At 41.5% G+C, this 60,948-nt stretch overlaps 2 protein-coding genes across 2 annotated transcripts; both read left to right on the plus strand.

Annotated features, from left to right (window-relative positions):
• The first annotated feature begins 40,488 nt into the window (after positions 1 to 40,488).
• LOC123578370 (putative protein ZNF720) lies at positions 40,489 to 46,429 on the plus strand. Its single transcript, XM_045441304.1, has 3 exons — positions 40,489 to 40,543; positions 45,626 to 45,752; positions 46,249 to 46,429. Exons 1-3 carry the CDS (start codon positions 40,529 to 40,531, stop codon positions 46,356 to 46,358), a joined length of 252 nt encoding a protein of 83 aa, XP_045297260.1. The 5' UTR covers positions 40,489 to 40,528; the 3' UTR covers positions 46,359 to 46,429.
• A 4,683-nt stretch (positions 46,430 to 51,112) lies between these two features.
• LOC123578024 (putative protein ZNF720) lies at positions 51,113 to 57,251 on the plus strand. Its single transcript, XM_045440520.1, has 3 exons — positions 51,113 to 51,316; positions 56,346 to 56,472; positions 56,967 to 57,251. Exons 1-3 carry the CDS (start codon positions 51,302 to 51,304, stop codon positions 57,074 to 57,076), a joined length of 252 nt encoding a protein of 83 aa, XP_045296476.1. The 5' UTR covers positions 51,113 to 51,301; the 3' UTR covers positions 57,077 to 57,251.
• Positions 57,252 to 60,948: the final 3,697 nt, after the last annotated feature.

Below are 60,948 nucleotides of genomic sequence, written 5' to 3' on the forward strand. Positions count from 1 at the left end.
AAAACCACAATGAGGTAACACCTGACAACTGTCAGAATGGCTAACATTAACTCAGGCAACAACAGATGTTAGCGAGGATGTGGAGAAAGAGGATCTCTTTTGCATTGTTGGTGGGAATGCAAGCTGGTGCAGCCACTCTGGAAAACAATATGGAGGTTTCTCAAAAAAACTAAAAATAGAACTACCCGACGACCCAGCAATTGCACTACGAGGCATTTATCCACAGGATACAGGTGTGTTGTTTCAAAGGGACACATGCACCCCCATGTTTATAGCAGCACTATCAACAAGAGCCAAAGTATGGAAAGAGCCCAAATGTCCTTCGATGGATGAATGGATAAAGAAGGTGTGGTATACACACACACACACACACACACACACACACACACACACAGACACATATACATATGCAATGAAGTATTACTCAGCAATCAAAAAGAATGAAATCTTGTCATTTGCAACTATGTGGATGGAACTGGAGGGTATTATGCCAAGTGAAATTAGTCAGAGAAAGACAAAAATCACATGACTTCACTCATATGAGGACTTTAAGAGGCAAAACAGAGGAACACAAGGGAAGGGAAACAAAAATAATATAAAAACAGGGAGGAAGACAAAACAGAAGAGACTCATAAATGTGGAGAACAAACTGAGGGTTGCTGGAGGGGTCGTGGGAGGTGGGATGGGCTAAATGGGTAAGGGGCATTAAGGAATCTACTCCTGAAATTATTGTTGCACTGTATGCTAACTATTTTGGATGTAAATTTTAAAAAAATAAGAAATAAAATTTAAAAAAAGGAATGAAATGCTTTCTCCTGAAAGAATGCAGAGTTACTCAAAATAATTGTCAATGTGTATCTATCTCTTTTTTTAACTTTACCCCAAGCAGGCTCCATGCAGGTAGCATGGAGCCCAAGACATGGCTTAAACTCAGGAACCATGAGAGCATGACTGGAGCCAAAACCAAGAGACACTTAACTGCCCAAGCCACCCAGGTGCCCTCGAATGTGTTTCTTTCAATATGAGATATTTTATTTGCCTAACATTTACCTGGGCATGGGTTTTTAAAGACAGTTTCACAATGGTACTTAACATGTTTGACTTCAAGACACTGACACTCCTGACGGTCAATGAAGAATCTCTAAGTAGCATCAAGCATAGAAAATAAAACCTGCCACAATAGGTCCTGCCTTAATGCAACCCCAAGAGGAGAGAAGATCCTTTAACATTGCAAGAATAAGACCCACAAAATATCTAGAATTATGACCACAACTATAACTACTTGAAACCTGTGTTAACTGAAGTGAAGGCTTTTTACTCCAGAGAGTCCTTTACAGGGACAGGAAATATCGACCTTCATCAAGGATACTGCTTCACAAGGACAGGTCTATGCTCTACCTGATGGCCCAGACTCAGCCTAAGGTTTCTGGTACCTGGGTCCCAATAGAAGCATCAGGTCAGTCTTATAGGGACAAACTCTACATCAACAAGGACCCTTTGGAATATTTGGGGATGTCCTATGTAGGCTGGGGTTAGACTGGCACCAGAATCTGAATCTGCTTCCATCTCAGAGAAAGAAGAGTTAGTCATCCAGTTTCCTCTCCTCCCTCTACAGAAGAAATCTCCTTCGTGGTAACCAGGTGGGACTCATTCCAAGTTCATTCTACTCTTTAATGAACACTGAGTAAGTGTAGAGATGCAAACAGATAGAAATGATTATTTCCAAGGCATCTACTCATTAGAAAAACAGAAGAGGAATCATGATCCCTACCATGGAGTCTAGTTTTAGACTAGTCTAGTTTTAGACTAGTTTTAGACTAGTTTTAGTCTAGTTTTAGACTAGAACAAAAGGGTACATTGTTTAATTTAGGATGTGGAGTCAATAAGAGGAAGAGGTGGGAACACAGGGGTCTTTGCTGAAATTGGGCCAGTTCCCATTCTGTGTTGTGGTGTGAGTTCTGGTGTCACTTCTGATGGGTCATCTGTGGACCAAAAAGGTTTTATTAACAGTAGTAGTAACATTTATTTTCATTCTTCTTAAGAATACAAGTTTTCCAGTGAAGAAATGGGCAGAAAAGGGGCGCTTGGGTGGCTTAGTCGGTTGAGCATCCAACTTCGGCTCAGGTCATGATCTCACAGTTTGTGAGTTGGTGCTCTGTGCTGACAGCTCAGGGCCTGGAGCCTGCTTCGGATTCTGTGTCTCCCTCTCTCTCTGCTCCTCCCCTGCTCACACTCTGTCTCTCTCTCAAAAATAAATAAAGATGAAAACAAATTAAAAAGAAATGGGCAGAAGACATGAACAGTCGCTTGTCTAAAGAAGACATCCAGATGGCCAACAGGCACACGAAAAGATGCTCAACGTCACTCCTCATCAGGGAAACACAAATCAAAACCACACTGAGATAACACCTCATGCCGGTCAGAGTTGCTAAAATGAACAAATCAGGAGACTATAGATGCTGGCGAGGATGTGGAGAAATGGGAACCTTCTTGCACTGTTGGTGGGAATGCAAACTGGTGCAGCCACTCTGGAAAACAGTGTGGAGATTCCTCAAAAAATTAAAAATAGATCTACCCTATGACCCAGCAATAGCACTGCTAGAAATTTACCCAAGGGATACAGGAGTGCTGATGCATAGAGGCACTGGTCCCCCAATGTTTATAGCAGCACTCTCAACAATAGCCAAATTATGGAAAGAGCCTAAATGTCCCTCAACTGATGAATGGATAAAGAAGATGTGGTTTATATATACAATGAAATACTACTTGGCAATGAGAAAGAATGAAATATGGCCATTCGTAGCAATGTGGATGGAACTGGAGAGTAGTATGCTAAGTGAAATAAGTCAGGTAGAGAAAGACTGGTACCATATGTTTTCACTCATATGTGCATCTTGAGAAACTTAACAGAAGACCAGGGGGGGAGTGAAAGGGGGAAAAAAAGTTAGAGAGGGAAGAAGGCAAACCATAAGAGAGTCTTAAGGACTGAGAACAAACTGAGGGTTGATGGGTGCTGGGGGAGAGGGGAAAGTGGGTGATGGGCATTGAGGAGGGCACCTGTTGGGATGAGCACTGGGTCTTATATGGAAACTAATTTGACAATAAATTATATATAAAAAAATAAAATAAAATACAGGTCTCTTTGGGGTGCTGGGCTGGCTCAGTCAGAAGACCATTCAACTCTTGGTCTTGGAATTGTGAGTTTGAGCCCCACGTTGGGGGTAGAGATTACAAAAAAATAAATAAGCTAAAAAAAAGAATACAAGTTTTCTAATATAATTGTCCCAGAAAACTCTAAGTATTTATGGTAAGTTGCTTTTTATTTTATTTTATGAAATAGAAAGGAAAGAGACTAAATAGATTAAAATATTAGAACTCTGGGAGTTAAATTTATCTGGACAAGTTTAAGACTGCCAGAGCTGGAAGTACCCCAGTGGGAGATCAGAGCCTGCAGCTAGCTTCCTCCCTCCCCTAAACCAGATCCACCCACTTCTGAGACTGTGCCCAGGTCTACCTGGCTCTGGGACCCCCTCCCTTCCCAAGACAGAGGGATGAGATTCTGGGTGGTTGTCCTTTCATCTCTCCAGGGCTGGTGCTCACAATTCCAAAAATCCAGAAGCAGATAAATGGGAGAATAGAACTACATATTTTAGTGCCTTCATTTCTGCTTTTCCTACTAAATCCTGTTTTTTATAAGCTTTTACCCAGAATCTTATTTTCATTCATGCAGATTCAGTAGTTGCTCAAGTAAAAAAATATACAAATATATGTATATTTTTTATATGATTGTAAAAATCTAGCTAATTAATGTGCCCCCCACATCATACAGTTAGGATTTTTGATTTTTAAATTTTTGTTGAGAACATTGAAGTTATATAGTTTCTAAGCAAATTTCAAGTATAATAGACATAAAATCCTCAGTAGTCACCATGGTGCAATTTAGATCTCCAGAATTTCATGCACACCTGAAATTTTGTACCATTTGGCCAACATCTCCCACTGTACCCTCACTCAGCTCCTGGCAGTCACAATTCTACTCTGCTTTAGGAGTTCAGTGTTATTATATTCCAGATACCATTGAAATAATACAGTGTTTGCAATTTTGTGTGGTTTATTCCACTTAGTATAACATCCTCAAGGGTCACCTGCATTGTCCCATATGAAAGGATCTCCTTCTTTTTTTAAGGCTGAATATTGTATGTATATACAAACAGAGATGATAACTAGCTAGATAGATATAGATATCTATATTTAGATAGATATATAGATGTATTATATATTACATATGTTATATATTATTCATGATACATGATATATTCTATGATATTTATTTATTTTTTAACTTTATTTTTAATTTTTTAAAATTTACATCCAAATTAGTTAGCATATAGTGCAACAATAATTTCAGGAGTAGATTCCTTAATGCCTCTTACCCATTTAGCCTATCCCCCCTCCCAGAACCCCTCCAGCAACCCTCAGTTTGTTCTCCACATTTATGAGTCTCTTATGTTTTGCCCCCCTCCCCGTTTTTATATTATTTTTGTTTCCCTTCCCTTATGTTCGTCTGTTTTGTCTCTTAAAGTCTTCATATGAGTGAAGTCATATGATTTTTGTCTTTCTCTGACTAATTTCACTTAGCATAGTACCCTCCAGTTCCATCCACATAGTTGCAAATGGCAAGATTTTATTCTTTTTGGTTGCCGAGTAATACTCCACTGTATATATATGCCACATCTTCTTTATCCATTCATCCATCGATGGACATTTGGGCTCTTTCCATACTTTGACTATTGTTGATAGGGTTGCTATAAACATGGGGATGCATGAAGCCCTTCGAAGCAGCACACCTGTATCCCGTGGATAAATGCCTAGTAGTGCAACTGCTGGGTCGTCGGGTAGTTCTATTTTTAGTTTTTTGAGGAACCTCCATACTGTTTTCCAGAGTGGCTGCACCAGCTTGCATTCCCACCAACAATGCAAAAGAGACCCTTTCTCCACATCCTTGCCAACATCTGTTGTTGCCTGAGTTGTTAATGTTATAGGATATTTATTTTTATATCATAAATAATATACCACATGTTCCATACACTCCTCCTGTAAAGGAGGGAAACTACAAGGAGACAATACTTCCTATCTTCTCAAATGATTAAACTTGAGGAAAAAACAAAAGTAGAAACTCAAAAAATGGAGGAATTAAACTGATCATATATTGCTGATCAGAGTGTACCAAGTACAGGAAAACTGGCATTTACTTATAAACACAAACATTTTTCTATCCTGTTAAAAAATGCACACACAATAATGAAAACTCTTTGAACTTCAAATCTAACCTTCTTTTCTGCATTTTTCAATTCATCCATATTTCACTCTTATGGCATGCAAATGTTCTTTTTCAATCAACAGGGAAACAGAAGGTGACAAATGGCTCAGGCCAAGTATCTACATCTTCATGGTTATTGTAGGACAACTAGTGGCCACTTGCAGGATATTATGAGGATTAAATCACATCATGTATGTGAAGTTCCCTATATGGTGCATCACAACTTCCTTGTAAACAGGAAATTAGTGTTTAATCCATATGGCAGTAATTGATTTATACATGTTGTTTTCCAAATAGAGACTGGCTCAGACATTAGTGCATTCAAGAGGCTTCTTTCACTAAACTTTGAAGTGCTATGAAAGCATGTTGTTCTGCAGGATGGTGATAGTGGTCTTTGCTGGGAAAAAACAGTAAACTCACAACAGTGGAAAGTAAGTGATGAACTCTTGCCTGGGAACTCAGTAGGAGTTGTTTGTGTTAAGTCAGATGGTGGCTGTGGGCTCAGGTGTGCTGTGCCTGTATTCTCTCAGGTAGTGCCACTAAACATGGGTCTCAGGGAGCAGCATCAGCACTAACACGGAACTGGTGAAAGATGTCAATTCATGGACCCCATTCCAAAGCTGCAGAATCACCATTTCTTCTATGGGACCTGGAACACCACATGATTTGTATTCACATTAAAACTTGAAAGTACAGGGGCGCCTGGGTGGCGCAGTCGGTTAAGCGTCCGACTTCAGCCAGGTCACGATCTCGCGGTCCGTGAGTTCGAGCCCCGCGTCGGGCTCTGGGCTGATGGCTCAGAGCCTGGAGCCTGTTTCCGATTCTGTGTCTCCCTCTCTCTCTGCCCCTCCCCCGTTCATGCTCTGTCTCTCTCTGTCCCAAAAAAAAAAATAAATAAACGTTGGAAAAAAAAAACAAAAATTTAAAAAAATAAAAAAAAAAAAACTTGAAAGTACAGAAATACTTATCAGCATGAGTTTACAATAAACATCCCATGGAGAGTTTTAAGAACCAGCATCAGCTGTGCCCTCTGCCGGTCTCTCTATTGGCCAGGGTGAGAGCATCGGTGCTGCTTTAACTATGGGTTCCAGGTGATTCTCAGGTGAGGCCAGGGTGAAGCACAAGAATTCACAAACATACTTGGGAGGCCTGTGTCTGCCGTTCAGTAGAAGAGGTGATGATAATCTGTTCAGCATCACTTGGAAGGGGCAGGTCATTGCAGCCCACATTCCCTGAGCTGTGGCAGGATGTGTGGCTGTCTGTGACAGAGGAGGATATCTGAAACCAGGAAGGAGAAACTCACAGGTAAGTGTCGATGCTGGAGCTCAGTTTTTCTGAATCTTTCCTGTGACAAAGTCAAGGAGAGGGCGGTGTTTTCTACATTTCAAGATTCTTCTGCCTCTGAGGTGATGAAACCCGGTGAAGAGGCTGTGTGCTAAGGCCTTTAAAGGTGTACAGATGTGATTTCTCCACATAACATCACCCCAGAAAGCTCTTGAGAGCAGAAAGGAGAGGAAGAAATGGCTGCTTCTCAAATAAATTTTGTCTGGGCTTAGCTCAGGGACTGTATCCTCATTACTTACTGAAATGCCATGTATTTAGTCCTGCAAACATTTACTTCTCTACATCTCATGGATCTGCCTAATAAATTTGTTTTGGACTAGTATTTATCCCTTTCATGATAGTCAAATTCAGCTCTTTAGGACATTCCTTGTTACATCCCAGGGCCTTCTCTCCATTCTCTACAACCAGGCTTTCTATACAGCATGAGGAATTCCTGCCATGAATTCATGACCTGCAGATTATTTAAAATAAACCTTTGATGACAGATCAGTATGGGGATGTGTTGCTACCCAAGTTTCTCATGGGAGATACATCAGGTTTGAGGACTCCAGTAGATGAGACTATATATTTATGTCCTGTCTGGGTGTGACACGAGTCTATGTAAACTGATTAAGAACATGAAAAACCAGGGGGCTCAGGGGGCTCTGTCGGTTAAGCAATGCAATCTTGATGTCAGCTCAGGTCAATATCTCATGGTTTGAGTGAGCCCTGTGTCAGGCTGCTCACTGTCAGAAGAGCCTGTCTGGCATTTCTCTCCCTTTCTCCCCTGCCCCCATTCACTCTTGCTCAAAATAAATAAACTTAAAAAAAAAAAAAAAACATGAAAAGCAAGTCAACTAGCTTTGGGGCCCAAATAAGTCAATGTTCTGAAAAAGAGCTTTGCTGTCTAGATTGTTTCAAAGATTTACTACTTACAAAGCATTAAAGACTAGAGGACATGGGAGGAATCTGTGACTTGAAATTTGCAAAAATTTTCCACATTTTCATGATTCGTATCCTAGTATGATTTTGTTGCTGTTGTTTTTTTCTTCCTTTGCAAACTCTATCACATCAACGATGAGTCCGTGTACACGCATGAAGACCCTGATATCAATTTGTCTCATTACAGCTGATGTTAACATTGTTCACATGGATCGGGGTCTCTCTGACAGATTCCCCCAGAAAATGAAATCTCTCTCTTTTGTTTACTAGAGATCCTGGTCTTTGCAAATAAAGGTTTTAAATTGGTCCTCAATCTATTAAGTTTCAATTTTATTTTGCATAGTAAGTTTATTTGCATAGTTATTTGCATAGTTTATTTTGCATTCAATTTTTATTTGCATAGCAGATGTTTTCTTGATTATTAGCTTTTGCTGAAAAAAAATAACAAATATCTTATAACTACTATATGTTCATAGGTCTTAAAATTCTGTAATGCAACTTCGCACAAATGACAAATGATATCATTTCAAGGAAATAATTAGGCATTTGTTGGTGTAAGGAATGAAATATTCATGATGTTGTATCTTAAACTTTCCCCTTTTCTGAAGTTCTCTGTTACCCTCACTGTGAATTAGTGATAATTCTAGAAACTAAATGGCATAGGATATTGTTGTCACCATCTTAAAATCTGATATACATTCCTTATTCTTTGGTTAAATCTTATTTTTTTAAGTTTATTTATTTAATTTTAGAGAGAGTGTGTGTATGTGGGGGTGGGTGTGGAGAGAGAGAGACTGGGAGGGAGAGAAGGCCATGCAAGCGCCATGCAATCAGTGCAGAGCCCGATGTGGGGTTTGAACTCAGGAACAGTGAGATCATGACCTGAGCTGAAATCAGACGCTTAACCAACTGAGATACCCAGGTGCCCCAATATTTATTATTCTTGATTCAGTACTACTTGGAAGTGGAGTTAGGGAACTGAGTATTGAAAAGCCTTCCTAAGTGTTCTAAAGAGGCCATCAGGAAACAGCATTGGGAGAATTAGTTTTCTATTAGCTTCTGAAATGTGCTCTCTTCTCTCTAGAACACAGTGCTGGATTTGAAATTGTAGGTTCTCCAGCAAGGGTCACGTATCTTTTTTTCCTATCTATAGATCTTGCTGTCTCTAGAGTTGATCCGGGTATGATCTTTGGAAAAGGGAAGAGACCTTGTGCAAAAAAGGACAGGAGAGAGTAACCACACACCCAAGTAAGTGGGAATGAATGAAGCAGATGACACAAGTGAGGGTCAAAGGTCAAAGGAGAAAACTCAATCTTAAAATGTGGTCTGGGAAGCTCTGCTTGAAGGGAATGATTCTGAAAGCCTAGGTGTATTTTTCTAGTGGTCATGGATGGACATTCCTGTCATGCCCTTCCCATGCTGCTTCATCCCCTGAGGCTTACCTTCTGTGCCAGTGTCTACCATGGCATTCACCAAAGAAATCCAAAATCATCCCCATGTCCCCTGAGGCTCTATGGGATCTGACTTGATTTTGGGGACATGTGAGTATCTGTACCCATAGGGAGAATCTAAGTGGAGGCCCCAATGTAATTTACTTTTGTCCCAGTTATGGGTGCCCTTATCTCCTGGAGACATACACAAAGTGTGGCGCAACATCAGGAATGTGAGGCAAACTGACCATCCTCTATGAAAACTTATACAGTACGGCCTTCCTCATACAGCCTTCAACATTGCCTGGCCCTCTGTATTCTTAAATGTACTGGGAGCCTCAGCAATTACATTGACCTCATAGTGGAATAATCAGGCCACTAATTTAAGACCTAATTGATGGTGGGCCCCATCAAGAACTAAGTGCCAGAATCTTTGGGGATGGGACCCTAGAGAAGGTAGTTCAAAAACTTATACAGGGGATCCCAATATGGGGTCAAAGCTAAGAATGGCATTTTGAGCATTACTTGTCAAAATTTCATGTATACACAAATCCCTTGAGGTTCCCATTAAAAACAGATTCTGGGGCCCACACTCAGATATCATGTCTGCCTAGGTCTAGATGAAGATCATTAATTTGTTCTTATAACAAACATTGAGGTTGCTGTCCCCAGACTTCATCTCCAGTTGCCCAAAGCTAGAGAGTGCAGAAGAGCACACCTGAGTCCCATCTATCCAGCCATCCTATCTCAACACAAACCCAGTTGTTCCCAGTGAAGACTACTACTCTCAACAAGATGACATTGTGTGCACATCCCCTGCAAGTTGGGAAAGGAAAAGCTAAGGCAGCGGTGGTTGAGCACAGCTCTTTGGTGTACATGTGTACTCATCCATGAAAGGGATGTTTCTTGAGTATCTTATGTATGCTGCAAGTGTATGAGGATGCACCGTGTTCAAGACGTTGGGCTGGGAAACTTACGTATATTGTGTGAATGAATCTTTGTAAAACCCTGGGGATTGTGTACACTATGTTCATTTTTCTAGGAAGGTTGGATCCAGGGTGAGCCTTCTTGGGAGTAGAGATTGTTTGTATTCTCTCTCAACATCAGTACTCTCGAAGGCCATGTTGGATGTGGAGGCACAAATATAGAGAGCAGATCGGAGACAGAAAGGGTGGAGTAGAACCTCTGAGGGAAATCTGATGCATCTATCATTTGCATTTGCGTATTTGATCCATTTTAATGTGCTGAAAATCAATGGACATTCCAGGAATGGAAGGTGGGATGCTATGTGTCCTCTTGGAAGCACTGTTGGTACCAGAAAGGTGAAACGGACTCCCCAAGTTCTAGGTCCTTTGCTTTCCCTTATCTGAGTCTGAGCCTCAGAAAAGTGTGGATATCAATGGGCTATCCAGGAGGTGGAGCTGCTAGGAACTCTGTTCTCTGAGCTGTCCTGAGAAGGGAGGATCAGGGACTGGCACCGGGGCCAGAGAGGTCAATTTTGTGGTGGAACAGGTCCTTTTCGAGAGAACCTGAAGGGACAATTGTCTATCAGGCTCCCCAAGCACCATGTAGACAAGGACTATTCCAGATGCAAATCCTGGGACAGCTGAGCTCTTTGCCCAGAATGGTAGCCCCAAAGTATGAAACAGGAATCTGAGGATGTCAGAAGGTCCCCTGCAGTGGTAGCACTGATGGACACCTAAGCGTTTCTATTACACAGGATGCTCCTGGATGGCCAGTCCCTGCTCCCCATCTGCTCGGGCTCCCTTCATTGTGGGAGGTGCCCAGCTTGACAGGTTCATGGGGATTCTCTTTGCGTGCTTGTGTGAAGTTTTGATGATACTGAAGGCAGACACGGGAAAAGGATCGAAAACTCTGGGTGTGCTAACACTGGTCCGAGGGATGACTGTCCTGTCTGTAGACTCTAGCCCCAGCTGGCCTCCACGGTGAACTCCGGTGTATGGGCAGTTGAGCTAAGGTTCAAGGCTAGTGCTCGGTAACTCCGGGCTGGTAAAGGGAGGAGCACATGACTGTAGGTTTAGCTCCTGAGTGGGGCGGTGTGTTCCGGAAATCCTCTGTGCGCATGTGCAGCATTTGGTGGGAAACTCTATCTGCGCAAGTGCTGTGGGGAGCCATTGCCGAGAGTGGAGTCTGTGCAAGTGAGAGCAGAGTCACGCTGGTGTCTAATGTGCATGTGCAAAAGTGGGCCGAAAGGGGCAGGGAAAGATGTCCTATTGAGTCTTATGCTCACGTTGCGAGTGGGCAAGTTGTCCAGGCCAGGGAGAAAGGTGCTCAAAATGAAAGGTGGTACTGTGTGGTGTTAAAAGATGAACTGATATATGTTCATATTTTCAAGACTTAATCTGACCGGTTAATTGATCTATTCAAATGGTTAGGCACGTTCCATTAGTAGCAGATAGTGGTAAGGTTTTTACAGAGACGATGTGGAAGCAAAGGAAGGACAGCTTGATTGGATAAAACCTTTGGTATTTGCTCGTTTTCTGGAATGTCTGCCCAATGAAAAGCTGCTCAAAAATTTATGCCACAAGGTGCCCAGAGGAGTTTAATGATAACCTGCCTGAAAGGACAACTAACTTATTTGGAGATTAAAATGCCAGATAACAAGGTAATTTAACAACATATGAGTGATAAAATATACAATGTACAGTAGCAAGAGGTTAGAAAACACATTATGGTAGAATGTTTATTAGCCTGTACAAGTTGGTTTTGATAAATTATTGGCTACTGGTTACAGTAAAGGACCAAGCTTTCTTTGCAACAATATTTTCCCACACACATAAAAGTCTGGAAATAATAGGTCCTTCTCAAATTGTCATTTAGTGTTCTTTTTGTCCCCAATCCTCAAATCACAGTAATAGGTTTTTGAATATCAACCAACCATTTAGGGAACTCTTAAGATACAGATGTTGATCAACTTTACTCAAGCTATAATTGAGGTATGTGGTGAAACACCATCACCATTTATGGGGGGAAAAAGGTGTTGGGTTGAAAAGTGGTAAGTACTACATGAGTTACAGAAACACCCTATTCATATCCTTCCAAACACAAATTTTGGGAAAGCCTTACTGTCATTCTTCCCGACACCACGTAGCTAAAAACACTGCAGAAAGTGACCCATTAGTTTATAAGCATTTTTGCTGCATCTTAATACTGCCCTTAGCTTAAAGTCTATTTGTCTAAAGTAAGCATAGCTACTGTGTTTTCTTTTATTTCCATTTGCATGGAATGTCTTTTTCCTTACCTGCACTTTGAGTCTGACTGTGTTCCCAAAGCTGAAGCGAGTCTCTTGAAGGTACTGTAGAGTTGTATCTTGTATTTCTTTCCATTCAGCCAATATATATCTTTTGATTGGAGAATTTAATCCCTTTATATTTATTTGATTTATTTGATTTTTTTAATTCAAGTTAACATACAGTGTGGTATTGATTTCAGGAATAGAATCCAGTGATTCATCTCTTACATATAACACCCAGTGCTCATCCCAAAAAGTGCCCTCCCTGATGCCCATCACTCATTTAACCCATCCCCCCACCTGCCTCCCTTCCAGAAACCCTCACTCTGTTCTATGTGTTAAAGAATCTCTTGTAGTTTGCCTCCCTTCTGTTTTTATCTCCTTTTACCTTCCCTTCCCCTATTTTGATCTGTTGGGTTTCTCAAATTCCAAATGAGGGAAATCATACGATCTCTCTTACTCTGACTGACTTCTTTCACTTAGCGTAATCCTCTCTAGCTCCATCCATATTGTTGCATATAGCAAGATTTCATTCTTTTTGATCACTGAGTAGTATTGCAGTGTGTGTGTGTGTGTGTGTGTGTGTGTGTGTGTACACCATGGCTTCTTGATTCATGAGTTGATGGACATTTGGGCTTTTTCCATAAGTTGGCTATTGTTAATAGCACTGCTAGAAACATTGGGGTACATGTGCCCCTATGAATCAGCACTTCTGTATCTCTTGGATACATTCCTAGTAGTGCTATTGCTGGGCTGCAGGTAATTCCATTTTTCATTTTTTGAGTAACATCCATAGTGTTTTCCACTGTGTTAATTGTAGCCATTTCCACTTTGTTAATTGTAGCCATTCTGACAAGTGTGAGGTGGCATCTCATTGTGAATTTGATTTGTATTTCCCTGATGATGAGGGATGTTGAGACTTTTTTCATGTGTCTGTTACCCATCTGGATGTCTTCCTTGGCAAAATGTCTATTCATGTCTTCTGTCCATTTCTTCAGTGGGTAATTTGTTTGGTGTTCAGTTTGGTAAATTCTTCACAGATTTTGGATACTAACCCTTATTCCAAATATCATTTGCAAATATCTTCTCCTATTCCCTTGGTTGCCTTTTGGTTTTGTTGATTGTTTCCTTTACTGTGCAGAAGCTTTTTATCTTGATGAGGTCCCAATAAATCATTTTTGTTTTTATTTGTTTTGTTTTTCTCCCTTGCCTCTGGAGAAATCTTCAGTAAGAAGTGGCTGTAGCCTAGGTCAGAGAAGTTGCTGCCTATTTTCTCCTGTAAGATTTTGAGTTTCCTATCTCACATTTAGGTCTTTGTATAGTGGTATACTTTGATCCTTTCCTCTTTCACATATCTAGAACACGAGTTTGATATGTGGTTACCATGAGGCTTATGACCTCATGACCTACTTATGACCCTGCATTTTAAGTTGTTAGTTCTTTAATTCTCCATACTAACACACTTTCAGGCCTCCAGTAATTCTTAAAAAGACGTGAATGTACAATTCCATGCCATTTTAGGGAAGACTTACCTAGTATTTTATATCTATGAAGATTTCTTCATTTCTACCACATTAATTCATATTATCTACTTCTCTTTTTTTAATTTTTAAAGGATGTCATGACTTTTATTTTTAATTTTTTAATGTTCTTATTTATTTTTGAGGGAGAGAAAGAAACAGAGTGTGAGTGGGGGAGAGGCAGAGAAAGAGAGGAAGACACAGAAACAGAGCAGGCTCTAGGCTCCAAGCTGTCAGCACAGAGCCCAACGCAGGACTCAAACTCCCTAACCATGAGATCATGACCTGAGTCAAAGTCAGACACTTAACCGACTGAGCCACCTAGGCACCCCAAGAATCCTTAGTTTTTTATTTTTGTTGTTACTGGTTTGTTTTGGTCATCACTTGTATTGCTTCCTTCTGCTAATCTGATCTAGTAGACACTCTATTTTTGAATTTTTATACTACCAATGCTTGAATCAATTTGTTTGTTCCACCATTTTTTCTTTTGTTTCAGTGTTTCTTTTTGAGAGAGCGAGAGGTGGAGAGAAAGAGCAGTGGAGGGGCAGAGGGAGAGAGGGAGACAGAGAATCCCAGGAAGGCTCTGTACTGACAGCACAGAGACTGAGTCAGGGCTCGAACTCATGAAGGATGAGATCATAACCTGAGCTGAAATCAACAGTTGGACAGTAAACTGACTGAGCCACCTGGGTGCCCTAACTTTATGTTCTTGACATTAAGCCACAAGGAACTGGGGGGAAAAAGGAATACAGGTGAAACTTAGTAGAGGTAGTAAATTACAAGGAATAATCAGAAATAAATAAAATACAGACCAAATAATAAAATAACATTGAAAATGGTGCTCTGTTTTTTGTTTTTTGTTTTTTTTTTTAATCATAATAGACGCTGAGTTAACTACATGAATAAAAACAGGAGAGAAGACTCAAAATCCAAATGAGTTGGTTTTTGGAAGAGAAAATGGTTGGAAGAGAAAATGATAAAACAATACCCCAAGTAGTATATAGTGTGATAACAGATTATTATGAACAATTATAAGGTAAGAAATCCCATAAAGTAGGGGAAAAGGTAATTCCTAAAAATGCATAAGTTACCTAATTGAAATAAGAATCTTGAACCCAAGAAATAGGAAATCTTAGACCACAAGAATGAAAGTTGAATTTGGAATAAAAAACCTCCCACACATGAAAGCCCAAGACCACATGCCTTCATTGGTCAATGCTAAGAAACCTTTTATTTTTTTATTTTTTAAATTTGTTTTTATTTTGTTAACATTTATTTTTGAGAGAAACAGAGAAAGAATGCGAGAGGGTTAGGGGTAGAGAGAGAGGGAGACACAGAATCCGAAGCAGACTCCAGGCTCTGAGCTCTGGGAAGGGACTGGGCTCAAACTCACATGCTGTGAGATCATGACCTGAGCTGAAGTCGGTTGTTCAACCGAATGAGCCACCCAGACGCCCCAATGCTAAGAAACCTTTTTTAAAAATGACAAATGACAGTGTTCATCACAATCTTGCAAATGGTGGAATAGAGGGAAAGCATTGAAAATCATTCTATGTGGCCAGAATTACTCTGATAGCAAAGGATGATAAGCACAATACAGGAACAAAAATGTCTAGTTCGTCCAATGTAAAAGTGTCGGTACTCTTTCTTTTGACCTCCATTTGCATGAAACATGTCTCTCCACCCACTCACTTTCAGTCTGCTGATATCTTCAGGTCTAAATTGAGTCTCTTGTAGGCAACATGTAGACAGGTCTGGGTTTTTAATCCATCCAGACAGCCTATGTGTTTTGACAGGAGTTCAGAGTACCTTTTCATTCAAAGGAGTTATTGATACATTGGCATTTACTGCCATTATATTACTTGTTTTGTCTGTTTCTGAAGATTTTTTCTGATCCTCTCAAGTCTTTGTCACTTTTGGTATGTTCTTCACACTCAAAGATTCCCATTGAATGTTTCTCATGGGGCTGTTTAAGTGGTGAGTTTCCTTTAGTTTTTGCTTCTCTGGGAACCTCTTTATCTCTCCTATTCTGAAGAATAGCCTTGCTGGATAGAGTTCTTGGCTGCAGATTTTCCCCCTTCAGTACATGGAATATATCATGCCATGCCCTTCTTGCTTCCCAAGTTTCTGTTGAGAAATCTCAACAGGTTTTATGGGCCTTCCTTTGCAAGTGAGGACTGCTTTTCTTTTGTCGCATTTAAGATTTTTTGTTTATCACCATAGTTTGCAAATTTAATTCAAACATGTCTCATTGTGGACCTGCTTTTGCTTATTTTGCTTATTTCAGTATCAAGCCTACTGATGTTTGACTGCAGACATTTTGATTTTTGTTCAACTTTACACATTTAAGTAGTTTCATTTTGAGTCACCAGGATAACTGTAGTAATACCATTTCATTTTTACAATGAGAATCTGTCAAAATTTTCTGGAATGACTAAAGTAAAAAAAGATAACACCAGATATTCATGAAAATGTTAAGGAATTAGAATTTGCCTATGTTGCTGAGAGGAATGTAAAAAGTACATTTACTTTGTAAAACCGTGTGTAAATTACCTTTGAAAATACAAATTTCTGGGGTGCCTGGACAGTTCAGTCAGTTGGGTGCCTGACTTTGGCTCAGGTGATGATCTCAGTTTATTGGTTAAAGACCCACATTGTGGGCTCTGTGTCTGATAGCTCAAAGCCTGGAGCCTGCTTCAGATTCTGTGTCACCCTCTCTCTGTGCCCTCCCTTGCTTGTACTCTGTCTCTCTCTCTCTCTCTCTCTCTCTCTCTCAAAAACGTTAAAAAACAAAAAAAGAAAAGAAACATTTCTCTACTCAAGGGGAACATTTTGTCACCCACAAATGTGTCTCTTTGTCCATCGCTCAACTCTTATTCATCACCACCATATTCATACTGGAGATAATCTTTACCAATGTAGAGAATGTGGCCAGGGGCACCTGGGTGGCTCAGTCGGTTGAGCATCCGACTTTGGCTCAGGTCATGATCTCGCGGTTCGTGGCTTCAAGCCCCGCGCCGGGCTCTGTGCTGACAGCTCGGAGCCTGGAGCCTGTTTCGGATTCTGTGTCTCCCTCTTTCTCTGACCTTCCCCTGTTCATGCTCTCTCTCTGTCTCAAAAATAAATAAATGTTAAAAAAAAATTTAAAAAAAAAGAAAACAACCCCATTTTATTAAAAAAAATGAAAAAAGAAAAAAGAGAATGTGGCTAGGTCTTTAACCAACTTTTACACCTTATTCAACATCACAGAATTTATCTTTGACAAAAAGCTTACCAATGCAATTTGTAAAGTGTGTGATCACTGTTTGACATTTACTCATTATCACAGAATTCATACTTTAACAAACCTTACAAATTTAAGGAATGTGAGAAAATCTTTGTGGACTCCTCACCCCTTACTTCACACTGGAGAATTTATACTAGAGAATAACAATTGAATAGAAAAGAGTGTGGCAAGGCCTTTAAGCAATGGTAAACCCCTACTACTGATCATAGAATGTATACTGGGGGAGGATTTTGCAAATATAAAGAATTGGTGAGCCTGTTAATCAAAGGTCAAGATTCATTCTACAACACAGAATTCATACTGGAGAAAAAACTTAAAAATGTCAAGGTGTGGTACAATTTCTAGGACTGCTGAACCCTTACTCAGCATCAGATAGTTTACACTGAGGACCAACATTATAAAGGTCATGAATGTGTCCAGCCTGTAGCTGGAATTCGTAACTTGCTCAACATCATAGCTGTCTTAGAGGATAGAAACCAAAATATGTAGAGAAAATTTCAGTGCCTTTCATTGGAACGTGATCCTTAATATCCCAGCATGCACACTAGATTTAAACCGTGCAAACATATTGAATGAGAAAAGGCCTTTGTATTAAAAGTACACTTTAACAAACACCAGAGATGCATAAAAGTAACTGGAAAGCCATAAATACTTAGAAAATTATTTAATTTAACATCAAATATCAGTAACTGTCACAGAATTCAGAGTAGAAAGCACTATGTCAGTCACTCTATTCAGACATTATATCAAAATATTCATTGTAGGGAAGAATACAAAGTTAATCACTAAGAAGGCAACAAGGCGTGGATGTGGAGAAGGGCAGAGAAAGAGGACCACACAGGAATGCCCAAGGAGAATGTTTCCCCAAAGCCAGTGGCTTGGAAAACAAGAGGAGTTGAATTTTGTGAGTTTTTCAACCAGCATGGCTTAATGCCTAGAGTTTCAAAGGCCAGCTGTAGACAGAAGGGTATTGCACTGCTCCTGGAGAGAAGGCAGGCATACAACTGGTGGGTGGGGCAGACCGGTTGGAAACAGAGATCTGAAGATCACTGCGGGGCACACAGGGTGAGATTATTCACTATTTTAGGAGACTTACCTAGAGGCAACATTCACAGATATGCCTGTCTGAAAAGAAAGGAGTTGGGTGGCACCATTTCCTTCCCCCCACCCCCCTCAGCATAAACACAGGGCCCCTGAGCAGAGCATCTCAGCATGGTCCCTGGTTGTCTACACACAGCCCCACTCCCCCACCACCACCCCCATGTTGTGGTGGGAGTATCCTTCTTGATCAAGCTTCCCTCAAGCCCAGCAAGGTCAGCCCCTCTCCAGAGACCTGCACAAGCTCCTGGCCACACCATGTCTCTGGACTAGACAGTCCTGCAGGGCCATAGTTCTAGTGGATTCGGTGTGAGGTATGATTTTGCAAACACACTTCACACCCAGTGAACACTCACCACATTCAGTCCAGGCATGAAACACTGTCTACAGCAGGCAAGGAGAGCATCTGCAGAGCACTGGCCTGCAGTGAGGAGACAGAACTGGCTTTCTGAACATACAGAAGAAAGCAGAGACTTAGAAAAAATGCCACGATCTTCCATAACGAAAAAACAACATATGGCCTTCGCCAGAGATTTATGCAAAAACAGTTGTCAGTAACATGCCAGATAGAGAATGGAAGACAATAATCTTAAGAACTACTCACTGGGTTAGGAAAAGAATAGGAAACATAAGGAGACCCTTTCTGCAGGGGTAAAAGAGTGAAAAAACAACCAGAGATGAAAAATGCAATAAACAAGATTAGAAATCAACTTCCTGCCATGAACAGCAGTCTGGAGGAAGCAGAGTGATGAATTAGTGACCTACAAGACAAAATAATGGAAAATGGTGAACCTGAACAAAAGAGAGAAAAGTTTTCCAACATAACAAGAGACTTAGGGAACTCTGACTTCATCAAAAAGAATGACATTTTAATTTTAGGAACTCTAGGAACAAAAGGGGAAGAAAAGTTATTTCAAGAAATAATAGAAAACATTGCTACTCTGGGGAAGGAAACAGAAATCCACGTTCAGAAGGCACATAGTATTTGCATCAAAATAAGCAAAAGCAGGGGCCCCTAGGTGCCTCAGTCGGTTGGGCCTCGGACTTAGTCTCAGGTCATGATCTCACAGTCCGTGAGTTCCTGCCCCGCATCAGGCTCTGTGCTGACAGCTCAGAGCCTGGAGCCTGTTTTGGATTCTGTGTCTCCCTCTCTCTCTGACCCTCCCAATAGTTCATTTATGCTTTTGTTTCCCTTGCCTATGGAGATGTGTTGAATAAGAAGTTGCTGCGGCCAAGGTCAAAGAGATTTTAGCCTTCTTTCTCCGGAGGATTTTGATGGCTTCCTGTCTTACATTTAGGTCTTTCATCATTTTGAGTTTATTTTTGGGTAGGGTGTAAGAAAGTGGTCCGTGTTCATTTTTCTGCATGTCGCTGTCGAGTTTTCCCAGCACCATTTGCTGAAGAGACTGTCTTTATTCCATTGGATATTCTTTCCCGTTTTGTCAAAGATTAGTTGGCAATACGTTTGTGGGTCCTTTTCTGGGTTCTTGGTATTGGCTACTACTTACATTTTAGTTTCCACTGCTTGTTATCGTATCAATAATAGTTGGAGGTGGAGGTTTTCTTTTTTCTTTTTTTCTTTTTCTTAGCAGATGCTTTTTTAATAAATATCGATGATTTATTCAGGATTTTGATGGTTAAAATTTCTTTTATTCTTGTTAGACAATTCTGTAACCATTCATCGTTTTGTCTGATAGATTCCACAACATTAATTAATTTGTATTTGTTTTTTATCTACGTTTTATGTTTGTGGATAACAATTTTCAACTCAGTACATTTCAGTACTCACTGAACAACTCAGTACAACTCTGTATAGTTTAAGGTTTAATTTAAACAGGAATCAGCCATATGTCAATTGCCAATAAATTACTTGTATATTTGTTGGTATTAATATTATCCATACTTTTTTTGCTTATGATTTACCTTGTTTCCTTTCTCGAAGAGTGATCAGTGGTTGTTTTATCCTGTCTTGGTGAATTGTTGTAGTAGAATTAAGGTCATAATGTATTTCTGTATGAAAGTATATTCCCATTGTATGAGAAATAACGTCTTGAATTGAAGGTAATATTTTAAAACTCATAACTGTGTATCAACTTTAAGTTTTATATTTTGCTCTTATCTGTGGTTGAAACATATACCATAAAATTTACTATTCTGACCATTTTAAACTGTAGTGTTAAGTATACTTAAGTTGTTACAAAACCAACCTCTGGAATTTTCTCATCTTGGAAAACTGAAACTCAATGCCTCTTAAATAACCACTTCCACATTTGTATCTATTCTCATCCCCAACTACATTTTCTTTCTCCCTCTTTCTTCCTTTCTTTCTTTGTGAGCCTCACTACATTACATTAGTCACATAAGTGAAATCAGTGTATCTGTCTCTGTGACTCCTTGATTTCACTGAGCATAATGTCATCACATTTTAGCCAGGTTGTATAATGTGATGAGATAGGTTCTTTCAAAGCTCAATATTCTTCCAGTGTGTGTACATGGTACATTTTCTTTACCCATTCGTGCACCTGTGAACATTTCTATTGCTTTCACTTATTATTGGCTTTTCTGAATAATGCTGCTAGGAATCTACTTGTGCACATGTCTTTTACAGACCCTGCTTTGAATTCTTCTGGTTACATACCCACAAGTGGGATGCTGGATTTTATGATAATATTATTTAAATTTTCTTGACAAACCTTCATCTTGTGTTCCAGTGTAGTTGCACCATTTGTGTTTACTCTAGCAGTGTGTAAGGGTTCCAGTCTGTCCACATCCTTTCCAACATATGCTTGTTTAATAGTGGGATGTGAACTGGTGTAATGTGATAACTCACTGTGATCAGATTTATATTTTCCTAAGGAATAATGGTTTTGAGCATCTTTCATATGGTTGGCCACTTGTATATCTTCACTGGATGATGCTCATTCTATCCTTTCTCCAAATTTAAATCGTGTTATTTGCTTTCTGGTTGTTGATGCACGAGTTCTTTCTCTATTGTGGATATTACCTCCTTCTGCTCTAAGTGCTCTGCAAAAAATGTCCTTCCATTTCACAGGTTGTCTATTCATTCCTCTGTTTCCTTAGAATTACTTTGTCTGAATTCCGTATGTTTGAGTATATTGTGTGTCATTTCACTTGGCTCAAGAAATTTTCTGGTCGTTTTGTTCAATATCTGACTGTTCAAGAGCATATTGTTAAGCTTTCAAATGTTTGTGGAATTTACAATTTTCCATCTGCTCTTAAAACTTAGTTTCATTCCATGGTGGACAAGAAACATACTTGTATGATGTCAATCTTCCCAAATGTCTTAAGGCTTGTTTTGTAGACTAGCACAGTATCTATACAGGATGATGATCAGTGTGTAATTGACAAGGTTGTGTATTCTGCTTTTCCTTGGTGGAACTGTCTCTTGATGTTTAGTATGTGTAATTGGCATGTAATGTTGCTTAAGTGCACTTTTTACTGGAATGGTATGCGGTCTTTCTATCCAGTTAAACTGGAGTGTTGACCTCTGCTACTCTTATGATGCTGTTTACTTCCTGCTTCAATTCCGTCATGTGTGCTTCACATGTATGGGATCCTTGACGCTAGGTGCACACATAAATATAATTGTTATAGTGCCCTGGTAATTTCATGACTTTATATAATGTCCTTTTTCTCTTGTTGACACTTTTTGACACTTAATGTGTATTTGTTTGATAACAGTATGGCCACCTATGCCTTCTTTTGGCTCCCATTTGCACGGAATGTCTGTTAACACACTTTTACTTGCATCCTATGTGTGTCCATAAATCTACTGTGAGTCTCTTATACACAGGAGACTGTAGGGTTTTGTTGTTAACTCACTGAACCAGTCTATGCTTTTTGATTGGAGGACTTGAATCCCTTTGCAATCAATGTATTACTGAAAGGGAACCACTACTGCTACCAACTTTGTATAGTTTTCTGTATTTGTTGTGACTATTTCATGCCACTTCCTCACTGTTCCTGTGTCCCATTATGTTTTTGTGGTGTTTGTAATGACATGCTTTGACACCATTCTCCTATCTTTTCTATGTCTTCTAGAGGCATTTTCTTTGTGGTTACCATTGGAATGACTGAAAACCTGTCACAACATATCATGTCCACCATTGCACCCACTTTGTCTTACCAATATCCCAAATTGTCTTTTATTTTGCATACACTATGATATGGATTCGTGATTTTTATAGTTTTAAATTTTTTAATACTCTGTCACAGAAATAAAAGTGATTTGTGGTACCTTTTTACAAACGGTGGGTTTCTCTATTTGTTTACATCAAGTATTTACATCAAGCGGAGAGTTTTATATGTTCCTTTTGGGTCAGTTACTTCTACACTCTTTGTACTTTAACCAGAATCTTCCTTGAATTTTTCTTGTAGAGACAGTTTACTGGTAAACTTCTAGGGGTGTTTCCTGGTAAAGTCTTCATTTCTCCATTTTGAAGGACAGTTTTACCAGATACCATATTGTTGGTTGCTATTTTTTGGTATTTTAGTACTTGAATGTATCATCCTATGCCTACTTCCTATAGGATGTGTTGAGAAACCACTCCTAACTTACAGTGGATCTGCTGCACAAGATGAGTTGCTTTTCTCCTAGTGTTTCAAAGTTTTCTGTTCACCTGTGATTTATGATCAGTTAATTATAGTGTGTCATTTTGTTTAAGAATTGGCATTCATCCTGTGTTAATAATTCACTGAAATTCTTGCATGTTTGTTTCTTTCCACCAATGTGGGAATTATGAGCCATTAGTTTTTCATGTTAGCTCTCTGTCCCCTTTGACTCTGTTTTCATATGGGTTCCCCTTATGTATGTTGATTTACTTTGGTGTCCCAGAAGTCCCTTGGACTGTGTTCTATTCCAACTGTAATTTGTTCCCTCAGTGATTAATTCAAAACAAGTGGTCTTTAAGTTGTTTCTTTTTTTTTTTTCTGCTTGATCAAGTCTTTTCTTAACCCTTTACTACTTTTTCTTCTTTAAATAAATATATTTAATTTTTTAACTAATTTTTACACCCAACATGGGGCTCAAACCAAGAACCCTGAGAAGAGTTGCATGCTTTACCAACTAAGCCAGCTAAGCACTGCCACCCCTTCTACTGGTTTTCAAAATACATTTACTGGACTGTTTAACTCCTAAATTTTGTTTTATTTTTTCAACACTTTCTGTTGGTTTGAATTTTTATTTGGCCATACATAGTTTTTCTGGTATCATTTAGTGCCCCATCTGTTCTCTCTTCTTCCTCCGTGATCATGGTTATGATGATTGAGTTCTTTGTCAGGTAATGAATAGTTATGTAACAATTAGTGGTAAGTTTTAGAGTTTTATTTTGTTCCTTCAATTGTAAAATATTTTTCTTTTTTTTTTTTAATTTTTTTAAATGTTTATTTATTTTTGAGAGAGAGAGAGAGAGCGCGAGCGAGTGAGAGCATAAGCAGGGGAGGAGCAGAGAGAGAGGGAGACACAGAATCTGAAACAGACTCCAGGCTCTGAGCTGTCAACACAAAGCCCGATGTAGGGCTCGAACTCACAAACCGTGAGATCATGACCTGAGCCGAAGCTGGATGCTCAACCGACTGAGCCACCCAGGTGCCCCGTAACACATTTTTCTGTTTCCTCGTATGCTTTGTGATCTTTCACTGAGTGTTTGGAATTTAAAAACCAGCCTCTGGTCCCAGGCTTTGTGAACTTGCTTTGTAAATGAAAACAGAAAACACAGCTGTGCTAGTAAATCCTGGGTCCTGTGAAACATTCTGAAGATGTATGAAGCCTGAGCTTTTGTAATTTCCCAGTTAAGAAAGTGTGTGTTGGGTCTTAATTAGAACACATGATACATCTCTCTCTCCTTGATGTTTGGTTTAAGTTCTGCAGTCGCTGGTGTTTGAAGAAATACTCGGCTTTTTTTTTCTGAGCAGCTAGCACAATGCTTTCATAATATGCTTCCATTCCTTGAGCCCTCAGTGTCCTGTATGACAGGATCCAGTCCCCTCAGGTAGCTACAAAAGAGCCAGATCTTTACACAGGTCACTCATGTCTTATTTCCTATGCAGAGTTGAGCATTTTCTCATAATCTTGCCATGGAGTCCCAGGTAGAGTGAAGAGCTATTGGGGGAAAGTGTCGCTAACTTTTCTTCCCTCTTTGATGTGAGTCTTCTTCAGTTTGTCCTTGCCTGGGAGTGCTTTCTTCTCCCAACCGGATTCTGGGGCACTTGAAAGTGCAGTTGGGTCAGTCTGTTTCTGCTTCGAGGAGCAAAGTCTCTGTGCCTCCTATTTCTCAAGTCTGCTGATGTCTGGTGATGGGTATTAAGTTTTTGCATTAGCACCTTATAGTATATTGATGCAAGTGCAGTTGTGGGATCATTTACTTGGTATCTTTCAGTTATGCCTTTTGATGACAACAAGCCTTGGGCTTGTTGACAAAGATAAGCCAAGGAGATTCTTTCCATGGGGTGCTGTTGGGAAGATATGGTAACTGTGACTTTTGAGTATTCACTGTTAGTGGAAGATTGGGAAGGTGAAGGAGAGAAGGAAGAGCAGAAGGAATATGATGGATAGAGCCAAACTGGGTTATTTACCCACAATAGAATGTTTACTGACTAAAGAGATTGAGGAGAGGCACCTGGCTGGATCAGTCAGTTAAGCTTCCCACTCTTGACTTTGCTTCGGGCCATGATCTCACGGTTTTGTGGGTTTGAGCCCCAAGTTTGGCAGTGCACTGAGAGTGTGCAGCCTGCTTGAGATTCTCTGTCTCTCTTCTTTCTGTGTCCCTCCCTGCCTATCTTTATGAATGAATGAAAGAATGATTGAACGGATAGATAGATAAATAAATAAACCTTAAAAAGAGAACAAGGATATAAAACTTTTGGGGGGTAACCTCACTTTAAGACAGCTATGTTTGTGGAACAATGTCGTTATGAACATAAAGACCAAAGTCCATTTTTTTACATATATATGCTCTGAAAGGAAATTTGGAAAATCTAGAAATTCAATGAGTGTATGCCAAAAGTAGTAATTCCAATCATTTCAAATATATGATTGGATAAATTATTCCAACAGTTTTAGATTTTAGAAAGTTAAAAATGAAGATTAAATGTCTAAATATGATCAATTTGGGGTGTTCTTTTTTTTAATTTTTTTTAACATTTTATTTATTTTTGAGACAGGGAGAGACAGAGCATGAACAGGGGAGGGTCAGAGAGAGGGAGACACAGAATCTGAAACAGGGTCCAGGCTCTGAGCTGTCAGCACAAAGCCCGACGCGGAGCTCGAACCCACGGACCAAAAGATAATGACCTGAGCTGAAGTCGGCCGCTTAACCGACTGAGCCACCCAGGCGCCCCTGGGGTGTTCTTTGTTGAGGGGTTATTATCCTTTCACGAACAAATAATTCCTCTTTGTTCCAAAGTTCTAATTTTGATAATTATGGGAAGGATTTTATCCAAACATCACTGTTCAATAGTATCATATAATCCTGAATTTGGAGCAACTTTTCATGTGTTATGAATTCGGGAAGATGTTTAGTAAGGACTGTGTATTTAATAATTACCAATGTGTTTACCATGGAGACAAAACATAACAATACAGTGAATCTGGGAAAAAGGTTAACCATGTATCAAGTCTGAATAAATAGCAGAGAGCTCAGTTTCAATAGAATAAGTTTAAAAGAAAGAAATGTGGGAAAGTCTTTTATCCAACCTCAAATTTTCTTAAATGTCACTGTTTCCTTGCTGGAGAGGACACTTACAAATGTAGTAAGTTTGGCAAAGTTTTTAAGCAGTCTTCAAAATTTGCTAAAGGAAGAATTTTCATCCAGAAAAGAAACCTTACCTATAAAGAATGTGGCAATGCCGTTAACCAGTACTCAGGTTTTTTTTATTTTTGTTTTTGTTTTTCACATCACAGAGTGTATACTGGAGAAAAACTTTACAAAAGTAAAGAATGTGGCAAAGTCTATACCTGGAGTTGAAGTCTTCCTGGGCATCAGACATTTCGTACTGGGAAGAAACCTTACAGATGTAAAGAATTGGCTGAATTCTTTAAACATTCCTCAGAATTTCCTTGACATCAGAGTATATATAATTTGAGAGAAACCCAACAACTGCAGGGAATATGATGGAGGAGAATATGATTTGGAGAGAAACCCAACAACTGTGGAGAATGTGGGCTCGATTTCATGAACCATGAAATTGTGACCTGAGCTGAAATCAAGACTCACAGACTTAACAGACTGGGCAACCCAGGAGCCCCCATAGAGTTACAATTTTAATGTGAATTTTTATTATGTAATTAATACTTGCAGAAGTGTGGCAGAGAGGACACAGAGTACTCATCTACTCCTCACCCTGTTCCCTTGTTGTTGACAATGGATATTACTCTGGTACTTTTGATGAAACCTACAACTAACAATGACACATTAATATTATAGAATTAAAGAATTCTTAATATTTCACTAAATTTAATTATTTTTCCCTCCACAAGGGTGTGATCCAAAATAGCAGTTGATAATCACCGGAGGTTTGGATCACTCCTCCTCCCACTTCTTCAACGTTTATTTATTTTTGGGACAGAGAGAGACAGAGCATGAACGGGGGAGGGGCAGAGAGAGAGGGAGACACAGAATCAGAAACAGGCTCCAGGCTCTGAGCCATCAGCCCAGAGCCTGACGCGGGGCTCGAACTCACGGACCGCGAGATCGTGATCTGGCTGAAGCCGGACGCTTAACCGACTGTGCCACCCAGGCGCCCCATCCTCCTCCCACTTCTTAAACAGGTTCTCAAACATTAGGTGCTAATGTTTTGTTGAAACCTCAAATCAGATATACGTGGAAGCAAAGACTGTAAGTTTTAGTGCTTTCATTTCTGTCTTTCTCACCAAATTCTGTGCTCTGGAAGGGGTTGGGATAGGCCCTGCCAGTATGTGCCAGTTGGGCATGTGGATTATTTGGAGCTGAAGGCAATCAAGACACTGGGCTCCAGGAAATTTTGGTTCCTCCCTTAACTACATAGAGGAATCTAAATTGGGTGCCCTTTTCAAATAAGGGTTATTATAGGAGATAAACTTTATCTGAGTGATCCATAGATCCAGCAGACCAAACATCTAATTACCAATGTCAGGAAGTAATAACACATGTCTCCTTCAAGGGTCTTTCTAACTTGACTAAGAATCAAATTGACAGAAGAGATTAACAGGAGAAAATCAAGTGGAATGCCATATGTACAATGAATCCACAGAAACATGGAAATTTTAAGGACAGGCAAAATGAGGTATATATGGGCCTCTGGATTGTCAAGAAGGGAGTAGGGGTCTGGAATTTCAGAGCAAAGAAATGTAATTCACAGGGTGATAGGAAGAACAGAGGTTTGGTGATAAACATGAGCCCTACCATACAGAAGAATCACTCAGAAAATTTGTTAATACCCTTTATTCTGGAAAGACCTTCAACTTAGATTGTTCTGTGTGGTTAAGGGGGGGACAAACCTGTATCTTGGGACCATAGGGACTCATGTGTTTTCAGCTCAGAATAATCGACATGCCAAATTGGCACATTCTGGGTGGGGTTAAGGGGCACCTGTCCTAAACCTCTTTCTCAAACACCTGCTCGTCTCCTTTCACACTATGAATTACATTTTTTTTTTTTATGTTGAAATCCCAGACTCCTGCTCCCTTCTACTTGGTTCAGGATGAGAGAGATACCTCATTTTGCCTGCTTGCCTTTGGGATGTCTTTGTGTGTGTGTGTGTGTGTGGCTTCCTTATAATTATGCTATTAAGTTTGATTCTCTCCCATTCATCTGTGTCATGTCAATTTGATACTTAGTCCGCCCAGAATGACCTGAAAGGGACAGGGATTCTTACTCCCCTCAAAATGAGACAGGACATTCTTGTTCCATGGGAGCTTCAAGAGCCAACCCATCCATCACCTTGTTTTCCGTTTCTGAATGTCTACTAGTTAACATGTTAAAAAACAACACATATATGTTGTGAGATGAAAAAAGGACCCAGGAGTGCCTTCGACTGTCTCTAGTTTGACCTTTATCTATACTTCCTGATTCAGTTCTTTTTTCCAGCTCATCTTTAGGTCAGGCAGAAGCCCCAGCAGGCAAAGCATCCCATGATGGAAAAGGAAACTGTCCCCTCCAGCAAGAAGGCCTGCCCTGGACCAGCAGGACCCTACATGTCTGACAGCAACACAGTGATTGGCTTGACCTTCGCCACCACCTGTACGTACCACTACCTTTTGTTACAGCAAATACTCGGTGACCAGGAAGAGACAAGTGACACACACTTGGGGAATCAGGAGAGACTGTTTATTTCACACCAGTGCTGGCCCAGCAGAGTCACCTCCAAAGGCTGAGCCCTAGCCCTGGTGTGAGTCTCTCTTTATGGATGGGATTGCAGGGTCTCGAGAAAAAACGTGGAAAGGGGGGCACTAATTGGTTGTGCTACATGGGCAGTTGGCATATGAAGGAGGCAAGCAAGATGACAGAAGCCAAAAGCATGTAAGGGAAGTATCCAGCTTGGACATCTGGCTGCCCCCTTTTATCTGCTTTTACCAGCTTTCATTCTCATTCCCCAATTTTGATCCTCAAGTTGCTATAGCAGACTTAGAGAAAATCAGTTTGTGGGGGCCAGGGAACCGTTTTCTGGAATTGGAGGAGGGGTGAAGACTATTCTGGCTTCTTCCTAGTGGACAGGGACGTTGAAGTGAGGAATGTGACAGCTAGGGTTCTTCGCCATCCAAAGGAGAGTAACGGCAGCTGGAATGGTCCAACTGGAGCATCATCTGGACTTTTACCACTTCTAGGAGAGAGGAAACAATCCTGGTTAGCATATTAAGAATACAAGGACCAAACGGGAGGGCTATGAACTGCATTAGGAGAGAACTAGCTAGAGGGAGGAGCCAGGATGCCCAATTCTATATGTTGCTCCAAGAGTTCCATGAATCTGCTAATTCTTGCCTCTGTTTGAAGATCCACTCCCTTAGTTGTTGGTCTATACCTCTAACTATCCCTGAATGGTTAACATAGAAGCATTATTCCTCATTTAGGAAGAGACTTATTTCCCCCTTCTCAGAGTTAACAAGTCTAACTCTCTTCTATTTTGTAATACTGCTAAAGAATCCACCTGGTTTTGTAGGGTTACCAGGGAGTTTGCAAGTTGTTCTATGTCATCTGTCAGATCTTGGGATAGTTTTTGGTAAATGGAAATATGTGAGGCTCCTCCTCCAACTCTACCAGTTACTCCGGTGGTGATTCCCCACCCAATTAATAGAGGTAGTTCTTGGATAGCTTGTTTAGACTGGGTATGTGGAACCAAGGGAAGTATAAGAGATGGGTTGTTAGGGAGAATATTTGGGGGGTGGGAATGCAAAGGCACAAATTCCCATCTAGTTAGCAGCCAGGCACAAAGAAGCATTAGTCACAAACAAAGGAGATTCCTGCAGAGGGAAGGCACCAGGGTGACTCTTGTTTTTTACCTATTTGATTGTATATCTCAGTTTGGTTGCATTGGTTTTTAGTTAATTTACCTACAGGGGTTGTTCCTTGTTGGTCCTTAAAACATAAGGAGGCCTGCCCTATTAGTTTTATATCAGTAACCATGGGGTCTACTGTGACAGTTATGTTATCTCTTGACATGTTGCAGGGATAACCATATTGGTTACACTCTCTGGGACCGAGGTAGCCTCATAACATAAGGGGGATAGAGAGAGGAAAAGCCAACAGTCTTTGGCTCGCTTAAGGTTAGAGGAGTTGGGTAGGTGATCAGTTGAATTTAGAATCTGCTATCAGTTACAGTCATAAGGCCCATTGTGTCTCAGTTTTGGACGTTTGGGTCTCCTGGGCAGACTTCCAGAAATGTTCTTAATGGAATTTTGAACTGCCTCTTGGGTTGCCTGGTTACAGGCCTCTTCTTGGACTCCCCCTCCATCAGACAATCCCAAGTGGGTTTGTTGTGCCCAGCATGCATATTTGTCTGAGGTTCCATGCCATGTTGTTCCCTGCCAAAGGTGTCTTGCTTTAATTCTTGTCAGTAAGTTTTTCTGCCATAGGAACAGAGTGAGGCAGATTGATAACATCTTGGATGTTGATATGTGTATGTGATGAATGTCGTGTGTGTGTGTGTGTGTGTGTGTGTGTGTGTGTGTCCCTGTCCTAAGAGCTATTTTAGGTGACTCAGGGCAGGGGTAAGGGAGGAGGTCGTGTGATAGACACTTACAGGAAGGTGTAAGTAAGGAGGCAAGGTTTAGTGCCAGTATTAGTCCAGCTGGGGTAGGAGATAGTTTTGAGGGCAGAGAACAACCATGCAGATAAGGACACCAGCTACAACTCAGATCATATACATCTAAGGAGAATAAGGTATTCTGACACTAGTAAGCAGAGGGAGGCTAATAGAGTTTGTGACTGAGGTGCCAGTCTACAGGAGTAACTTGGGTAAGCCCTACAGCAAAGGGTATAACAACAAGTATGGAAAAAGAAGCACACTGGGGATGACCATGGAATTTGAGAGAGAATGATTTATTGTAGTTCATTTAAGTTGCTTGGTGATTTCCTCAAGCCGCTGGTAACAGTTCTCAGGTGTTAGCTGCAGGCCACTTATCATCTGCTATCTTCTTAAGGGTGATCTGTAGAGAATTATGCTGGTTAGCAATTCCTTTCCCTTCCAAGTGGCTATCAGGTATCAGGTGGACTGTCCTTAGTCCAGAATGATATATCCAGGTGGTTAGTCCTGCAACCTTGAGGGCTGTGTGGTTGGCACAACTAAATAGGGTCCCTTCTAGATAGGTTTGAGTGGTTCCCTTTTCCAATCTTTCATCCAAACCTGATCCCCAGGTTTGTGAGGGTGTACAGTTATTCCTAGGGAAATAAGTATCCTATCTTTCACCCATCTATGTATCTCAAATACAGTTTTTCCTAATCCTTGTAGTTGTTTTGTATTTCTAAATTCCCTAGCTCATTCAGGTCCCCCTTGGATTTGACTAGTGGAGGGGGTCTTCCATATAGGATATCAAATGGGGCGAACCCTATTTTTGCCCTAAGTGTAGAGCATATTCAGAGAAGAGCCAGGAGTAGTATATCCGGCCAGGGCAAGTTAGTTTCCTGACATACTTTTACCATGACTGATTTAAAGGTCTTGTTCATATGTTCCACTTTCCCTGAACTCTGGGGTCAGTAGACTGCATGTAAGTTCCATTGGTTACCTAAGGTTTTGCATACTTGTTGCACTACCTCAGCCACAAAAGCCAGGCCGTTGTCTGAGCCTTTGGTTCCCAGCATTCCATGTCTGGAAATGATTTTCCTTAGCAAGGCCTTGGTTAATTCTCTTGGCTTTTTGGTGCATGTAGGATAGGCTTCAATTCAGCCTGAAAACATGTAGATGAATACCAAAAGATATTTAGATGCTCTACTGGGCCTTATTTTGGTCAACTCTACTTCTAAATCTTCAAAGGATGCCTGACCTCAGCATTGGATTCCCATGGGCCTAGTGGTGCCTTGTTTGCCATTATTTTGAGCTCAGAGGAGGCAGCATTGAGGGATCGAGACACAGAGGGATGGGAGTTGAGCAGTTACATAGTAAATGCTCAGTAAGGTTTCATGGACAGATTTTCTTAGTTATGTGAGCTCATGCTATTGTAGAACCACCTGGTGGGCTAGCTGCTCCTGTATATAGACTCTTTGGTGTAGAAGTACCCATCATCCTTCTTTTGTCTGGCCTCCTTTTTCCTGCTTTTCCCATTTTGTTTCTTGGACTGTGTACCTTGGGGAACTTGGCAGCTCCAGGGCCAGGATGATTTTTGAGTGTGTTGTTTGTTTTCCCACTGCTTGTTTAGCTGTGGTGTCAGCCCTTTGGTTACCTTTTAACACTGGGTCCTTTCCCCTTTGGTGTCCCTTGCAGTGAATGACTACTACTTAACTGGGTTCCCAGACTGCCTTTAAGAGTTTTAGGATTTCTTCCTGATTTTTTCTTTCTTTTCCTCCTTCAGTCAAAAGTCCTGTCTCCTGTCTCCTCTTACAGAACCCCATATATATGTAGAGTGGCATAGGCATAGTGCGAATCACTGTATATGTTGGCCCATTTGTCTTCACTGAGTCTAGTGCTCTTATTAGGGCCCACAGTTCTGCTCTTTGGGCTGACCATCCTTGTGGCAGGGCCTTTGCTTCTATCACCTCAAAAAGAGACTACTTCATAACCAGCCTATCTTTTCCCTTCATGAAGCTGCTGCCCTTGGTGTACAGGATGAGGTCAGGATTTTGTAAGGGCCTGACTGATAGGTCTGGTTGGCTAGAATAGACTTCATCAATGACCTCTAGATAATCATGCTCTGGGAACCCTGCCACTGCAGGCAAGAAAGTGGCAGGGTTTAGAGTTTTTACTGCTTCCAATCTTACTCATGGGTTCTCACATAGCAGTCCCTGATAATCTATCATCTGAGCATGCGGTAGCAAGTATTGCCCTCTGGCATCTTATAAGACTCATAACCCTTATAGACATGTGAATCATCCTGCTTCAGAGAGTATGAGTCCTAGGAGACTGTATGGGCTAGGCATTGCTGAATGCAGTGTGACGACTGCTTCATTAATGGTTCTTAAATCCTGTAGAGGGCGGTAATCATTTGTCCCAGGCTTTTTCATGGACAGCAGGGGAGTATTCCATGGGGACTGGCATCATTTTAGAAGCCCCTATTTGCATAGCCTGTCGAAGTGTGTCTGAATTCTCAGGCGTGACTCCCAAAATATCAGCATATTTTGACAGGTGTGGCCCCAGGCTTTAGGTCAATTACTATTGGGGGGTGGTTTTTATGCCAGGCTAGGGGGGTTTCCTTCTGCCCAAACTGAAGGAAATTCAGCTTCTAGCTCAGGGGGCCACTGTTGGCTCATCAGGAAGGGAAGTATTTAATTTCTATTCCTCTTCCCATGGAATTGTCAGGGACAAAATCATGGGTTGGGCCTTTTCATTTAGGCATAATTGCATCTATCCATCTGAGGTGAAGGCTATTTATGCACCCAAATTGGCTAGCAAGTGTACCTAACAGACTGGGCAGCCGGGTAGATACAGGAAGTCATGAGCTATTTGGTGGCCCTGCAGCTGGCACGGTCATGGACCACAAAATGGCCTTCAGGTTTATGCCCCTGTGGCTCTACAGTGGTGACTTCTTGACCTGACAGAGGTGCCACCTTGTGTGTTACCGCAAAGTGTTTGGCCCCAGTGTCTACCATGAAGTCTATTGTTTGGCCCCCCACATTTGTCTTGACCATGGGCTCATGGGGGCCAAGTTGGATAGAGCCCAGTCTTTTCTAATCAGAGTCTACTCCTGCTAGTCTGATCAGGTCAGCCTCAGGTGGTTCTGGTTGGTAGCGGCTCAGTGGAATGGAGGTTTTTGGTTTCCCTTTTTGGTAGTTGGGGCACGCATTTTTCCAGTGTTGAAATTCTTTGCAGTAAGAACATTGGTCTGGTCCCAGTGGCACCCTTGTTTTTTTGTTTTTGAATCCTTTGTGGTTTCCATGGGGGCCCTTCTGGAGAGGGTGGGTGCCCCAAGGACATGGCCAGGAGCTGCCTTTTGCTTCATTTGGTGTGCCTCCTTTCTGACAGCTCAATCCCAATTTACAAAAACTTTGTTGGCGGTTTCCAATAGTTTGACGGTGTTCTTTCCAGTGAACCCTTCTAATTTTTGGAGCTTCTGTCTAATGTCACTTTGGGCCTGTCCCATGAAGGCAGCATTGACCATGTGCTGATTTTGGGGGGGTGAATACAGTGTAAACTCTGAAGGCTTCACATAATCTTTCATGAAAATTACCTGGACTCTCTTCTGGCTTTTGTAGGACCTCAGATACCTTTGCCATGTTGGTGGGCTTTTTGGCCCTGCTTTTACCCCCTGGAGGAAAGCAAGTCAGTATCTTTCTAATCTGACCCTTCCTGCCTTTGTGTTGGGGTCCCAATGGGGCTCCACTCAGGTATGGCCTCCCATGCTGAAGCCTCAACATCCGGTTGTCCATCCATTGCCTGAGTCTGGAGCCATTTTCTGGCTTCTGTGACAATTCATCGGCACTCTTCTGTGTTGAAGAGGGTAAGAAGAAGCTGCTTACAGTCAGCCCAGGAAGGGTTGTGAGTCTGGATTATGGATTCCAGGAGATCTATGATCACCTGCAATTTCTCAGAGTAGGGCGGTGTGTGGTGTTTCCAGTTAAGGAGATCAGCAGGGGAGAATGGTTGGTAGTAGAAAACCGATCACCCCTCTTGTAGAGTCCTGTCAGGGCCTATTCTCTAGGGCGTCATAGTCTCCTGCAGTGGCATCTGCATTGCTGTTGGGGGCCTTGGACCTTGAGCCATGTACCTAAGGTGTCTTCCTATTGGTTCAGGTGTTCCATGTTGGGGCAGATTGGCTGCTGGCAGAAGTGAGACTGACTGGGGTGAACTATCAGGCAGGCGAGGTTTCCCTCTCTTGGATTGATGGGGCTCTGGGGGCATATGGTGGTAGAATTGGAAAGACTCTGGAATTTTCACAGAGGATGGGAGGTGGTTTTTTTCTGCTGTGAGGTCATCTTCTTGGTCTGTGCTGCTAAGACTCTACATTGTCCCTTACTATTAACATAGAATCAGACCCAAGGAGGCTTGATTTGGGCTATTTCCAGCCACTGATTGACATATGAGAATTGATTTGGGTGGCCGGGATCTCCACTGACTACTTTATAAACAGGTCAGACTGTGGGGACATCTAGGGTGTCCTCAGGAGGCCAACCTACACAGAATGAACATAGGCCATTCTAATTCACAGAAGGTACATAATTACCCAAGGGTAAATTTGACCCCATAGTCACGTGGAAATATCTTTTAAAAATTCTTAATTTATACTCCAAAACAGTTAGTTTTGAGGAATTTCCCCCTATCCTGGTATCCTAGACAGATCCCTCCCATGTACCGTATTGCAGGACGAACATGAGGGAAGAGGTTGCTTCATGCTCCTGGCTGCTCCTCTCGCAGGACTTACATACCTCTCAGCATTGGCAGGTCAGTATAAACTCCTGATTCAGATTGGCATCTGCAGACCTGATTCTGCCTTAAGAGCTGTATGAAGTCATCACAAAATCCCAGGGCAGGACCCACTCAGGCTCCATAGCCAAAACCATGGAGCAAGGGCACTCACACATTCAGACAGATTGCAAACTTTAACCCAGAATTTCCCTGTTCTAAGCTGCAACTATGTTGCCCAGGAAGTGATCAAGTTTCCCTTCTGCCTGTAGGGTGGGCCTGAACTCGGTCCTGGGGTCCTGGGGACACTTACCCCATTTGATGTCCCATTCTGGCAGAATTTTCTGATTGCTCCTGGAATCTGTTTGAGTGCAGTAGTGGCTGACTATTGTCCTGCCCAGCGAGGGTTGGGGTCCAGTGAAACCACCAGTGGCTGCCTTCCTTTCCCTCGCAGGAGCCCACATGAGTGGACTCTCCACTGGTTTCTGACCATGGTGGCTCAAAAGGCCATTGCAGCTGTCAACCTCCTGTCCAATGCACCAAAAATGTTACAGCAAATATTTGGTGTGCAGGAAGAGACCAGCGACACACACTTGAGAATCAGGAAAGACTGTTTATTTTGCACTGGTGCTGGCCCAGTGTATCACCTCCAAAGGCTGAACCCGTGGCCCTAGTGTCAGTCTCTTTTTATGGGTGGGAATATGGGGGTTTGAGGAAAAAAAGGGCGGGGCACTTTTTGGTTGTACTACGCTGGCATTTGGCGGATGCAAGAGGCAAGCAAGATTACAGAAGCCAAAAGCATGCATGGGGATTATCTGGCCTCAGACATCTAGCTGGCCCCTAATACCTGCTTTAACCAGCTTCCCCTCTTTCTTTTGTCCTACATTTTCCTTATATGAACCTGGAAGTATGTTCAGCAGTTTGGAAACCAGTACAGTGTTTGAGATATTAGTGTACTGCCTTCTCATCGTTGACCTCCCTGAAGAAAAATCCCTTTCTGATTTTGCCACCACGGATCTCTCTCTGAGTAACTGACATGAAGGGAGACCCACAAGACCACCTGTCTCTGGGGTCTCAAACAGACCAGTTCTGGCCACTCACCACTGACAAAACCAAAGGCAGAGGTGATGAAACAAGAAAAGAAGGTATTTCCAGGAGGCCAACACTGGGAAGATAGCTGACTGATGGCTCAAAGACCATCTTCAATGTGCTAGAAACACTTTCAGGTTTATATAAGGGAAACGGGGGCAGGGGGCAGGGGAGGATGGGCAAAAGTGAGTGGGTGCCTGCAGGTAGGCAATGAAGTTTAAGTCATTGTCTTGGAGTCCATCACAGGTGGGGTCTTTCTGACTCAGGGTACTCCTTGTGGCTGGAGGGGGTAGTTCCTGTTCTCCTGAGAGTCTTTTTCCTGAGCCACGAGACACATGATGGAAAGCACCCAATGAGAAAGTTTGATATCAAAATTGTGTTAGTGGAAGTCCTCTTTCTTGCCTTTAACTTGGTCGGCCACGAGTGGCAACTGGGTCTTTCTGGGACCCCTGGAGCCAAATGCTCCTGCACCCTTGTGTCCCACTTAGAAAGTAATTACCTAAAACAATCTAATAAACATACACCTCACTTTCCATAGTTAAATGTGTGTGCGTGTGTGTGTGTTGAGAACACTTATGATAGTCTCTCCTAGTAAATTTCACATTTATAATACACTAGTATTGGAGCACGTGGATGGCTCAGTCAGTTGAGTGTCCGACTTGGGCTCGGGTCATGATCTTGCAGTTCATGAGTTTGAGCCCCGCGTCGGGCTCTGTGCTGACAGCTCGGCGCCTGGAGCCTGCTTCAGATTCTGTGTCTCCCTCTCTCTGGCCCTTCCCCATTCATACTCTGTCTCTCTCTGTCTCTCAAAGATGAATAAATGTTAAAAAGAAATTTTTTTAATATATAATACACTAGTATTAAATATAGTCACCATCAGGGGTGCCTGGGGGGCTCAGTGGGTTAAGCGTGACTCCTGCACAGGTCATGATCTCCTAGTTTGCGAGTATAATCTCCACATTGGACTCTGTGCTGACACCTCAGAGCCTGGGGCCTGCTTCGGATTCCTTGTCTCATTCCCTCTCTGCCCCTCCCCCACTTGTGATCTGTCTGTCTCTCAAAAGTAAATAAACGTAAAAAATTAAAATATAGATACATTATATATATATATATATATATATATATAGTCACCATGCTGTACATGTTCTGTGCTTACACATCCTGTGTAAGTATACCTTTTATCATTTGATCCAATGTCTGAACAATTCCCCATCCTCAGCCCCTGGCAATAAACATGCTAATCTTCTACATTTTTGTCTTTTTATGTATTCCACATATATGTGATTTCCTACAGTGTGTATTTTGCTGTGTGGGGCTCATTTAACTTAAAATGTCCTCTGGGATTATTCCGTTGCTGCAAAGGGAAATATTTGCCTGTTTTCTGAGGCTTTTAGACAAACCATAAATTAGATGAGGGACCTCTACCTGGAAAAGAGCTATTACCAGACAGGAACTTTTTATAAAGCATTACCTGCCTGGCATAGCAAACATTGGTTTGGCAAACATTTACTCTTTACTTTTTCCTGTGAATGCACTTCCCCCTTTTTGAAATTCTAAAGCCTATCCCCTCTCCTTAAGACCCAATGGAATGTAAGCATCGCCTGCCTGACTTTGAGCCTCATACCACTGATGTTCCTATAATTAAATATTTTTCTCTTGTGGAACTGTCTTATGTCAGCTTAATTATTGGAATTACCAAACAACTGAGAAAAGGTGAAGAAAAATATTTTCCTCTCCTACACATTCACTCTCGCTGAAAACTCACCTCTGTACTTCAGAGCCAAAATATAATATGAAGACAGAGTTTGGGATAAAGAGGAACAATAGCTTTCTTGCTTTGCCAGGTAAAGGAGGCTGCAGCAGGTTAGGGTCTTGAGAACTGCAAGCCAACCCAGAGGAAGGGGCTGGGGGGTTGTAGGGAAATACAGGAACCATCCGGTTCCGACAGTTACTGTGTTTGTGTTGCCATCCTTGTTCATCATGTTTTCAGTGTGGTCCTGGGTTTCTCATTTTAAAAAGGCTAAGAGGGGTGCCTGGGTGGCACAGTCATTTAGGCATCCCACTTTGGCTCAGGTCATGATCTCACAATTTGTGACTTCAAGCCCCACATCAGGCTCTCTGCTGTGAGTGTGGAACCTGGGTCAGATCCTCAGTCTCCCTCTGCTCTTCCCCCACTCATGTGCCCTCTCTGTCTGTCTCTCTCTCTCAAATATTTAAAAAAAATTTTAAGGCTAAGACGAGATGAAGGGAGGATTTCCCAAGAGAAGAAAAATCCTACTTGGTTAAAAGTCAAGCCTCGCTGATGGTTTAATGCCGCCATTTTTATTTTTGTTCAACATTATACTTTTAAGCGATTTCTGTTTGAGCCACCAGTGCAACAGTATTAAGACCACTTGATATTTACTGTGAGAAACCACTCAATATTTTTTAGAATAGCTAAAAAAGAAAATAGTGTAACACCAAATGTCAATGAAAATAATGAACAATTCGAATTGAATTCTTGTTTGTGGCCATTGGGAGTTTGAAAAGTATGTCCTATTTGGATGATTATTTGGCAGTTGATGAGGGAAACAAAGACTGAAGGAAATGGCAGATAAAATTAAATTTCCTTATAACCTGCAGCCCATGGACAACTACTTGAGACAGGTGGAGTAAAAGTTTTTCCAGGAATTCTTTACTGTCTTAATGTTAATGCTTTCCTAGAGGGAAAAACAACTTTAGCTTCACAATAACTAGGTCTAGGTATCCTGTGAGTATTGATTAGCATAGGAAAAAAACTCATTGGAAACTACTCCTTGACTTCACCTCCCCCAGTTCCCAAGTGTAAAGTCAGGGTCTCTTCAGGGTCCCAGGGCACCTCTTCCTGATTATGGGCCCTGTACCCATACTTGAATAAAATCACCTGGGTGCACCAAAGATGTCTTCAAGAATTCTTTCTTGGCCATCAGCTCTGGACCACCCCACTATCACCCCAAAACTTGCTCATTCGCATGTATCAGGGAAAGCTCCATTTGTAAACACGTGTCCTTCTGTGAAGCAGAAAGGAGGAGAATGTGTAAATTTACAGAAACTCTGATCAGTGGAGAAGGCATGGATTGAAATCTGGACAATAACCATACCCATGGTTACTGTGTTTTGCTTGCTCACTTCCCAAATGCTTCCCAATAGGATCGTGTGTGGAGTTTGCATTAATAATCATTGCTGCTACCCTCCCCCTCAGATTCCCTCAACTGGTGTGGGTGGAAACAAGTGTTGTTTTAGTGAAGTGTTCCAGGGATTTCTGTTATGGGATTTTTTGCATCAATACCCAGGATGCAGGGATTTGTTTTCTCACCGATTCAAAGAATAAAGAGGTGGACACAAAATGAGCAACAGGCAAAACTTTATTAGAGTATAAGAGAGGAAGAGTAGTAGGAAAGCTCTCTTTTCAGAGAGGGGCATTGGAATGTGAATACCAGTGACAATAGGCAAGGGCCTTTGTGGTATAAGGTTCTGGTCTCTCCCTCTTCCCTTCCCCCTTGTTCCTTCTCAAGTCCTATGCATACTGGATTAACAACTTGAGGTGCTGGGTTTTCCCTTCCTGATTGGCTCATTTCCGTTGCAGGAGGGGTGGTCTATGGCCATATTGTTCCTTGTGGGTTTTAAGTTTTATCATCTACTACTGGTTTTTAGTTAGGTCTTTAGTCAAATTCCTGAGGGGGAGTAGGTGGTGTCTGCCACATTCTTAAGAGGAACCTTACACCTGAGGGGGTTTTCTGTAGTCAGACATTCTCAGCATTGTTCCAAAATGTGTTTTCCCCACCCAGGGGCCTCAGGTCCTAATGGTTCCCTTTCTCCCTACTGAATCCAATCTTTTCCTATCAAAATGCTAAGGGAAGCCAGAGTTAAGCCGAAAGGCTTCCCATTAAGTTATCAGAGTTGAGTGCAGGCTTGGCTCAAGGGTCTCCGGTACAGGAGATGGGGAGGGTCAGGTCCATGTAACACACTGTTCCTATGCTCAAGCAGAATTTGTGGGCTTCTGTGAGAGGGGAGGCCACCTGAAAGCAGAGACAGGAAACTCAGAGGCTGGTCTCCACGTGGGACACCGTAGTTTCTGAATAGCTCCTGACAAAAATGATGAGGAACTTGGGTCTTTTTTTGCATTTCAAAGCCCTGCCTGCAGGTGACCAGGCTACTGGTGAAGAGGTTGCAGTGGTGGCTTTAAAGGCATTTGCTCCCACTTCAGCTGGGATTTCTCCACAAAAATCTTCTGAGAAAACTCTTGAAGAGGAGGTGAAAGAAGAAATGGCCAATTCTCAGGTAAGCCTTGAGTCCATTGCAAGAGGACCTGTCACCTTGTTCTCAGGATAATCCATGCATGTAGAAATTGCAGGGCACCTGGGTGGTTCATTCAGTTGAGCATATGACTCTTGATTTAGGCTCAGGTCTTGATCCCAGGGACCTGCTATCCAGCCCTGCATCAGGGTTCCTTCTGAGCTTGGAGCCTACTTAAGATTTTCTCTCTCTACTTGAGTCCCTGTCCTCCATTTGCATGCATTTTCTCTCTCTCTCCCTCTCTCTCTCTCTAAATGAAAAAATTGTAAATACCAATGGTTTTATTTGTTTAGTTCTTATGGTTCTGCTTTAGGTTTTCACCTAATTTTTTTTTTTTACACGTTTACTTTGTTGAGACAGAGACAGAGAAAATGAACGGGGTAGGGTCAGGTCAGAGAGAGAGGGAGACACAGAATCCGGAACAGGCTCCAGGCTCTGAGCACAGAGCCCGATGCAGGGCTCGACCTCATAGACCACGAGACCACGACCTGAGCCGCAGTCAGACGCTCAACCAACTGAGCCACCCAGATACCCCAGGTTTTCACCTAATTTTTAACATTTCAGAAATGATATTCTAGGTTATGTCTTCAGAACACTCCTCCCCTATATCCCAGAGGCTTCTCTCCCTTTTCTCCAACCTGGCTTCTAGTAGGGCAACAGCAGTTGTCACTTTGAATTAAATTCCTACAAGTATTGAAAATATTCCCTTTGTGACAGATCCAGAGAGGAAGGTGTTGAGGCCAAGTGTCCTGTTGCTGATGGGGTCTGGTCCTGGGATAGCAATCAAGGAAAACCATTCCCATGTAGGTCTTATCCGAATGCTTTCTCTGCCCCGGGTAGAGGAGGATTATGAAAATGCACAAGTACACAAGATGGATATGAGGCACATAATAACTTAGAATGTTCCTGCTCTTGAGGATGTGGAAAAGCTACTTTAAGATATCCTAGATATTCCAGGACATGGCAAGTATATGTGATAAAGTCTGTATAAATCCACTGTGTCCTTAACTTGTTTATATTGTGATTTACTGTTTGGGGTCACAAGAGCACACAGGCGATCCCGTGTCCTGAGGTGTGCCTTAGGCACTGATATCCATTTGTTTCCTTACGGCTGATGTTATCTTCTATCACTTGGGTTTGTGCTCTCTGCCAGATTCCTCCCCTGTAATGTTCATATTTTCCTTATCAGTTGTGATGATTTCAGCCAGATTCCCTGAGTAATTTCCAGACACCATCACATTTAAACTGGAAATATCTTTCTCCTAGTTTCACTTTTCTTGTATTTTTTTCACCTTGTAGATTTTTTTTCTTTCTTAAGTTTTTAAGTTTATTTTGAGAGAGAGAGAGAGAGAGAGCAGGGGAGTGGCCAAGAGAGAGCCACTTCCCAAGTAGGCGACACAGAGCCAGCACTGAGTGGGACACAGGGCTCGAACTCACAAATCAAGAGGTCTTGACCTCAGCCTAATTCAAAAGTCAGAAGCTTGATTGAGCCATCCAGGCAACCCTTCCTTGTAGTTTCTGAGGAGGAGGACAAATGCAAAAGAAATGTGGATAAAATTAAAATTTCTCACAACTTACAACCCCTGGAGAAATACTCCAGACTGGCAGAGGAAGATATTCCTCAAGGATTGTGCAACTGCTTTAATGTTGATGCTTTCCTAGAGGCAAACAGCAAGCTTAGCTTTACCCTAGACAGACTTCCGCGTCCTGGAAGTCTTCTTTAACATATGAAAGCCCTGTAGAAACTTATATTTCTTCCCCCTCCCAACTTAAAGTATATAATCAACAGCTCCTCCCAATCACCCTGCAGCTCATTCTTACCACAGATCCTGTCCCTGTGCTTTTACACAAACAGCCTCGTTAACCAAAAAGGATCAAGACTATTTCCTTGAACATTGACTCCTGGCCCACGTCACATTAGTCCCCACCAGACAATGAGACCCTCACTGTTGTGATGTAATGACCCCTGGGGGTCAAGGTTCTCAATGAGTCAGACCTTCATCCTGTAGCTTTTTATTTTGCTGCATAGTCATGACACACGCATACTCTTACTTACGTCTGTGTATTTCACAAAAAGAAAGAAGAATCACACAGTACCAAGAATTACCATGTTTGAGTACCTTAAAATCCTGAAATAAAACAGCACAAATGATGAATGATTAAAGCTTTCAATGAGGGGCACGTGCATGGCTCAGTTCATTAGCGTCAGACTTCCACTCAGGTCATGATCTCACCAGTCCTGAGCTGGAGCCCAGCATCAGGTGAACAGGAGCCCTGCCTCTCCATTTCTCTCTCCCTCTCTCTCTGCCTCTCCTGGTATTCTCTCTGTCCCTGTCTCTTCCCTCTCTCCCTTCCACCCTGTCTCTCTCTGTCTCTCTGTCTCTCTCTCTCTCTCTTTCTCAATAGTAATAATTAAAAAATAAAATTTAAAAAAGCTTTCAAATAAAAACTGTATTAGCAGATCATGGAGTACTACGGTCAAGACAACTCTTGAGATACTCTGTGGTGCCAGATAGTTTATTGAAATAGCACAGGGCAGGACCCGTGGGCAGAAAGAACTGTACTTTGGCTGCATGAAGCTTCTATGTTCAAGGGGAGGGTAGGTGCATAGAGTGTTCAATCACAAATGTTTCTTTAAATTTCTATGTGTAAAACTGCTTCTGCAAGATTTCTCTGGTGCTTACCATTCAGTTCAATATGAAGCAGTGATGACATGTACCCGTGGTCATGAGACCCTGTAAAAATGTAATAACCAGGGATACCTAGGTGGCTCAGTCACAGCCTGGAGTCTGGAGTCACAGCTTGGGGTTCTCTCCCTTTCTCTGCTTCTCCGTCTTTCACACCGTGCTTACCCACGCTCTCTTTCACGATATAAATAAACTTAAAGAAAAATGTAGGAACCAGCCTTTATTTGATGAATGTCCACATAATACAACTGTATGTTAGCTTTCTGTGCTACAGGTGAAAATTTTTCTGATTGTATCCCTCATCATACTGGAGTCAGAAATAACTGTTGTCTTTGTATCTTAATGTGTGTTTGTGTTGATAGTGTGAGTAAAAGACCTAAGCATCATTATCTACAATTAGTTTTATGAGTTTCATGTCACTGAAAATGTTTTGCTTGTTTTGGAGGAAGAGAGAGGCAGGGGCAGAGAGAGAGAATCCCTAGCCAGCTCCACACTGTCAGCACAGAGCCTGAGGTGGGGTTTGAACTGGTGAACTGTGAAATCGTGACCTGAGCCAAATTCAAGAGGTGGACACTTAACCACCTGAGCCACCCAGGTGTCCTTCATTGAAAATGTTTCCTAGTCACCAGCATACTTTGCTACGTTTAATATTTTTACAACTTCTTTAAATATTTATGGATGTGAGCATGGAATGTATAAAGGTGATCAATTTTGTGTGCATACCTTCTTTCCATCATTCTTCAGGTTTGACACCTGTTATGATCATTTGGTTAGGGACCCCTCCATATTTTAGTGTCATTTTAGGTCAACTCCAGGTCAGATGACCTGGGTTAAAACATGACCCCTACCACATACTGGATGCTTGAAAAAATATTCACATGGAAATAGAAGAATAGTGTGTCTGTTGTCTTAGACTATGATTTATTTTCCAATAAGTTATGAAAAACTCTGAATGCTCTCTACTAACCAGGAAATGCTTGGAAAGGTTTATTGCCGTTCTTGCTATTCTAGTAGTACCTGTAATTGTTATGAATCCCATTCAGTTCCAAGTTCCCCAAAAGTTCTTGTCTTTGAGTTCTTCTTCGTTATTGAAATATGTATCTCTTGGCCCATACACTAATGCCTTGTTAGGAATGCAGACATCTACCCCATCCTAGAACTCCTGAGCAGTATCTGCATTTTAACAAGATCCCCAAGGTCCTGTTGTCAAATTCTAATTCATATTAGAATATGCTAAGTACATTTGTCACTCCCCAGAACTTTCCATTTAAGAAATAGATAGCACATGTACTGTATGATGTAAATACAATATTCAAAATGTATATGCCTGTGTTGATGCCTTCATTTTACAAATTCTCTTGAAGAAACACAGTATTTATAAAGGTTCTTACCTCCAAGGTAAAGAATATACTAGAGCATGATACTGGGTGACAAATCATCTTACCTCATCAAGCAGGAACCTCCCTAAGCCAGAACCAGTTCTCCTGATCTAACTGAACTAACAGAAGTTCGGTCGTTTTTGGATCACAAAAAAACTATACCAGGTGAGGATGTGAGCAAAGCAAAAATGATTTACAAGAAACAAGGAAATCACAGGGAGGAACTTCCAAATCTGATACTCACAGAGGAAGGGGGAATGGTGTCCTTTCATTTAGGGTTAGCGTGGATATTCAGAAAGGGGAGGCCATCATCTTATGCCAAGTGGAGTATAAGGTTGCACATAAGCCTTAAGAGAACAGTTGTGTACATACTCTGCATATTTCATAGGAAATGAGGTTTGTGCTCGTCCTTGGGTGAGATTTTAGTATTATAATGAGGGAAAAGGGAGCTCCTGGGTGGCTGAGTCCATTGAGCGTCCTACTCTTAATTTAGGCTCAGGTCAGGATGAAAGTCCTGAGATCAGGCTCCACTCTGAGCATGGACCCTGGTTGGGATTCTGTCTCTCTCTCTCTGCCCCACCCCCCCTTGGGCACGCTCTATCTCACTCAAAGACATAAGATTTAAAATAAAATGTATGTATGAGATGAAGGTAACTGTACTCACTCCGTAGTTTAGTCTATTATGCGTTTGCTTAGGTGTGAGTCAGGGGTTAATCTCCAACTGAGCTCCTCCAAGCTCTTCCTTAGGGCAGTCATTACCTTTTGTTGGATGGTTTCTGTTTCCACTCCAGGAGACTATACCCATGGGGTGTTTTTGTGAAGTAAAAGAGAAGATAGAAAAAGAGGTTAAGTAAAGTGTGGAACTAAGATCGGTGGGTACAAGCACAAGCATTAAAGTCAGGTCTTGGAGTCCGGCTGGTGACATTAACTGCCTCTTTCATTTGACCTAGCATTATGAACTCTGCCTGTGGCCACTTGATAACTGTGTTTTTTTATTGCAGGGATTGCTGACATTCAGGGATGTGGCCATAGAATTTTCTCAGAAAGAGTTGGGGTGCCTGAACCACAGTCAGTGGGAACTGTACAGGGATGTGATGTTAGAGAACTACGGACACCTCCTTTTCTTGGGTGAGGATAACTCCTTCCACATTGCCCAAACCATACTCAGGGATTTGTTCCTTCCCTTGAAGACTGTCTCTTGGAATCTTCCTCTTTGCATGACTGGGATTCAGATCCTTGCAGTCAGGGAAAGAAGTAGGGGTTTGTGGATGTAGAGAAAATCTTCATGATATTTCCTTTTCAGCTTTACCTTCCCTTCCTTAGGGTAACATCATCATTTCTATACATTAATGACAATTTTAACGGCTAAGTGGTATAAAACGGTATCTTTTTTGTCTTAAATACCGATTTCTACTCATTATTGTCAAGGTAGTACTCGGAAGTGGAGGTCAAGATCTGAACATGGAAAATTCATCCTGCGTGTTTTAAAGGGGATGTTGGCCCACAGCATTTGGGAAATCATTTTCAAGCTTCTACTCTGTCCTCTCTGCTCTACTAAACACAATAGTGGATCAGAAGTTAGAATCCCCAACCACACTCACATTCTTTTTTTTCTAATAAACAGGTCTTGTTGTGTCAAAGCCAGACCTGGTCATCTTTTTGGAACACAAGAAGGATGTCTGGGCCGTGAAGAGAAAGGAGACAGTAGCTACACACCCAGGTAGGTGGAACTGAAGCGGATGACAGAGGTGAGGTCCAGTCGTGAAGGAAGAATTGGACCTCAGAATGCGGTTGAGCAGCTCTCCTTGAATGGAAATTAGATTGAAAAGGCCAGTTTCAGGGCTCTTCCTCTCACATGGGACATCTGCTTTCCAACACACCATGCTTTCCATTCTCTAAGGATTCTCCTTCAGTTCCACTGAGGGTTCTTCACATCCACAGTGAGGTCCTCCATAATCTAACTGGTTCTCCATTTGCTTTGAGGTCTTGCGGAAATCTCTGTATTTCTGAGGAACTGTACGCTAATGCATTTCTGACTTCTGTTTTGCTTCATGTGTGAAGTGTGTCAGGATAGTGGTGGGCACCTTGAGGTGAGGTGCAGAAATCCCAGGAACGCTAGAGGGAGACATCACATGTTTTCGGGTCGATCCTTTCCAGGATGAAGGTGGCTTTCATTTTAATCATACAAAATACAGACCCAGTAATCACATCAGGTGATAAAGCAACTCCCTAATATGAGGAAATCTCATTTTAGGTGGGATTTTGCTATTACCTTTGTTTTTGTTTTAGGGTCACAATTTTTTTTTTAATTTTTTTTATGTCTTATTTTACTCTTGAAGGCAGGAGAGAGAATATGAGTGGGGGTGGGGCAGAGAGAGAGGGAGACACAGAATCTGAAGCAGGATCCAGGCTCTGAGCTGACAGCACAGAGCCCGATGTGGGGCTCAAACTCATGAACCCCGAGATCATGACCTGAGCTGAAGTCCAACACTAAACCGAATGAGCCACTGAATCAACCCTTAACTCAGGACTTGAATTCCCAAACTGGGAGATCATGCCTTAACTGAAATCAGGAATTGTACACATAACCGAATGAGCCACCTTCATGCCCCTAACAAACTGTTTTAAGCCAATAGTGTCAATTTTATACAAAACTCTTCTATTTATCATCTCTGCACCTGCTCCCACTCTATATTGATGACATCATAAATTCTATTTTTATATTGCATATATTATTACCTATATTTGATTTTTATGCTTTGATTTAAGAAAAAGACTGTAGCTGAAATAAATGTACTTGTCCACCTTGTTACAACACTACAGGTTTCTCTAATTGTGTAAATATTTATACTTCTCAGAGCTTTAGGTTATCATGTGTTTTCAGTTACTGTTTAGAATCTGTTTAGTTCAATAAGGACTTTTTAAAAAAAATGTTTAATGTTTATTTATATTTTGAGAGAGACACAGAGACAGAATCTGAAGCAGGCTCCAGGCACTAAGTCGTCAGCAAGATAGTAACACAGGGTTCGAAGTCACGAACCGTGAGAACATGACTTGAGCCAAAGTTGGATACTTGACAAACCCACGCACCCAGGTGCCCCTAGAAGGACTTTCTTTAACATTCTTGTAGGGGCGCCTGGGTGGCTCAGTCGGTTGAGCGTCCAGCTTCGGCTCAGGTCATGATCTCACAGTCTGTGAGTTTGAGCCCCGTGTCGGGCTCTGTGCTGACAGCACGGAGCCTGGAGCCTACTTCGGATTCTGTGTCTCCCTCTCTCTCTGCCCCTCCCCTGCTCATGCTCTGCCTCTCTCTGTCTCAAAAATAAATAAAAACATTTTTTTAAAAAGTTAAAAAAAAAAAAACATTTCTTGTAGGACACATCTGCTGATAAACTTAGAGGGGTTTTGCCTTGGCAAAGTCTTCATTTCTACATGCATGGAAAATAGCTGTGCCAGGTAGGGTATTCTTGGTGGATATTTTTTGATCTTTCAGTATTTGAATACATCGTTCAATGCTTTTCTTTCTATAACATCTACCGAGAACCCCACTAACAATCTTGTAGGAGCTCTCTTGTACAAGATAAGTTGCCTTTGTCAAGCTTTTCAAAATTCTCTTTTCACTGGTCATTTTTGGTCGGTTAATTACAACTGTGTTCATGTCTTGTCTTTTTTCCTTCAATTTTTATTCAAATTTATTTAGGTAATATGCAGTGTAATATTGATTTCAGTATAATTCATTCAGTGGCTCATCATTTGCATACAGTGCTCATCATAACAAGTGCTTTCCTTAATAGCCATCACCAAGCAAACTGTCCCTCACCCATCTCCCGCCATTGATACTTATCCTACTGTGAATTTACTGTGCTTGTGAATTTGTCTCTCCTTTCCACATACAGGGGGACTACAAGCCTTTAGTTCTTCATGGAAACTCCCTGCCCTCGTTCACTCTGCTCTCTTTATGGGGTCCCCATAATGTACACATTGGTCCACTTGTAGGTGTCCCGTGTATCCTGAGTCTTTGTTCTTTTCCACATTTTTCTTTGGTCCTCTTAGGTAATTTAAAACAAGGGGTCTCCAGGTTGCCCCATTCTTTCTTCTGCTTGACCAAGTCTGTGGCTGACTCCTTCGTATATTTTTAAATTCAAAGATTCTCCACTTGAGCTCCCAAATTCTGGGTGATCATTTCTTATATTTTGCCTCTTTGGGTTTACATTTTGGTCATGCATAGTTTTTCTGCTCTCATTTAGTTACCTGTCTGCTTTCTCTTCTTCCTCCATGGGCATCTTTATGATGTTTTCTTCTTGAATTCTTGGTCATACCATTAATACGTCCTAATTAATTCAAGGTCAGTTTTGGAGATTTATTTCATTCCTGTGAGTGAAACAAGTTCTTCTATTTCTTTATGGCCTTGTGGTCTTTTGTTGAGATTAGTGAATTTAAGAAAACAAACTCTGGGTTTAGGCTTACGAACTTGTTTGTACAGGAGAACACAAGTAATTGGTAATGTCTGAATTTTTGGAATTTCCCAGTGTACGGAAGTATAGTTACTTCTTTAGAGCCCATGATGCCTTCCTCTGTTGTCCTCAGCTCTGGAGGCTCTCCAGTGTGTAAACAAAAGCTCACCTGTTGTCTGAGCAGCCATCACAGTGCATCCAGCTGGTGCCCTCATTCTCTCTGCTTCTACATCCTTCATGACAGAAATAAGTCCTTAGGCACCTGCAAAGAAGCCAGATCACTGAACACAGAGGTCACTCCTGTGCTTTAGCCTCCTGATGAGAGGTAACTGTTTCCACACAGTGTTGGCAAGGAGTGTCAGGAAGGGTGAGTAGCTGTTGTGGGCCAGTGTCACAAATTTTGTCTCTTTGATGTTTTTCTGTTTCAAAGTGTTCTGTTATGCAAAATTAAGGTGTTAACAAAATAGATTTTTATAAGATGTCTCCTTAAAGCCTCCTGGTAACCACAAAGCAAAACCTGTAGTAGATACACAAAACATAAAGAGGAAGGAATCAAAGTACACCACTCTAGAAAATCAACAAACCACAAAGAAAAAGACCAAATGGATAAGAAAGGGGCAAGTAATTCTACAATAGCTAAAAACATGGAAAACAATGACAAGAGTAACTCCATCCATACCTGTGACAATACTTACTTTAAATATAAAGGGACTAAATTCTCCAACCAAAAGATACATTGGCTGAAAGGAAAGAAGTACACAAACTAAGGATATGTGCTGCCTTCAAGAGACTCACTTCAGCTGTAGGAACACACTCAGGCTGAAAGCGCAGGTGTGGAAAAAGATCTTCCATGCCAATGGAAAATGTCTTCAAGAATTCTTAATTGGCCATCAGCTCTGGACCACCCCACTATCACCCCAAAACTTGCTCATTTGCATGTATCAGGGAAAGCTCCATTTGTAAACACGTGTCCTTCTGTGAAGCAGAAAGGAGGAGAATGTGTAAATTTACAGAAACTCTGATCAGTGGAGAAGGCATGGATTGAAATCTGGACAATAACCATACCCATGGTTACTGTGTTTTGCTTGCTCACTTCCCAAATGCTTCCCAAAGGGATCGTGTGTGGAGTTTCATTAATAATCATTGCTGCTACCCTCCCCCTCAGATTCCCTCTACTGGTGTGGGTGGAAACAAGTGTTGTTTTTGTGAAGTGTTCCAGGGATTTCTGTTATGGGATTTTTTGCATCAATACCCAGGATACAGGGATTTGTTTTCTCACCAATTCAAAGAATAAAGAGGTGGACACAAAATGAGCAACAGGCAAAACTTTATTAGAGTATAAGAGAGGAAGGGTAGTAGGAAAGCTCTCTTTACAGAGAGGGGGCATCGGAATGTGAATTCGTGATAATAGGCAAGGGCCTTTGTGGCATAAGGTTCTGGTCTCTTCCCCTTCCCTTCCCCCTTGTTCCTTCTCAAGTCCTATGCATACTGGATTAACAACTGGAGGTGCTGGGTTTTCCCTTCCTGATTGGCTCATTACCGTTGCAGGAGGGGTGGTCTATGGCCATATTGCTCCTTGTGGGTTTTAAGCTTTATCATCTACTACTGGTTTTTATTTAGGTCGTTAGTCAAATTCCTGAAGGGGAGTAGGTGGTGTCTGTCACATTCTTATGAGGAACCTTACAGCTGAGGATGTTTTCTGTAGTCATACATTCCCAGCATTGTTCCAAAATGTGTTTTCCCCACCCAGGGACCTCAGGTCCTAATGGTTCCCTGTCTCCCTACTGAACCCTATCTTTTCCTACCAAATGCTAAGGGAAGCCAGAGTTAAGCCGAAAGGCTTCCCATTAAGTTATCAGAGTTGAGTGCAGGCTTGGCTCAAGGGTCTCTGGTACAGGAGATGGGGAGGGTCAGGTCCATGTAACACACTGTTCCTATGCTCAAGCAGAATTTGTGGGCTTCTGTGAGAGGGGAGGCCACCTGAAAGCAGAGACAGGAAACTCAGAGGCTGGTCTTCAGGTGGGACACCACAGTTTCTGAATAGCTCCTGACACAAATGATGAGGAACTTGGGTCTTTTTTGCATTTCAAAGCCCTGCCTGCAGGTGACCAGGCTACTGGTGAAGAGGTTGCAGTGGTGGCTTTAAAGGCATTTGCTCCCACTTCAGCTGGGATTTCTCCACAAAAATCTTCTGAGAAAAATCTTGAAGAGGAGAGGAAAGGAGAAATGGCCAATTCTCAGGTAAGTCTTGAGTCCATTGCAAGAGTACCTGCCACCTTGTTCTCAGGATAATCCATGCATGTAGAAATTGCAGGGCACCTGGGTGGTTCATTCTTGATTTAGGCTCAGGTCTTGATCCCAGGGACCTGCTATCCAGCCCTGCATCAGGGTTCCTTCTGAGCTTGGAGCCTACTTAAGATTTTCTCTCTCTACCTGAGTCCCTGTCCTCCATTTGCATGCATGCGCTCTCTCTCTCTCTCTCTCTCTAAATGAAAAAATTGTAAATACCAATGGTTTTATTTGTTTAGTTCTTATGGTTCTGCTTTAGGTTTTCACCTAATTTTTTAATTTTTTTCAACGTTTATTTTGTTGAGACAGAGACAGAGAGGATGAACAGGGTAGGGTCAGAGAAGGAGGGAGACACAGAATCTGGAACAGGCTCCAGGCTCTGAGCACAGAGCCGGACGTGGGGCTCGAACTCACAGACTGCGAGACCATGACCTGAGCCGCAGTCGATGCTCAACCAACTGAGCCACCCAGGCGCCCCAGGTTTTCACCTAATTTTGAACATTTCAGAAATGATATTCTAGGTTATGTCTTCAGAACACTCCTCCCCTATATACCAAAGACCTCTCTCCCTTTTCTCCAACCTGGCTTCTAGTAGGGCAACAGCAGTTGTCACTTTGAATTAAATTCCTACAAGTATTGAAAATATTCCCTTTGTGACAGATCCAGAGAGGAAGGTGTTGAGGCCAAATGTCCTGTTGCTGATGGGGTCTGGTCCTGGGATAGCAATCAAGGAAAACCATTCCCATGTAGGTCTTATGCGAATGCTTTCTCTGCCCCGGGTAGAGGAGAATTATGAAAATGCACAAATACACAAGATGGATATGAGTCACAGAGTAATTTAGAATGTTCCTGATCTTGAGGATATGGAAAAGCTACTTTAAGGTATCCTAGTTATTCAAGGACATGACAAGTATATGCGGTAATGTCTGTATAAATCCACTGTGTCCTTAACTTGTTTATATTGTGATTTACTGTTTGGGGTCACAAGAGCACACAGGTGATCCCGTGTCCTAAGGTGTGCCTTGGGCACTGATACCAATTTGTTTCCTTACAGCTGATGTTATCTTCTATTACTTGGGTTTGTGCTCTCTGCCAGATTCCTCCCCTGTAATGTTCATATTTTTCTTATCAGTTGTAATGATTTCAGCCAGATTCCCTGAGCAATTTCCAGACACCATTACATTTAAACTGGAAATATCTTTCTCCTAGTTTCTCTTTTCTTGTATCTTTTTTTACCTTGTAGCTTTTTTTCTTTTTTAAGTTTTTAAATTTATTTTGAGAGAGAGAGAGAGAGAGAGTGCGAGCAGGGGAGTGGCCAAGAGAGAGCCAAGTCCCAAGTAGGCGACACAGGGTCAGCACTGAGTGGGACACGGGGCTCGAACTCACAAATCAAGAGGTCTTGACCTCAGCCTAATTCAAAAGTCAGAAGCTTGATTGAGCCATCCAGGCACCCCTTCCTTGTACTTTCTGAGGAGGAGGACAAATGCAAAAGCATTGTGGATAAAATTAAAATTTCTCACAACTTACAACCCCCGCAGAAATACTCCAGACTGGCCAAGGAAGATATTCCTCAAGGAATTCACAACTGCTTTAATGTTGATGCTTTCCTAGAGGCAAACAGCAAGCTTAGCTTTACCCTAGACAGAATTCCAGGTCCTGGAGGTCTTCTTTAACATATGAAAGCCCTGTAGAAACTTATATTTCTTCCCCCCCCCCAACTTAAAGTATATAATCAACAGCTCCTCTCAATCACCCTGCAGCTCATTCCTCCCACAGATCCTATCCCTGTGCTTTTACACAAACAGCCTCGTTAACCAAAAAGGATCAAGACTATTTCCTTGAACATTGTCTCCTGGCCCACGTCACATGAGTCACCACCGGACAATGATACCCTCAGTGTTGTGTAGTAGATGTAATGACTTCTACATCGAGTTCTCAATGAGTCAGACCTTCATCCTGTAGCTTTTTGTTTTGCTCAATAGTCATGACACATGCATACTCTATTTACTTCTGTGTATTTCAGAAAAAGAAAGAAGAATCACATAGTACCAAGAATTACCATGTTTGAGTGTCTTAAAATCCTGAAATAAAGCAGGACAAATGATGAATGAAATAAAGCTTTCAATGAGGGGCACGTGCATGGCTCAGTTCATTAAGTGTCAGACTTCCACTCAGGTCATGATCTCACCAGTCCTGAGCTGGAGCCCAGCATCAGGTGAACAGGAGCCATGCCTCTCCATTTCTCTCTCCCTCTCTCTCTGCCTCTCCTGCTATTCTCTCTCTCCCTGTCTCTCTCTGTCTCTCTTTCCTTAGTAATAAGTAATTAAAAAATAAAATGTAAAAAAGCTTTCAAATAAACACTATATTAGCAGATCATGGAGTACTACGGTCAAGACAACTCTTGAGATACTCTGTGGTGCCAGATAGTTTATTGAAGTAGCACAGGGCAGGACCCGTGGGCAGAAAGAACTGTACTTTGGCTGCATGAAGCTTCTATGTTCAAGGGGAGGGTAGGTGCACAGAGTGTTCAATCACAAATGTTTCTTTAAATTTCTGCGTGTAAAACTGCTTCTGCAAGATTTCTCTGGTGCTTACCACTCAGTTCAATATGAAGCAGTGATGACATGTACCCGTGGTCATGAGACCCTGTAAAAATGTAATAACCAGGGATACCTAGGTGGCTCAGTCACAGCCTGGAGCCTGCAGTCAGAGCTTGGGGTTCTCTCCCTGTCTCTGCTTCTCCACCTTTCACACCGTGCTTACCCCGTTCTCTTTCACCATATAAGTAAACTTAAAGAAAAATGTAGGAACCAGCCATTATTTGATGAATGTCCATAAAATACCCTCTTTGTTAGCTTTCTGTGCTAAAGGTGAAAATTTTTCTGATTGTATCCCTCATCATACTGGAGTCAGAAATAACTGTTGTCTTTGTATCTTAATGTGTGTTTGTGTTGATAGTGTGAGTAAAAGACCCAAGCACCATTATCTACAAATAGTTTTATGAGTTTCATGTCACTGAAAATGTTTTGCTTGTTTTGGAGGAAGAGAGAGGCAGGGGCAAAGAGAGAGAATCCCTAGCCAGCTCCACACTGTCAGCACAGAGCCTGAGGTGGGGTTTGAACTGGTGAACTGTGAAATCATGACCTGAGCCAAATTCAAGAGGTGGACACTTAACCACCTGAGCCACCCAGGTGTCCTTCATTGAAAATGTTTCCTAGTCACCATCATACTTTTCTATGTTTAATATCTATACAACTTCTTTGAATATTTATGGATGTGAGCATGGAATGTATAAAGGTGATCAATTTTGTGTGCATACCTTCTTTCCATCATTCTTCAGGTTTGACACCTGCTATGATCATTTGGTTAGGGGCTCCTCCGTATATTTTGGGTGTCATTATAGGTCAACTCCAGGTCAGATGATCTGGGTTAAAACATGACCCCTACCACATACTGGATGCTTGAAAAAATATTCACATGGAAATAGAAGAATAGTGTGTCTGTTGTCTTAGACTATGATTTATTTTCCAATAAGTTATGAAAAATTCTGAATGCTCTCTACTAACCAGGAAATGCTTGGAAAGGTTTATTGCCGTTCTTGCTATTCTAGTAGTACCTGTAATTGTTATGAATCCCATTCAGTTCCAAGTTCCCCAAAAGTTCTTGTCTTTGAGTTCTTCTTCGTTATTGAGATATGTATCTCTTGGCCCATACACTAATGCCTTGTTAGAAAGGCAGACATCTACCCCATCCTAGAACTCCTGAGCAGTATCTGCATTTTAACAAGATCCCCAAGGTCCTGTTGTCAAATTCTAATTCATATTAGAATATGCTAAGTACATTTGTCACTCCCCAGAACTTTCCATTTAAGAAATAGATAGCACATGTACTGTATGATGTAAATACAATATTCAAAATGTATATGACTGTGTTGATGCCTTCATTTTACAAATTCTCTTGAAGAAACACAGTATTTATAAAGCTTCCTACCTCCAAGGTAAAGAATATACTAGAGCAGAATACTGGGTGACAAATCATCTTACCTCATCAAGCAGGAACCTCCCTAAGCCAGAACCAGTTCTCCTGATCTAACTGAACTAACAGAAGTTCAGTAGTTGGTGGATCACAAAAAAACTATACCAGGTAAGGATGTGAGCAAAGCAAAAATGATTTACAAGAAACGAGGAAATCACAGGGAGGAACTTCCAAATCAGATGCTCACGGAGGAAGGGGGAATGGTGTCCTTTCATTTAGGGTTAGCGTGGATATTCAGAAAGGGGAGGCCATCATCTTAGGCCAAGTGGAGTATAAGGTTGCACATAAGCCTTACAAGAACAGTTGTGTACATACTCTGCATATTTCATAGGAAATGAGGTTTGTGCTCCTCCTTGGGTGAGATTTTAGTATTATAATGAGGTAAAAGGGAGCTCCTGGGTGGCTGAGTCCATTGAGCGTCCTACTCTTAATTTAGGCTCAGGTCAGGATGAAAGTCCTGAGATCAGGCTCCACTCTGAGCATGGACCCTGGTTGGGATTCTGTCTCTCTCTCTCTCTGCCCCACCCCCCCTTGGGCACGCTCTATCTCACTCAAAGACATAAGATTTAAAATAAAATGTATGTATGAGATGAAGGTAATTGTACTCACTCCTTAGTTTAGTCTATTATGCGTTTGCTTAGGTGTGAGTCAGGGGTTAATCTCCAACTGAGCTCCTCCAAGCTCTTCCTTAGGGCAGTCATTACCTTTTGTTGGATGGTTTCTGTTTCCACTCCAGGAGACTATACCCATGGGGTGTTTTTGTGAAGTAAAAGAGAAGATAGAAAAAGAGGTTAAGTAAAGTGTGGAACTAAGATCGGTGGGTACAAGCACAAGCATTAAAGTCAGGTCTTGGAGTCCGGCTGGTGACATTAACTGCCTCTTTCATTTGACCTAGCATTATGAACTCTGCCTGTGGCCACTTGATAACTGTGTTTTTTTATTGCAGGGATTGCTGACATTCAGGGATGTGGCCATAGAATTTTCTCAGAAAGAGTTGGGGTGCCTGAACCACAGTCAGTGGGAACTGTACAGGGATGTGATGTTAGAGAACTACGGACACCTCCTTTTCTTGGGTGAGGATAACTCCTTCCACATTGCCCAAACCATACTCAGGGATTTGTTCCTTCCCTTGAAGACTGTCTCTTGGAATCTTCCTCTTTGCATGACTGGGATTCAGATCCCTGCAGTCAGGGAAAGAAGTAGGGGTTTGTGGATGTAGAGAAAAATCTTCATGATATTTCCTTTTCAGCTTTACCTTCCCTTCCTTAGGGTAACATCATCATTTCTATACATTAATGACAATTCTAACGGCTAAGTGGTATAAAACGGTATCTTTTTTGTCTTAAATACCGATTTCTACTCATTGTCAAGGTAGTACTCGGAAGTGGAGGTCAAGATCTGAACATGGAAAATTCATCCTGCGTGTTTTAAAGGGGATGTTGCCCCACAGCATTTGGGAAATCATTTTCAAGCTTCTACTCTGTCCTCTCTGCTCTACTAAACACAATAGTGGATCAGAAGTTAGAATCCCCAACCACACTCACATTCTTTTTTTTCTAATAAACAGGTCTTGTTGTGTCAAAGCCAGACCTGGTCATCTTTTTGGAACACAAGAAGGATGTCTGGGCCATGAAGAGAAAGGAGACAGTAGCTACACACCCAGGTAGGTGGAACTGAAGCGGATGACAGAGGTGAGGTCCAGTCGTGAAGGAAGAATTGGACCTCAGAATGTGGTTGAGCAGCTCTCCTTGAATGGAAATTAGGCTGAAAAGGCCAGTTTCAGGGCTCTTCCTCTCACATGGGACATCTGCTTTCCAACACACCATGCTTTCCATTCTCTAAGGATTCTCCTTCAGTTCCACTGAGGGTTCTTCACACCCACAGTGAGGTCCTCCACAATCTAACTGGTTCTCCATTTGCTTTGAGGTCTTGCGGAAATCTCTGTATTTCTGAGGAATGGTACGCTAATGCATTTCTGACTTCTGTTTTGCTTCTTGTGTGAAGTGTGTCAGGATAGTGGTGGGCACCTTGAGGTGAGGTGCAGAAATCCCAGGAACGCTAGAGGGAGACATCACATGTTTTCGGGTCGATCCTTTCCAGGATGAAGGTGGCTTTCATTTTAATCATACAAAATACAGACCCAGTAATCACATCAGGTGATAGGGCAACTCCCTAATATGAGGAAATCTCATTCTTTGTTTCACTTCAAAAGTTCATTTCTTGGGTTGCCTGGTTGGCTCAGTTGGTTAAGCGTCTGGGTTGAGCTCAAGCCATGACCTGACAGTTTGAATTTGAGCCCTGCATCAGCCTCTCTGCTGTCAGTGAAGAACCCATTTGGGATCCTTTGCCTCTCTGTCCGTCTGGCACATGTTCTCTGTTTCTGAAAAATTAATATTAAAAAAAAAAAAAAAGAAAGTTCAGGATGCCTGGGTGACTCAGTTGGTTAAGAGTCCAACTCTTGCTTTGGCTCAGGGCATGATCTCAGGGTTTCTGAGTTCAAGCCCCACATAGGGTTCTGAACTGACAGCCCAGATGGTGCTTGGTTTCTCCCTCCCTCCCACCGTCCCTCCTTCCCTCCCTCTCCCCCCGCTCTCTCTCTCTCTCTCTCTCTGCCCTTTCCACACTGCTCCTTATCTCTCTGTCTAAATAAACTTTCATTTTCTTTGTATTAAGTAAAATAAGAAATTTCCACTCAATGTTTTGCATTCCTCAATGGTGAAATAATTTAAAGAACCTATTATTTTTATATAATTCTATATAAATTAATGCCATAGGGGAGCTAGGATATTTAGAAGTGAAAACTCACAGCCTATAATAAAGTCTCAATTGTTACTTTATTTCTTAATTGAATCCTTTTATGAATTTATCTTGTATAATATGAAGTTCCTGTGACTTTGTCATGTTTTCACTCTGAGTCGTTATATAGGAGATTCCTTTATGATGTATTATATCAAATGTCCTGATATACCATGGGCATTTGCTTTATAAGAAGTGAGGCAGACAATTAGGAAACGTCCTATGTTTAGAAAGAGAGTTAATTATAAATGTAATTTCACGTGAGTAAAAATCACTTATTATTTTTTTACTTTCGTCAGAATGTATCTGATTTTAATACCAAAGATTTTTTTTATAAAGCGATTGCTTGGCCTATTTTATACTCTTGACTGTGTTTGTTTATTGAGAAATGAAAGGTTTTGGGGCACTTGGGTGGTTCAGAGGGTTGAGCATCTGACTCTTGATTTCAACTCAGGTCATGACTTCATGGTTTGAATTTAAGCCCTAAGTCCAGGTCTGTACCCAGTGTGGAGCCCGCTTGGAATTCCCTTCTCTCTCTCTCTCTCCCACCCTCCCTCCTCTCTCCCTTTCTCTCTCAAACTTTTTAAACATTCACAAAAAAGAAATGAAAGGTTTTTGTTTGCTTAATTCAAAGGAATGGATTATAGGGGACCTGCATAACTCAGTTGGTTAAGCCTTCAAGTTCATCTTAGGAAATGATCTTGCGGGTTGTAACTTTGAGCCCCATGTCTGACTCTGTGCTGAGATCTCACACAGCCTGGAGCCTGCTTCGGATTCTGTGTCTGCCTCTCTCTCTAAGTCTGCCTGGCTTGTGCTTGCTCTCTCTCTCTCTCTCTGTCTCTAAGATACATAAACATTAAAAAAATGAAGAATGAATTATACCCTGAAATCTGTGTGATAGGAGGGATCTATTAACATAATACATTATGTAATGTCTTAAGTGCTTAATTCACAAAAGTTTTCATTAGAGGTTGCCATGGTTGATTTTAAGGAACATTCTTGACAATTGTAATGCCCGTGAAGACATGCCAGTAATCGAAAACTTTCCTTATTCATGGGTACACAGTCACAGTTGAAAATTAGAGCTATAGCTAGGGGAGCCTGGGCTCTGGTCATGATCTCACGATTCAGGAGTCTGAGGACTGCTTTGGGCTCTGAGCTGACACCTTGGAGTGTGCTTAGGATTCTTTCTTTCTCCCTCTTTCTCTGTTTCTGCTCTGCTTTAGGAGAGCATTCTCTCTCAAAATAAGCTTTAAAAAATATCTACATTTATCACGGGCCTCTGTTAAATACTTCATCATTTTTTATGTAGAATTTTCTGGGTTACATTTTGTCTGGTCTTGCCATTCCATAATAATGTGCTTCCTTTTGTATGGAACTTCCCACAGCATTATTTAGGTGGGATTTTGCTTTTACCTTTGTATTTTGTTTTAGGGTCACAATTTTTTTTTTAATTTTTTTTATGTCTTATATTACTCTTGAAGATGAGAGAGAGAGACAGAGAGAGAGAGAGAGAGAATGTGAGTGGGGGTGGGGCAGAGAAAGAGGGAGACACAGAATCTGAAGTAGGCTCCAGGCTCTGAGCTGTCAGCACAGAGCCCGATGTGGGGCTCAAACTCATTATCTGTGAGCTCATGACCTGAATGAAATTGGTTTCCCAACTGACTTAGCCACACAGGTGCCCCATAGGGTGACAATTTTCAATTCCTAATGTCTTTGGACAATGTGAGTAAGTCTAACTCGGATAAGATCAGCTTTATATCCTTTGCTAATAAAAGTATCTATGTATTTGTAGCAGTATTACCTATGCATACTTGTGACTCATCTTGTGTATTTCTTTCCTTGGTTAGTGGCAAATGAATGTTGTATCCTGTTTAGGTGAGTTATCATGCTAATAGAATTTCATCATGTATTTATTGGTGAATGTAATGTCTGTATGTATTTTCATTCCAGTTACCTTAGAGATTACTTAAAGCATCTTAAAGGTATAACAAACTTTTATACACGCTGTAGTGCAGAGCTCAACACAGGGCTTGCTTTTTTTTTTTTTTTTTTTAATGTTTATTTATTCCTCAGAGAGAGACCAAGCCCACACAGGTGATGGGCAGAGAGGGAGGGAGACACAGAATCTGGATCTCCAGGCTCCTTGCTGTTACTAGCATAGAGCCCAATGTGGGGCTCTAACTCATGAACCCCGAGATCATGACCTGAGCTGAAGTCCAACACTTAACCGAATGAGCCACTGAAGCAACCCTCAACTCAGGACATGAATTCCCAAACTGGGAGACCATGCCTTAACTGAAATCAGGAATTGTACACATAACCGAATGAGCCACCTTCCTGCCCCTAACACACTGTTAAGCCGATAGTGTCAATTTTGTACAAATTCTTCTACTTATCATCTCTGCACCTGCAACCACTTTATGTTGATGACATCATAAATTCTATTTTTATATTGCATATATTATTACCTAGATTTGATTTTTATGCTTTAAGAAAAAGACTGTAGCAGAAATAAATGTGACTTGCCCTACCTTGTTACAACACTACAGGTTTCTATAATTGTGTAAATATTTATACTTCTCAGAGCTTTAGGTTATCATGTGTTTTCAGTTACTGTTTAGAATCTGTTTAGTTCAATAAGGACCTTTTTAAAAAAAATGTTTAATGTTTATTTATATTTTGAAAGAGACACAGAGACAGAATCTGAAGCAGGCTCCAGGCACTAAGTCGTCAGCAAGATAGTAACACAG

Source organism: Leopardus geoffroyi, chromosome E2 (genome assembly GCF_018350155.1).
Source record: "Leopardus geoffroyi isolate Oge1 chromosome E2, O.geoffroyi_Oge1_pat1.0, whole genome shotgun sequence".
NCBI classification, from domain to species: domain Eukaryota; kingdom Metazoa; phylum Chordata; class Mammalia; order Carnivora; family Felidae; genus Leopardus; species Leopardus geoffroyi.

Bases quoted from the DNA above. Each gene is read 5' to 3' on its own strand.
- LOC123578370 (XM_045441304.1), top strand. The intron at 45,753-46,248 runs GTGAGGATAACT...TCTAATAAACAG, and splicing joins CGGACACCTCCTTTTCTTGG to GTCTTGTTGTGTCAAAGCCA.
- LOC123578024 (XM_045440520.1), top strand. The intron at 56,473-56,966 runs GTGAGGATAACT...TCTAATAAACAG, and splicing joins CGGACACCTCCTTTTCTTGG to GTCTTGTTGTGTCAAAGCCA.